Source organism: Vicia villosa, linkage group LG1, assembly GCF_029867415.1.
Source record: "Vicia villosa cultivar HV-30 ecotype Madison, WI linkage group LG1, Vvil1.0, whole genome shotgun sequence".
NCBI lineage: Eukaryota > Viridiplantae > Streptophyta > Magnoliopsida > Fabales > Fabaceae > Vicia > Vicia villosa.
Window position 1 is genome coordinate 103,653,506 of NC_081180.1, and position 72,089 is coordinate 103,725,594.

The following is a 72,089-nucleotide window of genomic DNA, read 5'->3' on the forward strand; positions in this document are numbered from 1 at the left end:
CCCATCCTTTTGGACAAAAACAACAAACTTAAGCAATCAACAATAGACACCTCAAGTGTGTGTGTGTGTGATATCATGTAACACAAGAACAAACAAGTGAGTATGATAATTAATAAAAGGGGATGGATGTATCTAAACCCTTGGATTCAAACTCATGTATGAATGATGAATGATTGATATGATGAATAAACATGGGGTTAGATAAACAACATATATAAGAAATTAACAAGATAATGGTTAAAATAACAATTAAGTACAAAACAAGGATTAAATCAACAAGTATGAGATAACAAACTTAATTAATCATGGATAAAGAAAGATCAACATGTTTCTTTTTTGGGTTAGGGTTTTAAACCTAGGATTTTTGAATTAGGGTTTTCAAATTAGGATTTAAACATAAACACCTAAACCTAATTGATTTTAATTGTTTAGTACCAATTTCTTTAAGAGAAATGGTCTAAGATTACATGAAGAAGGCAAAGACATTCTATTCTAACCCTAAACAAATATTCACAAAGTTCTATAAAAAAAATAATCAAAAAAAAAAAAAAAAATTAGTTGATTTTTCAATATATAAAGACATGTTTTTGATTTAATTTTTAAATAATAAAGTATTAAATATTTTTGAGATTTTTTAATATGGTATGAAAATACACAAAATAAATAAATCACACAAAAAAGAAGGGATTAAAAAGATTGATTTTCCTATTTTTTATGATTTCTTGAAGTTTAATAAAAACTAATAAAACAAGTGATTAAAAATTAAAGGGAGTGTGGCCACTATGGCTTGAACTCAGGACACTAAGCTTACCACTCAAAATAACAGCCTCTTAACCAACGCGCACTAGTTGAAAATATGACACACTCAGTTCAATATGAAACAAAACAAGTGGTAAATCATGAAAAAATAAAACAAGCAAAAAGTTCTGGGACTAGGGGGATTCGAACCCCAGACCCTATGGACGCGCTATGTACAAGAGTGATGGCCAAGTGAGCTGTTAAGATTTAGTCAACAATAGTATGACTCCAATTCATTATATTTTAAAACAATCCCTAAATGGAATTTTTTTGAACTTCATCTTCTCCATTCAGCAACAACAATGGCGCCAAGAACACACAAATTCAAACTTTTCCAAAACTCAATCAATTTTGATAAAATGAGACACTAACATGATTAGCATGAAGACACAAATTCAAACATGTACTTAACACACATTTATTTAACCTTAAACGCGTGAATTTATGGAAAGCTACTAAGAACCCTAAAAACTCAAACTTAAATTAAATGATCAATTTTATCAATCAGGCCCTAAAAGTTTAGGGTTTTTGTTCCCTACATGATTCTGAACACAATGGTATCAAGAAATGCAAGAAACAATGCACAAACAAGTATGCTTGAATTCCAGAAAAATACCTCTGAAAGTGAGGATCAAACTCTTGATTGGACGTGTTTCTGGGATGCCAATTTAATCTGGAATCCTTTAGTGATGTCCAATGAAGCTTTCTGGGCGCTTAAACTCCTTGAGGACCCCTCCAACTTCAAACACGATTTCACCTACACAAAGAAAAAGTTATGGCTGGAAATATGGATTCCAGATGTTACAGATTTAAAACAGGTGTTTGGATAGCTTCTAAATGATGTTTAGAAGGTATCTAACACAAAAGACCTGAAAACGCACGAGCCAAATTGATTTTGACAAGTTTGGTTCAAAGAGGTGCTTTAATGGAGTTTTGAAAGATGATTTTCTATTTGGGGCCTTTTGGTAAGTGTTTGAAGGTTGTGGATAGCTTATATATGATTAATAGAAGCTGTTTGAAGTGTTTGTTTGGTTGGTAAGTGTTTGGTTTGGATTTTGGTTGGTTATGACCTTAACAAGACCTTTAATGGAGGTTGAAAAGTGATTTTTGGTTGGGGGATATTTGAGAGGTTGAGGAAGGTATGGACAACTTCTAAATGATGTTTAGAATTTTTCTAAACCTTTGGTTGACACCCAGAACTTTCAGAACTCAAATTCACTAGAAAAGTGCAAAGATAAGGAAAATGAGAACTTCAAGTGAGGTATGACTTGGAGAATTTTGGTATAAGTGATCAAAGGGAGTGATACCATTTATTTATAGGCATAAATTAGGGTTTATGGAGGGAAAGATCTTAGAGTTCCGAGCTCATATGTGACCTTTGTACCTCTTTGCTTGTTTGTGAAGAAATGAAAAAATTGGATTTCCCATGGAAGGTACAAGCATGCTTGGAGTTGTTGGAAGCTTTAAACATGTTTGGTCCGAGCTTTAGGGTTGCTTGTGATCAGATTAAAACAAGTTGGGAGCTCAATGCATTGACTTTGTGCATAAAGCTTGCTTTTCAAGAATGGAAGTGGTAACTTTTGTACACAAATGGAATGAAACTTGGACAATGCATAAAACACTTGGTCCATAGCTCAAAAGAGAGTGTAATATTTTGAGTTTGGCCTCTTAAACAAGTTAGAGGGACTGTACTTGGGATATTCCTTTAGATTTTGGACAAATCTCAAACTTGTTCTTCATAAAATGGCTTAAATTCAAGTGTCATGGTGCCTTGTTCACAAAATCATAACTCATTGATCAAGCTATGGATTTTAATGCTAGTGGTCTCTTTGGAAAGCCCTTGCTACATACTTCAATTCACTTGTTGAAAGTTTCCCCAAAATCTTTTTGGATCTTGGAGAAAGAAGGCCTTGAAGTTGAGAAAAAACTAGGTGAAAACACTTAGAAATTTTCCAAGTCTTTTGAACATAATCCTTCCTAATCCAAAATCTCTCAAAATAATCACTTTTAGCCAAAAGTTGCATTGTGATAAGTTGTTTGTTTTGTCAAGATCTACAATTTTCATGTTTGGAGATTTTTGAGTTTGTAGGCAAAATTTGAAGTTCCCAAAATTAGGTCAAAATTCACTTAAAACCCTAATTTTAACTTTTGTTGACTTTTTGATTCTTGATGAATTCTTTGAATTTTCTTTGATCAAATGTCTTCAATATCCATATGATAATGATTTAGATCCTTAAAAGTCCATAGTTGACCATTTTTCTCAAAAGTAAAAGGTTAACTTGCATAATTGAGTTTTTCTAGATGAATTGCAATTTTGTGATTTTCATAGGAATCAAGATCTCCTTCTTAAATTAATGATGAGAATGGATTATAATGTTGATTTGGATGTCAATGAATCATAGTTTGAGTCTTGGAGTCATGTCCTGATTAAAAGTCAACCTTACAGTGGAATTAGGTCAAAAACCCTAATTGGAGCTTCTGATGAACTTGAAGGTGATTGATCTTGCATTGAACCATCCTTGGAGTTTGATATTGATTAGAGAACACTTTGAATCATAGAAAGATATTAAATTTATTTGTGGGCCTCAAAACCCTAATTTTCTCAGTCTCTTCTTGATTAATCTCCTGTCTTGGGACACAAGCAACAAACAACAATTTTTGTATTTTTTGTTAGCAAATGATAAATGAATTATGATTATGATGATAATGATGATCCTAATATTTAAGATATTATGGGATCTCATTGGTAAAAAATTAGGATACAACACAATAGAAATGATCTCTATTTATAGGCACAAATTAGGGTTCTTGGGTGAAGGAATCTTAGAAAATTGAGCTCCCATGAGGTAGTTGTACTCTTTTGCTTGTTTGTGAAGAAATAAGAAAGTTATAGTTTCAATGGAAGGTACAAGGTTTCAAGCATGCTGGTATAACTTTGTTCTGAACTTTAGAGACTTGCTTTTGGTGTTTAACTTGCTTTTGCTGCAGAAGGAACATGTTTAGAGGCTCAATGCAAGAGTGGTTGGATTAAAGCTTCTTTTGAAGAATGGAAGTGTGATCATTATGCCATTAATGGAATGATTCAATGGTTAATGGCTTAAGCACTTGGATCATAGCCTAAAAGAGTGTGTAATCTTCTGATTATGGCCTCTTAAACAAGTTAGATGACCTATCTTGGCTTGATTCTTGCAGATTTGAATCAAAATCAAATTTGTTCTTCATGTTCTTATTTATTTTCAAGTGTTCATAGAGCCATATTGACAAAATCATATCTCGTAGCTCAAGCCATGGAATTTCATGCTATTGATCTTTTTGGAAATCCCTTGCTACATACTTCAAGTCCCTTTTTAAAGTTTCCTCAAAATATTTTGGGATCATGGAGAAAATGGCCACAAAGTTAAGAAAAATCTAGGTGAAAACACTTAAAATTTTTCTAAGTTTTTAGAACATAATCTTCAAAATTCCAAATCTCTCAAATTAATCATTTTTGATGGAATCATGAGGGGAGACAAAGTTTTTTGTTTGATTAAGATCTACAACTTTCATGTTGGAAGATTCTTGAGTGTGTAGGTGAAATTTGAAGTTCCCAAAATAAGGTCAAAATCACTTAAAAACCCTAATTTTGACTTTTGTTGACTTTTTGATTCTTGATGAATTTTCTTGATTTCTCTTGGTCAAATGTCTTCAATAGTCATATGATGATGATTTGAATCTTTAAAAGTTCATGGTTGACAATTTTTCTTAAAAGTCAAAGGTTGACCCACACAGTTGACTTTTCCAAATGAACTGCAGTTTTGTGGATTCAACATGAATCAAGGTCTCCTCTTCAAATGAATGATGTAAATGGATTATAATGTTGATTTTGATGCCCTTGAATCATTGTTTGAGCTTTGGAGCTATGTCATGATTAAAATTCAACCCTCTAGTGGAATTAGGTCAAAACCCTAGTTTGGGGCCTCTAGTGATCTTGAAAGTGATTGATCTTGTATTGGGCCATCTTTGGACTTGGAAATGGTTGGGATAACCCTTTGAATTATAGGAGAATTTTGATCTTCCTTGTGGGCCTCAAAACCCTAATTTTCTCAGTCTCCTCTTTATCAGTCTCCTATCTTAGGATACAAGCAACAAACAATAATTTTTGTACTTTTGGTTAACAAATGATATATGCATGATGATAATGATGATGATAATGATGATGATGATCCTAATACATGGAAATATGGTGGGATATTAGTGGTCAAAAATTGGGGTGCAACAATAGTAAAAGCTTTAATAGGATAAAATTAAATCGTCCTATTTATGAATGCTCATTCTATAATAAGTTTGACCATTTATAGTCATTTTGTTATGATAAACTAAGAGGGTATAAAGGAACTAACCATAGACCTCTTAAAGCTACTAATGCACCAGGACTAAAAAAAATTGAGTACAAAAATTGAAAACCTAATTTATTTTATATGAAGGCTTTGCTGCTTTAATGAAGCCTTAATACATATTAAATAAAGCTCTGAAAAGCAAAATGTATACCTTTGACTATACAACTAAGTTTCATGCCTGATGATGTTTGAAGATCATGATGCCTATAGTAACACCCCAAAAATATAGATTAATTATTTAATTAATTTGGCGTGATTATATGAGTCCTTATGAAGTCTTGATGTTCTAATGATGATATTTGTTGTTTTGATGATGCTATATGATGTTTGGATGATTTTGGGTGGTGTATAGATGCTATGAGAATTATTGGGAATTAGTATTATTTTAGAATAATTAAAATAATTAGTTGCAATTATTTTAATTAATAAAATAGAATAATATTGAGGTAGAGATAATAAGGCGAGTTGGTAAATTCAAGAGGGTTAAGTGGAACAAAAAAGAGAAAAGAAGGAAAAAGGGTTTTTCATTCGACCGTTGAAGTTTGGGAGAACATGAAAGAGAGGAGAGCTAAGGCTTAGGAGAACTTGAAGGCTTTGTAGAACGCGAAGAGGATTTTTATACCGAGCTTCAATTTGAGGTAAGGGGAGTCTATCATGATTATTATATTTGGCTTAAGTGAGTGATAGTAGTGGAATTGGTTTTGGGATTTTGGGGTTTATGATGATATGTGATTATGTGAAGGATAAAAATGAATTAGAGGTATAATATTGCCATAGAATGATGCCCGTAATGTGTGATGCATCGAGTTGTGATTATATGATGAAAATAAGAGTTTAGATAATAAATCAGGACTTGTATTATAGAGAAATCGCACAAAGTTGGACTGGTTTTATGCAGGAAATCACATATGAATTTCTTTGATCGCGCGGTATCGCCGGGTGGAGCGACCCCGTCGCCGGGCGATTAGATTGGAAAATGACGCATCAGACAAGTGGTACATGTGTGGGGAAGTGTTGGCCACTACCATGACTCATCAGGCGAAAGACTTGATAAATTGGAGAGGTTGGCTATTGACTTCACTCGTCGGGCGAACGAGGGGAATCGCCGGACGAGAGATGTCTGAATTAGAAAAATTGTAAGAGCCTTAACTTGAGTTTCCAGACTCTTTTTGTTGTGTCGTTCTAAGCGTAAGCGAGTTAACAAAATAATCTATATTCTGGGAGGGTAAAATAAACCATAGGACGTAGATTTATAGAATATTTTGTGATGAGATAATGATTTTTTGTGATGAATATTAGTAAGTAATACTTCCTATTGTGTGAATGAATCAACCATGTTTGTTATTACTTGGCTTGTGTTTTATGATGTAGTTGTGATGATATGTGTGTTATGAAGCATGTGATAATGAATATGACGAGGGATGATTAATATGATGGATGATGATGCATTTTACTATTATATGTTGTTGTCCATCATGCATTCATAGCATTTTTCGGACAAGTAGTCCAGTGAAGTTTTGTAGGATGATGATCCAACGAAGTTTGTAGGACGACCTAGTCTAGTGACGGCCTAAATTCCATTGTGTGGATTGAGTGCAAATTGAGATGTGCTTCGATTCCAAGCGAGAATCGATCCTATTGGTGGGGATCTTTGGAGAATAACGATTACTAAATCATCAGTGATGTATTGGTACCACATGCATGAGTGTAATGATGTTGCATCTCATTATCTTATGGAATTCCATAATATATGAGCTATGTGATGTGTTTAGTGTAATTCTTGGTTTATGGTGATTCCATGTGGGATGTTAGTAACTGTTGTTATGTTATAGAGGTAGTAGATGATGTTGCGTTGTTTCCATTTCCATGCCATGAGTACTATGTCTATTACTTATGCTTTTTTATAATGATTGCGATTTACTCACCCTTTCTATTTGAATGTGCCTCCATGTGGGTAACGCGCAGGTGTTAACGATTGGTGCAGGAAGCCTAGGAGGTAGCCTCGGAGTGCTCTTACTTTAGTTTTTTTGATTCTATGGGTCTTGCTCAGACATGTAACATCTAGTTTGGGATCGATTGGTTTGAGAACGATGATTATATTTGTTATTTTTAAAGAGTTTTGTATTACTTTTATAAGCATGTCGTTGTAAGCATGAATTGTGATGCTTCCATTTATACTTGAGTTACCTTTCTTGGTATTGGTTATTTTATGATGAAGATGTTAACATTTTTTATTCCGTTCCGAAGTTTGACGTGATTTGTTTAGACATGCTAAAAAGGTTAGTTATGTTTAAATGTTTGGTAACCTGTGTTACGGAGCAGGACCATTGTTAAATGAAGTTTTATGAAGATGTGACATCCTTGCTTTTGTTTTACGTTTATTTATTTAATAAAAATATCTGTGAAAATCACGGGGTTTTAGAAGGGTGTTACATTAGTGGTATCAGAGTAGGTCGGTTCGTCCGACCAAGTTATTGAGTCTGTAGTGTGATAGTTGAATACTGTCAGTGAATTATTCTAACTTAAGAAGATCTAGAGAATCTTTAGGATGATAGATTGTTCTGCAGCATATAAGATACATTATGATACTCATATGCTGGATGGAGAATCTAATGACTGGTGGGTTATAGAGAAGTATTTACGACAGTGTTTAGTCGATTCCACGAAAGGGGGATTTTTTTAAAGTCTATTTGGGATTTAAGGTGGTACACTTTTTAGAGGTTAAAAAAACTAGAAAACTATGATTGACCCTCTAAATAAGTGGTTTATATATTGCTCATTCATTTGAAATTAATTTTACTAGTGATTTACTTGAGTTGTAAGTGTTTTTGGAGAAAGGGGTGCAAATTGAATGAAAGGGGGTGTCAAAAGAAGTTATCCAAATCTAAATCTCTATGATTATTCTAATCGGTTAGAGTTTGCATCCGTTTAAAATTTCAAGCTAAATCAGATTGTATCTTCGCCTTAAAGATGATGAAATTAGAGCATTGATGAAAATACACACAAAATCTTCATATTTACTAGCAAATAATCGACTATTACACATGTTTTTGAAAGTTTTTCTTTCAATATTTTCTAGGCCATATCCTCAAGGATTTTGTGGAGTTTTTATATGAATAAACATTCAGAAGAAACACCATATATAAGTACTCCTATTCCCTTATTTTGCATCCATTCTTCTATTTTTATTATATTTTCTTTGTACTTCTTTTTCTCTCTGTGTGAGAATTACTTTTGTACTCCCAAAAATCATCATTATGGAACCTTAGAGATTAACATTCTCATCTCCTGCCTATTTTTTTATGATTCTTTCAAGAATTTGAAAATAGGGTGATTTTGTCCATTCATACTTTGGATGCAAGGGTATTTCAATAGTGTAAGTTCTTCATGACTCTTGAAGAATCAAAGTTAACGGTGTTTGCCAGTAACCCTTTAAGAAAAATGTATCCATCCCTGGTCAAAATTTTTATTCATATCTCTAACTTTGGAGAAATTTGCTAAAATTTTGAATTTACACTGCACTGGATCCCGCTTCAAGCCAGACGAATCTGAAGAAGGTGACAACTATCTTTATAAAAGAGGCGTCTCTTCTTTTCTATTGAGTCTGAATATTCATATATCTTCTCTGTTCACTATAGGCTTTGTGCATCCAGATATTCACCTCATTTATTATCTAGCAAACCACATCTTCTTTCCAAGAAAAAGATGATTCAATCACTTAAACTGATATGATGTTTCCACAATATGGTTGCTTGCCAACATAGTTAAAACAAATTCGGCAAGTGCGGTTATCCAACACATGTTATGGAGAAAAAGGAAAAATTATGTTTTCCTTATGGTGGTTTGATCATGAAAATCCTAGAACACATAAGGTTTAACTTTAAAGAAGAAGCAATGCAAGATGTAACAAAAATAAGAGAGGTATCATTAAGGTTTATGAGGTACAAGATTGTCAATAAAGAGATAGTTCAAAAGTCTTCAAGAGGAAAGAAAAGGTCTATAAAACCTTCGAGTATCTCCTTATCTAGAAACACTTGTAAATCTGGAAGAATTTACTATGATATTCCAAAAACACCATCGGTTGAAGCTTTGCTATAGGAAATCACCAAGAGACAGAAGAGAACTGATAAGAAGATGAACTTCCTAACTCATCACTTTGATCAGTACATAGAGTATCTACCTCTTGGGTTATTCACTGATGATGGGGATACTGAATAGTTGTCAGACCTATGTGTTTAGTTAAGCCCTAAATGTGTTTTTTTTCAATGTTTTTTCTTTTCACTCTTGTACCTTGATTTCTTGCTAGATCAATAAAGCATTATTTTCCCTTTACAATTGTATGTGATAAATGTGAATGATGTGCTTGCATATTTATCTTTCCAGTCTTGCATCTTTTCTCGCCTTTTTGATTATGTCAAAGATGTGAGATGTATACTTTCAAGGGGAGTATAGTATACTATTAACTCACGTGAAAAGGAGTTTAACCACTCCAAAATTTATCTGTTTGCTTTCTATTTTACCACCTACTTGAGAGATGCGATGTCATTATCAAAAAAGGGGGGGATGTGGATCGATGTGCTTGAATGTATTTTTAAGGTGTTCTAAGGTGGTGAAGTTTATTGATAGCAAAGTTGCAATTAACTGATTAGATTTTTGGTGTTTCACATTCTCTTCTCAAGTTCAACACTTGCATATGCTTTGTTCTTTCACTCCCTTAGAACTCCTACTTCTGCTTGTCCCAATCTTCTTTTGCACTCTCAAGATTAAGGATGTCAATGGGGCGGGGGATACATTCTAATCATAGTCCTCACCCTCAAATCTATTCTCCATTACTACTTCAGATCCCCGCTACGTGGGGATTTTATCCCCCATCCCCGTCCCACGGATCCCCACGGATCCCCAAGGTTCATGCGGAGATCCATAAACATGATTTTTTTATTAATATTTATTATTTTAAACCAAATTAATAGTAAAAGCTTCAAAAATTAACCACAAGTAATTTAGAAATTATTTCTTTATGATAAATATATTGTTTTAACAATATTTTATCTATAATATTGAGTGTCATGACCACCAAAATTTCAAACTAAAAAATTGAAATAATCGTTTAGATCTCACTCTTTTACTAAAATACATATATATTTTAAATTTGTGAATAAGATTAATTATATGAAATGACAAATAAACTTACATAATAATTTAAAATTATATATAAATTAATTTTAGGCGGGGCGGGGGATAATTATGCCACCCCCATCTCCGAAGTGCCTTCGTGGAGAATTTGTTCCCCGTCCCCGTGCTTGCGGAGGGAAAATTCCCTGTCTTTGAGGCCCCAAAGGGGAATTCCCACGGGGATCCCCGCTAATGGAGGCAAGTTGAAATCCCTACTCAAGATTCAATATCTTGATAAATATATCATAATATAGTGATGCATGTATTACGGCAAATGCTCTTCCTTTTTTTTTTATTTTTTATTTCATCATTGTGATTTCTTATATGAGCTATTGTTGGGTTATTTGGAAGAGGTGGTGGGTTCCTTCCATTTTCTACAACATCCCATAAACTTCGAGCTATCAAATAATTTTTCATTTTTGCAACCCACAAATGATAATTTTCTCCTACAAACATAGGACACAGAGGTAAAGAACTACTGTTGGAAGCCATTTATGGTGTTTAAAGGTTTTTTTATGAATGTTTTATTGTTGGTTTTCTTTCCTCACAGGCCCGTTAAGATCAATGGAGCTCTTGATACCATGTAAGAAAAAAGAGAAGTTTAGATACTTTGTTGCATTGATCCTGAAAAATACATTACAAATATATAAAGTCAAGCATTAAGCTTGTTTGTTAGAATGAAAATAAAATCCTAAACAAATCTATTCTAAATAGTAGACATCATTAGCTTTTGCCTACTTTTACTATCTTATCAAACAGGAATCTAATAATTATAGTAATAACAACAACAAGTAAAGTAACACAACAAATATAGTAATTAATATTTTAGAAAATATCAACTTTTAACCCGTTTACATAGTTTCTCATACCCATAAAATCTATACGAGTAAAGTGAAGTAAAGTGAAGTTTTGAAAACATAACATGGAAGCTAAAACATATGCAAATGATTGCATAAGTTCAAGAAATCTACCTATACACAAATGCTAAAGGATTCAATTATATTAATCCAACATAAAGCAAATCATTTTAAAAAGAAATTTTAGTTCAAGTGCTGCCAGCAGCGGATAGAATTAATGTCACTTCAGCATAGAAATAATCCCTTTTCTGCTTTTAGTATTTCAAACTCATTTTTCAACTATTTCCTTTTCTGTTAATTCTCGAACAAAAGTCATCAAATATCTTATTAGCAACATGAGAACCATGTGATACTACTGAGATAACATATCAGCGGTACTTCTATGAAAAATGGTATCGGTACGAGTGGTTTCGACTTCCATTGAATGTGTTCTTCTTGCATTCTTTTCTGGTTTTGGTGTTTTTACATGTGTCCTTGCATTGAAGAGATCTAACCTTGATTGATGCTGGTTTTTCTATTGCTTTTTTCTTTTCTTAATTTTGTTTGTGCCCGTTTAGAGTTGTTTTTTTAGTTATTGCTGTTTTCATTACACTTTCTCAGTTTTAGTATTTCCTTATACCTCTTTTAAAAAAATTATGCTTGAGAATAGGTGGTAGGACACCTTAAAAATGAAACACACAAGTTTACTTAAATTTGAAAACCATTTAAAATTACCATAATGATAAAGAGATTTTAAGACCCTTGACATGACACAACACAACAATAACTTAAACAATATTCTCATGAAATTATTGCAAACATTGATTAAATTTACAATAACATACAATGTTATTTTAATATAACAAAAAAATTTATTTATTTTAATTTAATTTTTAAAATACACGCTAATTTGAAAAAGTTATATGAATTTTTAAGTGTTACCTCAAATTTAACCTATCATCTATTCACTGAAATAATTACCTATGAAGTTTTACCTTATAAAATTATTGACACGAAAAAATTATAAAATTATTGACACGAAAAAACATAGTATTTACAATAATATGTTTTAATTTCATAATTAAAGTCAATTTCAACAATTAAAGTAAATTCAAAAATAAAGTTTTTATATATTAATAATAATATTTTTAGTTAAAATTTTACTTTTTACAATTTTTTTTATTAAATTATTCTATTCAATTGTTTTTAATATTTTTATTAATTAATAATAAAATCAATTTATTTTATTTTGTTGATATCAAAATAAAATTTTATCAACTTCGATATTAAAAGTAGCTTAGTTTTTAAGAACTATTATTTATTTAAGAGTTTTAAAAACTAATAAATTAAATTAAATTTTAAAGATTTTGGTTTTTGATTTTTAGCTTTGAAAATCAAGAGAATAAAACAACAAAAATGGTATACTTTTTATTAATGACAACTTTTGTAATATTTTACAATTTTAAAAGTAATATTTTTAAACATGTCTTTTTTCTATTTTTTTTTTACAAAATTATTTTTTAAAATTAATTTAAAAATTAGTTTTTAAAAATTAAAAACTAAAATTCATTCAAACAAATTTTAAATGTTACATTTTTTTTACTTTTTTTAATATTTTATTACAAAATCTAAGATAACAGTCATGTGATAATGCTACATTTATTGTGAAAAGGAATTTGAGGCCTAAGAGGTTGTGTAACTTGCCTGCTGCTTCAGGGGGTGGGGCGGGTGTATTTATTATTCCCTCCGTTCCTTTTTAAGTGTTGTTTTAATAAAAAATTCTTCAATCAAGATAATGGATTATTACAGTTAATTTTTCTATTATACCCTTATTTATGTTTCTCTTTCCAAATAAATTCAATAATACACACTCTTTTTCCAATAACTAATTGAAAAATTTGAGGTGGAGTTATTGAGAAAATAAGGGTATAAATGACAAATTATAACATTAAATTATAAAATGACACTTAAATAGGAACAAATTTTTTTTTCTAAAACAACACTTAAAAAGGAACGGAGAGAGTAACCATTTTAGTCGTGGGTAAATTACTGATGAAAATGCGATGTGTGAATTATACAGATTAAAACTGAGAATAATGTAAAAAAATATCAAATAGTGTCTCTAATCTTTGTCAAAAAAAAAGTGGACACAATTTCATCTGAACTCATAGATACGCATCTTACATTTTCACCTACTTCCACACATGTGAAGCAAATTAAAGTATGACCAGTTAAAGATCAACCACACAACTAACTCAAATGAAAATAATCACATGACATATGTTAACATTCACACAACCAATTATACATTGCAACAAAACTATTCTTGTAATTTTGTGATCTTAAAGACTCAAAATACATGAGCAAATGAAATCATGAGAACATAAATACTTAAATACGTCAAGCATGTAACTAATGAGAAAGCCATGTGTGGATCACATTTATCCATGATATAACTGTAAATAATATAAAATAAAACCATATAATGTCTCCATCTTGTTGAAAAAGTAGAGACGATTTCATGCAAACTTTCATAGACATGCAGATTAAGATTTTCACCTTCACTCATTTTTGATGAAGTGAAAGCAAAGTCAGGAAAGATCAACCACACAAACAACTTAGTGGCAAATAAATTATGTGAAATTAACATTTCAAATCATAAAACACAACTCACTATGCATTGCAATATCAGGGCCGGCCCAACATAATGTGAGGCCTAAGGCGACTATTAAAACGAGAATTTTTTGTTCATCTACTATAATAAAATATTTGATTTTTAGAAGTTCTAAGATTTTTTATGACTAAATTTTTTGACATCTACTATAAAAAGAATGTTAATTTTGGTAGTTAAATATTTAATTTTTTTTATCAAGGTTGAATTATCTTTCAATACAAGATTTTCCTTATATACATGACTTTTGTTTTCTGACAAATATACTCAATTTTAAATTTTTGAGGCCTAAAATACCTTTAAAAAAAATTAATTTTTTTGAGGCCTAAGGCGAGGGCCTAGCCCGCCTTACCCTTGGGCCGGCCCTGTGCAATATAGTTCTTTTTATAATAATTGTGCCAACAAAATTCCACAATATGTTAAGGGTAATTATCGTTTTTACAAAGATTGTGTGTATTCTCGAACAAGACCAACGTGAATGCACTTGTGAAAATAGTGTATATATGAGTAACATAACTGAGGGGAAGGGGTGTGGATGGGTTGCATTTAGCATGATTGTTTTGATTGTCAGTTATTATAACTAGGGTGTTATTCTACTGAAATAACTAAATGAATAAAAACAATTAAGATCTCCTTTTTGAAGTTGCATGTTGCATGTCTCTATTTCATGGGTTAAATGTTTTGACTATTTGTTTTTAAAGTTTTTGGTTTTATTTATTTAGCTATTGAGTCTCCTCATCAATTGCGCACATATATGTTAATTTCTAAATCTGTTTTAAGCATGCCTGAATCAAAGTGTCTAATTATAGCTTAATCAATATGCTTTAAGTCAATGTATTGAGTTTTTGGATCAAGAACTATATTTGAGAATGGTTCAAGTTATGACTATATTGGAATCACGGAAATCACTTAAAATTTTATAAATATGAGATTGTGGTAGTGTGATCTGAATCACACTACCCTTACGACTCGATTCAGGCCTACAAAAAGTTCAGGGGTCATTTTATAGTTTTCATGATTCTAATCACATATTTCATGGTCGAATCAAAACACTCTAATTCGAATCACAAGACTGCTTGATTCAAATCACATTAAACTAAAAGTGTCATGGTTTGCTTTAGGATCTCTAATTCGAATCACCATTTCTCATGACTTGAATCATGTGATTCGAATCATAGTTTATGTGACTCAAATCACACAAATGAGCTCTCATATGTTTTTTTCCACTTGATTCAAGTAACTTAATTTTCTAACTTTACTCATACTTGTTGCTTATGACTTAAACCACACACCATTTTCACGTATTTTGTGCTAGATCTCCAACACATATAAAAGAGTTTCTCTCTCAAAACCATTCATAATGTTGAAAAACATACACTTTCACTATTGATTTAAAAACTCATAAGTCATTTGTTCTCTCATTTTCTAAGAGATTTTTGAATCTTTCTTGAGTGTTTGCAGACGATTTCTTTAATATTCTATCTCATTCTAATTTAATTTTAGTGTGGATCTAAATCTCATCTTTGAAGCTTTGTGATTGTTGAAGAGATTCTGTTATTGTGTTTAACATTTTTTTGATGATTTTCTTGATATTTCATAGGATTGCAAGATGAGTGGTTTTCTGGATAGTTTTTTCAAGTTGAGCGAAAAAGAAGGAGATTCTTCTCTCTAGATTCAATTTGGTAGTATTGTGTGGAAGCTTACAAATAAATTGGGAGGTCTTCTCAATCTTCATACAGACCAACGCATAAGATACCGGTAGTATCAAGGAAAGATCATTGTAGAACAAAGAACTTGGAGCAAGATTGTTGAGGATGGAAGATTCAAGACGATTTCGAGTAAAGATTTTACAATGATTTGGTTCAGATACTATGTACAAGTCAAAGGGATCTAGATATAAGACTTTTATATTTTCCACATTGTTTGGATATTATGGTTATACTAAACATCGTCTAATTTTTCACAAACTATAGTGGAAGACCTAAATATTTTCAATGGGAGCCCATTAAAGAGTCGATAAAGTTTAGTGAGGACGATAGTGGAACCATCATGTAATTTGTCACAAACTATAGTGGAAGACCTAAATATTTTCAATGGGAACCCACAAGAGAAAGGTGCATGAACTTCGTCGAGAAGAGTGCTTTATGAATTAGAAGAATGGCTTATGCCATCCTGCATGGAATCACAAAACCCTTTGTAGTCACAGGGTCTCATGGTTAGTAGATTAATTATAGAAATTATGAGAAAAAACCTTTACAAAGTACTTAACTCATAGAGGGAGTCATGAGGACTTGGTGCTCTCATTATTCTTCATTGTATTCCTCAATTATTCATCTCGTCAGAATATGTGATCTTCCACTTGTTTATCTGGTTGAAGCGCTCGTCGGCAGATGCGGTCTTCCTTTCGCTCATTATTTGCTGCAATTTTTATATTTTATCAAAAGACATACAACAACGTTTGTTTAATACAATTGTTGTTGTATGTAGTGTATTGTCATGAGTTCGAATCTTGCTGTTATTGTTGTTATATTGTTGCAATTTTTATATTTTATTAAAAGACATGCAACAACAATTATTTAATACAATTGTTGTTATATGTAGCGCGCGTATTCAATTTCTTCATTATTCTTAAACAAATCTTAACAGTCCGTTAAGTGATTATGAATGCTTATGATACTACTACTACTAGTGATCTACATGAAATCTAAAACTTAGACTAACTTCCAACTTAGACGAACTTTATTTTCTACCTTTAAACGTCATCTTTCATTTATGACACTCTATTTCTCCACTAAACTAAACTCAAAAACATCATTACTTTCATAAAAAAACTCAAAAATATCATCTATTTCATTAACAAGTTTTAGAACTCCATCATCTCTTTTTGAACTTGAATGAGACAAGGAAAGTATAGATTCGAGTTAACAATGTTAGTTGTTGTTGTTCTTTTTTTATCATTGTTGCTCTTGTTGTTATTATTTTTGTTCTTGTTATTTTTCTTGTTGTTTTGTTGTTGTTCTTGTTCTTGTTGTTATTGTTGTTCTTGTTGTTGGTGTTGTTACAACCACACCCCACCTAACAACGGTTGTTCAACCGTTATTATAGGACTTTCGCGATCCTTGATATATGTGTTTTTCGTAGTACTGACATCATTTGTTGATGAAAGTATATGCTGACTATCTCTAGGAGTAGCTCAAGATTGCACCTTTTGAATACTTTGCCGAGTAATATCTTTTTATCCCTCAACTTTGAGGTAGATGCCTCACTTCATGTTCCTCCGAAGCTCAATTGGTAGCATGCTCGCGAGGAATGTAGGATTTTACTCCCCATGGTCTAATTGGATTTTGCTAACTCTGAGAACGTTGTTTAATGACAATTGTGTTATTGAAGGCTTCTCCATTAATTCATTTCTTCCTCTATGTGGGTCGAGCCTAGTTTCTCCCTGCAGATTGGAAAAGCCATGTATTAAGTTAGATAAGAATGTCTACCGAAGGCGTTTTAGGTGGTTTCCTATTCAATGTTAATAGGAGTCCGAGGTGCTCCTCTCATGCATATTCTTCCCTACTATAGGTGCGATCTTTACTATTCTATGAGAGTGAGCAATCAAATTGCTAAAGGTCAAATGACCTCCTCATTTGTGAGCGTTTGGCTTTGCTCGGTGAAGATCTGGTAGTTCGATTGCACTTGGTCAAAATTTATCGCTAGGAGCTTATAACCTCGGAGGTATCTTATAATCTCTTTTTCCGTGTTGGAAATTTCCAAGATCATTAGTAGGTCCATTTCCTTTCATGCGATATGACTTTAATACCTTGGGTCATTTGGAGTGGATTGGTATTAATTTGGGCCTTAGCTCTTTGGGCCTTTGGCAGACCAAAACTACTTTCATTGGGTTAACGCCCTCCAAACATAGGTGATTTGGCACCAAATTGGGTTACCAAATCCAATTATTTATATTTCGCCTTTACTTAGTCTGTTACATATTATACTTATCATACACATTGTTTCAATAGTGTGTTGGACATCTTGTTATCCATAAAACTTAATTTCAATTAGCATCATATCGGTAACCCCTATTCTAGTTAGGTGAGCTCTAGGGGATCTATATAATCGGTTCAAAATGGACAATACTAAAAAATGAGCATATTTAAATCAATCACCTAATCTTGATGGCACAAACTATGATTATTGGAAATCTCTCAAGGTTGTTTTTCTCAAGTGTGTTTTCAAAATCATCAATTTTGTGAGAAGAGGAGAAATTTTGAATTATATCATCTTGTCTCTCTTTAAGACTTTCTATTTCTTCCAATAAGTTTTTTTTTTCAATTCAAGGGAAGAAAAAATATCTTTGGAGGTAGAGACAATTTGTTATAATTTACTTGTTTCTTTAGTTAGCTTTTTCCATATGTGAAACACGTCTTGATAAAAAAAATAAGAGCCTCATCTTCTTCATGAGTTTCCATGAGACACATGTTTTCTTCTTCATTGTAAGAGGATTCTACATTATTGTTATCCCAAGATATGTGGGTTCTCTTAACTTCTTTTTTTGGTTTCTTGGATCTTCTCTAATTTTGAGAGAAGTTTGGTATTAAGTGCCCTCCTTTCCGCATTGGTGGTCTATGAGAATAAAAGAGTATCTTTATTCATTTTTCTCTTAGAAACTTGAAAAAAAATTATGCCTCAAGAACTCCTTGAATTTTTGAAACATGAGTTTCATGTATTTATTAATATCACATTAACCGTATCCATCTTGTGATTCCATACCTTTGATGTTAGTAGATTTTAGTATAATACTTTTCCTCTTCTTTTTGTCATGTTTTTCGTCATTAGCAAGTCTCTTTAGCTCAATCTTGTGTTCCTACAACTTTCCAAAATGAGTTAGTGAGTCTATGGTTGCTAAATCCCTAGATTCATAAATTGCAGTGACTTTAGGTTGCCAACTATGGTTTAGGCATCTAAGAATTTTCACAACCAAATCCTCACTTGAAATTTTTTCCCAGAGTTATCATATGACTTATGATATGGGTAAACCGTGTTTGCATTTGATTTATGTTCTCTCCAGGCTTCATTTTGAAAATTTCATACTCATGAGTTAATGCGCCCAAATTTTCCCTTTTTACCTCATTAGTTCCTTCCTGAGTAATTTGGAGATGTCCCATATTACTTTTGAAATTGTGCAGTGAGAATCTTGCAAAAATTCATCAAGACGAAGAGTGGTAATAATGATAGTTATTTCCTTCAAATTGCGCTGCACATTTTCTTCATCATCTTTGGTTCACTCCTTTTCAAGTTTGTTTACTACAAGACCATTAACTTTGTGTGCGTGAATAAATGGGTCTTCTTTCACATCCTTCCAAATACCACGATCCACCTCTTCTATGAAAAACTTCATTTTCTCATTCCACAAACTGTAACCTTCTCCATCAAAGGATGTGGATTTTTTAGTGAATAGCTTGAAGTCATTTTCCTCCTAGGAAGATTAATATTTAACTAGAGTTATGCGTTGATGCCACTTATTGGACAAGTGGCTCGAGGCATAAGAGGGGGTGAAATGTGATATTCAAAATTCGTGAATAATTTTAAGGTTTTGTTACATAAAAAGCAAATTGTGTTAGTATTGAAAAAATCAAAGAGAGAAAAGTAACAGAAAGAAAGTAAAAAACAATAAAGTAAGTAAGGAAATTAAAGAGATAGTGTTGGAGATATAACACTAGAAAATTATTCAGGTTCAACCGGACATTGACCTAGTTCTATCCCTAAGAGATTTTCTTGAGATTTCACTATAGTATTAAGCTTTTATAGGTTATCTTCATGAACCCATGATACAATTGAATCAAGAGATTTTACACTATCAAATCCATTAACCAAAAGAGAGCTTTTCCACATAATGAAATCTCGAACCGAATAGAGATTTCACAGGCTGATCTCAATAATCGAACATACTTTTCCAGGCTGAGTTCTATAACTAAATAGATATTTTGTAAGGGGTTAATCTTAAGAACCAAACTAAATTCTTCAAGATTATCTCACTCTTAAAAATAACAACAGTAGCACGACACCGATACAACTCTTTCCTCACAAGATTCTTCACTCACAAGGCACTAAGGCAACTTTGGTGAAAGAAAATATTTAAAGAGAGAGAAAACAGAGATAAATTTTAAAGAATTTGGAAATTTCTAATTATTTTGTGAAATGAAGTGAGGAAAAGCCTTATTTATATAGGAAAATAATTGACTCAAAATGGAAACAATTCACGGGCCTTTTAAATGACCTAATTGATTAAATACTCACAATAATCGATTATTATGGCTCAAAAAGGGAAGTTCTGATATAGAGCCATTACCACTCATTAAGAGACTATCATAATCGATTAGGCTTCATCTGATTGATTAGGCTATAAAGTTGATGGATTAGATAGTTCAAAATTTTCCCCAAACAAGCTGACAATCCCCTAATCAATTGGCTAGGTTTTAAAAACATTTTTAGGTGTTTAGTTTAGTAAAGAGAGGATTTAAAAATATTATAAGTGTGTGTGTGTGTGTGTGTGTGTGTGTGTGTGTGTGTGTGTGTGTGTGTGTGTGTGTGTTGCCTTAGTATCTTAGGAGTTAATCTCCTACTTTCACAAAAATCCGGTCACCTGTAGAGTTTGCATTAGGCTATGTGTTTTGTTTTATGTTGAAATAAATGTTATTAGTGTGATATGTCATGTTATACTTGTTTATATTCTTTCATATATGTTATTTTCAGTTTGTGACCCTCAACTATTATTATGGACTTAGATTAAAGGCCCAGGTACTTAGAAGTTTTTGATGTTTGCGTATCATTGTCTCGTGAAAACATAGCAAGATCACGATTTCTTTTCGTGATTGAAATCATCGAGACTCGATGTCATTGTGGGTCATTCGTAGTAAGTCATCTTTGGATTAAATTTCAAGATTAGCTTAGGTTTATGTTCTTAGTGTTATCTATTTACTCTTTATGAAGTATGTTGTCATAGAAGAAATGCTTACTAGTGTAAGTTGTATTGATCACTATTTAATATCAAACACTATGTAGGAAAGTATGTTCAAGTGGTGAAAATATTTAGTAACACTAGACAAGTCTCTGATTGTAGTTTCCGAAAAATATTTCAATAAAATGATTTTACTCTGATTGTATTAACTTTAAAAGTCGTTAGTGATTTCTAATATACTATTTTTGATTTAAAAGAAAAAACACTCTCGCTGTTAAAAATCAAGGTGTTACATTGTGGTATATATTATGGATATATTATGGAATAATGTGATCAGTTTAGTGAATCAATTATTTCAACAAGGTTGGATCTTTTCTAATATGAATATAGTAAATGCGACTTTGATATCAAAACAACATCGAGCATATTCAATTTAGCAATATAGATCTCTTACACTTTTTTTCACCCTTAAATTTTCCCTCACATCTTCAAGACAAGTTGTTTCAATAGGTCTCTCGAGGCTCATAGAATCATTGGTTGCTCAAGACTACACAAGGTTGAGCATACATACACCCCTCCTAAGCAATGGGCCTCTAACTAGGGTTTTGGTTTCTCCCAATAAAATGGAACTTCCAAGGCCTCAAGTGGACTTCATAGTGCTTAATATGTCTCAAATTACCTCCATGCGAAGTTTCAAGTTTCACAGTGCAAAATTACTTAGTCAAATGCTCAAATGCTCAAATGGTCAACAGTCGATTGTGTGGGGGTAAAAACTCAACTATGGTCAAACATACAATCAAACTTCAAGATTTTTGGTCAACATCAAGGTTTTGAAGTCACATTCATCATTTGATCAAGGGTTGATCATGATTCATCAAGAAAATTCAAGATTCATCGAAAGTTAAAAGTTACTAAATTAGGGTTTCCTAGAGCAAAAGCCAACTGAACTTTGACCAGACATAACTTTCACATGCTTCATCAGAAATTTTTCAACCAAAGCTTATTTTGAAGGAAATTCACTTCTCTACAACTTTGTATCTCTAAGAGCAAAGCCAAAAGTGATTCATTTGAGAGATATAGGTCAGAACATTATAGGTCATTTTGAAAGTCAACCCAAACACATCTTTTGTCAAAGCATTTTACATAAAGATAAAGACTTCAAATGGAAAAATGACAAAAAAAATATATTGTGGTAGACATCTTGAGGTTTCTAAAAATCTTAAGATCACCTTCATATGGTAAAAATTGATCAAGTTATGGTTTGTGCAAGTTGAGCTATTTTTGAGAAAATGCAAAAAGTCAAAGTGAGCAAAACTTAAATTTTGGACTAATGGGTCTAAGTTTTGGGTTTCAAACATGTCCATGACCTAATTTAGGGCCTACAAATCCATCATCATACTCTTATGATTTTTATTTATATTTATTTGAAGTCTATTCATTTAAATACTAAATAAATTAAATAAAATATGAAATAAATGGGTTAAATTACAAGACTTGGTTTATGATCACATGGAGGCCCAAAAACTATAACTTGAAGCTCAAAAAATCGTGTGAGGCTTGATTGAACAAGATTGGATCAAATTTAGAAAGTTTTAATATAATTTCCAATTAAATCTCTGTCTCTCCAATTACATGATTCCTTTCTAAAATAGTTGACCTAAATCTTTCTCCTATAAATACTCGACAAAGTCAGACCATAGGTGACACGGAAATTGGCCAAGAGAATAGGGTTCCTAAGCTTCAATTTTTTATCCAAACTAGGGCACGATCAAAAATATTTTCCAGCAAGTTTCAACCGGTTCCAAGCATCCTACCATCATCCTGAGACTTCCAGGAACACAACCCAGTCATTCTTGAAGCTTGAAGCACGCTCAAACTTCGTGTCTCATCCCCATCAGTTTGCTCATGTTCTTTAAATTCAAAATTTTAATCCATGCATTTTAAATGAATTCTATGTGCATATATGTGTTAATGACCATGCCTGGACTTGTTTAGAACCATCGTTTTGAAGCTTACACGCAGGAATCGTGATTCACCACTATTAGGGCATCAAGCTCTCAAAGCTTCGAAACCCTAGTTACAGGCACTTTCAGAGAAAACATGCACCACCATTGTTGCGTTTAATTTTGTTATTTCAGAGGTTAAAAAAAAACCTGTCGGAGAAGACGGTGGTTTCAAGTGTCTTAGGCGGTGTTGACCAGTCTCCAGCTTGTGTGGCACGTTCAAGCAATCTGATTCGCTCATTCGAAATTCGAAATACATGGGACCTAGTTTGACTTATGTTTGAATCTAATATTCTGTTTGCGCTTTCATATTTATTGGTTGATCGCGGATCCATTAATAATTAAAACGTACAGCTTAGATGGCAAGGTGTGAGAATCTATAACCAGGAGGGCGTGGGTTTGATCCCCTGCGCCCATTTTTTTTCACTCCTTTTACATTTTCTTTCTTTTATTTTCAAAATCAATTTAACTTTTAATTATTCTAATTTAACCTCTAGTTATTCTAATTTAATTTCTAATTATTTTAACCAATAAACTTTTTTACAAAATAATTAGGATTAAGGTTTTTAATTAGTTCGTTAACCTTTTTTTATTTAATTTAACTAATTTAATTTAATTATAATTATAATTTTTAAATTATTGTTTTCAATAAAAATCATTACAAAAAATACAAAATTTAATCAATTAAATATTTAGGGTTTATTAAAATCAATTTAGAGCTAGGGTTTGATTAATTAAAATTTAGTCTTTCTTACTAAGCATTAAATTTTTTTTCTAAACCCTAAAACTTCTTCTTTTTAAGACTTCAACCTTTTCCTAATTTTATTGATTTCACTATTTAAATTCATAGAAAATTGTATAGGTTGCATAAAGCCTTGTAATAGCGTAGTTTAATTCTTTCCTCGCATTTTTTTCTTAAATAATGTGACTGCTCACAGGATGTAATAGCTTAGGGCCTTTACTTGCCGCACTTTATTTTTCTGCAAGGTTTTTTTGATACTGTATCTGTCCCAAAGCCTTGTTATAGTAATTAGGATTTACTCTGCACTTTACTTTCTGCACCCTTTATAACTGTATTAACTGCTAGATGTATGACTAATAAGATTGTATGACAAGAATAAAATCAAACGTTAGATAACAATAACTCAAAATAAAATAACTGTAAACAACACACCTTGCACACTTGCACCCCTAGGGTAACCTCTCTTCATTGACTTTCGATTACTTGGTCATATCCCTCGAGCGTAGGGATATCTTAGCAAAAGTTGCCTACGAATAAATCATCATAGTCCCTTTGATATAAAGATCATCGTCCCTCGGTGACCCTTCAAGTTTCCTACAAAAAGATGATATTGTCCCTCGATGACCCTATGGAAAAATGATGATAGTCCCTTTCGAATTGCTAAGGTATCCTTACATGTTGCCTTCTATGACCATTCAATGACCCTTCGTTGTCCCTCCACATCCAATAGATAGTACTACCGAACCACTTATGGTATGGATAGTACTATCTCTCGAGAAAAATGATGAGTACAAGAAAGACCTTACAAATTAGGGGTAAGTAACTTTTGAATGCTTGCTCACAACTCAAAGTAAATCAAAATTTACTTTTCACACCTCACACTCTCAAAAATATTTTCAAAATAAACACTTTGTATACATTCGTACGAGAATCATTACAAAGTTAAATATTTTCTAAACACACACCACTTTTCAAACAAAAACAAATTAAAGTGATCTAATCATTTAAGAGCCCGTGAATAATCATGGATACAAAGGGTGCTAATACTTTCCCTTTGTATAACCTACCCCCTGAACTCAAAATCTATTAAAGGTCTTTCTTGTTCTTTCATACCTTTGCTAAATTGGATAAAATAAAAGTCGGTGGCGACTCTTGCTAACTGCAACATGTTTTGTGAAAAACAAAACAAAAAAGTCAGTTCTCCCACCGTATTACACACTTGCAAATTTTCTATTCAAAATCATAACTAAGATCATTATAGACAAGTTGGTCATCTTAGTTCTTAAAATTGTTTCAGAATACAAAAGAAGCTTCTTTAGGGGCAGACATATTTATGAGTGCATTGAGATTTCTTAAGAAGCCATTAATATGTTGGATAAGAAATCCTTTGGGAGGTAGTATAGTTTTAAAGATAGACATCAAAAAAGCCTTTGATATTTTAGATTGACAATATCTTATTAAATTTCTTGTTCATTTTGGATTTGATCAAAATTTTTGTGATTGTATTATTACCATTTGCCACTCAACCAAATTACCAATCATGATAAATTGGAAAATTGCATGATTTTTTTCTCTTAAGGAGTAAGGAGAGGAGATCCTTTGTCTCCCTTACTCTTTTGCATTATTGAAGAGACACATAATATTCAATTATCTATGTTGGTGGATCATGGAAAGTTGACTTTCATATTTGTTGGTAAGACAACCATTCCTAGTCACACTTTTTTTTGTAGATGGCATTATGATATTCTAAAACATTACCAGGAAAAATGCTCAAGTTATTAACTATCTCCTTCAAGAATATGGTCAGAATTATGGTTAATACATCAGTCCAACTGAGTATAAACTTTATGGTGGATGTAGTTCTAGATCTAGGCTAAGGCTCATTGAATATATGTTTGGATTCATTGTGGGACAGACAGTCAGACACCGCTTAACTATCTTGGATTCCCCAGAAAGATGATTACTATATCTTGGAAGGTTATTGGATCAACTTTGCCCGAAGGAGATCTTGGCATGAGAGATACTAAGATAATAAACAAAGTTTATTGTTTATCTCTTTGTTAAAAGTTATTGACTATCAATAATCATTGGTCTTCTATGCTTATTAAGAGATTCTTCATGAACAAAAAGTCAATACTGCATCATATGTCTTTGTCAATATGGCCTGACATTAATCATTCATTTTCCTTTCTGAAGGAACAATGTAGATGGCATGTTGGTATAGGAAGGACATTGGTTTATGGACTGACAATTGACGGAGATACAAAATTAAAGATGTACACCTAGTATTGCTAGTGCATATTCAATTTATGCAAACTTCTAAGGTCTATTTCATTATCCATAACATCGATTAGAATATTACTCATGGCTTATCCATTTAGGCCACTCAAATTGTTAAAGACATTTTAAAGATTCACATGCCATTTTAATACTACTAGTAATGAACTCATTTGGATATGCTCTACAAATTACGATCTATCCTCAAATTATGACTACAATTGTACCAGGATGGATCACATTGAGCCTTCTTGGACAAAATTCACTTGACACCCCTTTATAGCTTCTGCTAAGTCATTAGTAACTTGGAAACTAATGCATAATGTTATTACAACAAAATATAACCTAATTCCAAAAAGAATGTATATGGTATTGATGTTCTTTATCTGCGATCATGATGTGGAAACTATAAACTATTTTTTTTATAAACCATGATGTATTAAAACAGAGTACAAACAGTACTTATAAACTACTTATTCTTAGATGCGAGTGCACCTTACTTTTCTGATATTAGATGAAGTGGTTGTTTGACATGAACGTTGATAAAACTAGTCATGAAAGCTTATTCAAACTTCATGGTTGAAGTTGGAGCTCTCAAATTCAGAATCTGATTATGACTTATCATAATTACTCTATGGAAAACTTGGCACACAAGAAATTATATCAACTTTCAAAATGGTGAAATTGACTTTGACAGAGACATTTTTCAAGTTAAACAATTGATCTATATGACATCTAATTCTTCCAACGGGTACTATTCAATTCACAGGCTTACAATTATTAAATAATTTGACATCAACTTTTAACCTCGTTCCGCACCTAGAATCATAAAAGTTATTTGGTGCTTTTCTAGTCATAATTGAATTTAGTGCAACATAGATGAAGCTTCAAAAGAAAATTCTAGAATATCAACTTGTGGTAGCATATTTAGGGTTAATTCAATAACATTTTTAGGAGCTTTCTCAGTTAAAATTGAATGGGGGGAATCTTTGTATGGAATCATGCTTGCTATAGAATATACTAATAGGAAGAATGGGGGAAATCTTTGTGCATTTTTAATGTGAATATTGTCCCTTGAAATCTTTTAATTAAATGAAAGAATATTTTACACACAGTTCTTTTAAATTAAAGATATCTAACATTTTCAAAGAGAGAAATACATCTGCGGACAGATTAGTCAATGCATGCATTTTTATTATTGTGATATATGTCTAACTATCATTTTTCATAGTTTTTTATGAATTAGATTTTATATTTCTCATTCTTTTTATTTTTCTTTTAATTCAATAATTTACTTTTATTAAAAAAAAGTATTAATAATTTTAGTAGTATTTTTTAAAACAATTTTACTAGACTTTGATATTGGTAAAAAAACCTATAAAATCGTGAGTTCAACTTTCACTACTTACATAAAATTTGTTTTTTATAAATTCCAAAATTTTGAAATATTGGAATAAAACAGAGACAATAATTGTTTTAAGGGTCATGCTAATATGTCCCCTAAAGGAATATGTTAAGGATACTATAATTAGAAAAGGTCAAATATAATTAAATGTAATAAAGTCATATTTAAAGTTTCGAGACATTGAATGCACATGTTTCAATAAAATATTTCTATAAATAGCTTATTAAATTGTGCCCTTGGGGCACATGTTAGCTTTTCCCTTGTTTTAAAACGCAAAATATTATTTTGATTATATCACCATGCCTAGATATTTATTTAAGGGAACTTCATGGCCCCTTCGCTACAACAACAAAAGTAAGTTACAAAATATCATTTTATTGAGTTGTTATTCATTGTTGATGTGGCTTTCAAGTCACTTTCCTTCAATAAAGTAAGACTACTTGTTTTTAGCAGCTGGTTTGCTTCCCTTTCCCTATACACAACCAAAGATCAAAAACTTTATTTTGGTAATTATTCACATATAATATATCATATTCATGGAAAAGAGGTGAGATAAATAGAAACCTTTTTCTTATTAGATTCTTGAGGCTTCTGTTGAGGTTTCTTTGAAGCTGATTTGGAAGCTTGACCCTTTAGTGCAACATCACTAGTTTCTTTCTTGGCCTGCCCAAAAAGTTGGGTGCCAATGGGTTTGTCAGCTTTCATGGATGCCATATTGTACTAAATAGTATGTGAGAAAATTAAAGAGACTCTATATTGTTGTTCTTTTAGTCTTTAATTACATGTATGTTCTGAAATATGCCTTTTATAGGAGTCTAAAATAAGCCACTAGGCACGAATACTTGCAACTTGCTATGGTGGAGAGGAGATAAGAGAATAGCATAATTGACAAGAAGGTTATGCAAGTATGCAACACTTTTGAATCAAATACTAATAATTATCAGCATAGTTTATTGATATTATCTTTAGGTGAAACATCTAGCTATAAGTTACTATGTTTCCCTATAATTCAATTCTAGTTAAAGATTGCAGCATTTGAACTGTGAAATTAATTTCACTTTTTTTTAAGGTCGTTAATTTATAAATATTGATAATCTATTTATACTAATAAATAAATTTAAATTTAAATAAATATAGCCGCTTAGGATGGAATACTAGATCAATAATTTAAATTTAATGAATTCAATTGTTACTCCTTTATGTGAACCATTCTAACAAATTTTGAATATTTTGATAAAAAAGTAATTACTTTGAAGCATTATTTTTGTTTTTTAATAATCCCTTTTAATTATATAGTTAGAAGTTAATACTTTCTAACTATATGGCGAATCTTGATTAGTTTGATAGGAAGTTAATACTTTCTCCTTATGATTTGTAACAACTTATTTATATCATTTTCTATTGAAAATTGAACTTAGTACTTGCAATAGAATTGTTATTAATATTTCAGGATAACTTTAAACTTATTAAACCATATATTTCTCAATCAAAATGTAAAAATAATATCATTCATTTTTCTACCGTATGCTGAGTTGCTCAAGGTATGTTTGTTTCAACGATAAAAAATATATTTTCGGAAATGTGTCATGAGAAATACAATAATTAAAAAAAAATTATTTTTGTCTGTTCTGATACTATATTAGAGTTTGACCTAACACATCTTTATAAAATCGGTTGGTAAGGTGAGAAATAACCCTCTATATATATTATTTCAATGCTCTATCTCCAACCAACTTTAGGATCTTCCTAATACTTCAAAACTATATCTTAGGTCCGTATCCTTATTTTTGCATAAGAGCTTGAGGTATACCTTTGTCTCTCGTGTTTTTGTAATTTCATTGATGTGACCAACTAATAGACATGTTTACTACAACATTTAGTTGAACAATGCTCGATGGAACCCAAATGAGATAGTCCTATAGTTCTGCTCTTAGTTTTTTGCTAATTAAGTAGCATTGTTTCTTTAGCTATATAAAAATGTATATAAAAATGTGACTCACCCTTGATGATGTCACAATCATATATAAAAACTTAAAAGATTATGATAGTTTTTATGGAATATATGTTATAATAGTAATTACGATGTATTTAATGCAATGATGCATGTTTGGGGTTTGGCTGTTGTATCAGCAGGTGTAGCAGTTGTAACTGTCTTAGATTTAGAGTTAAGTTTGTTTGGTGCTATAGTTTCAACTAAATGGATAGTCCCACATGCAATAAATAAAATTGTATGGTCTACTTTACATCAATAAGGAAACTAGAGAGCTTTGAATAAGTATTGCAAATAAGGTTTTAAAAAACGGTTACAGTCGCGTCATGGTCGCGTAAAGGTTTGTGCAATTTCGGTCAGTACAGATGTATTGTAATCGTCGTGGTGTGAATTAACCACAATTTGTTCTTTAATATAGAAAATTGTGATAACAGTATCGGTTTTGACATCTTCCAAAACCGTTTTGTCGCGGCTGTTTTCGCGGTTGCAGACATTTTTTAAAACCCTGATTGCAAACACTATCCTATTTCACCTCTCTTAATCTAATATTATAGTATATCCAGTCCATTATTGAATGACATTAATAAAAAAAATTAGGATGATGGTGAGCGTCAAGTCAAAGATTCCCTTTCTCCAGAGGGCCAAACTAACTCTTTGATGAACATGAATAATTAGTCTGATTTTTTGTTAATGTGTATGTCATGATTTCTAATTGTAGTCTGTATTATTGCAATTATTTTTGCAATGCAAAGAATTGAATAGAGATTATTCTCTATGGTCTAAATTGGTAATATATTCTTCTCATTTCTTGCATGTGTTGATTATTTACTTGACAATTTCGTGTTGATTAAGATTTAATATTCTATTCTATTCATTTTCGTTCAAGTATCTTTAGTTAACTTACCTAGTAATTTGAATGCAAATAGGAAGATAAAATAATAGTTGATTTGGTAAACAAATATGGGCCTAAAATATGGTCTACTATAGCGCAACATTTACCTTGGTTATCCTCGATGGTGAAGTAGGAGAAATTGGTGGTGGCGGCGGTCACCTTTTTCTTCGGCTCATGCACTTGCGAGTTGCAAAATCATCATTCGATTTAGAGGTCATATAGAAATGTTAGTGCTCTAGGATCTCCACATTATATTTCTTGCATAGTCTTGTGATTAAGCCAGGAAAAGCAAGACCATGCTTTTGTTGTGAATTCAAGATATCATAGATTTTGTTGAATCACCTTAGAAATGTCCACCTATTTTTCATTTAGAATGTACTTTATAAGTTGTTTGGTGTAGAGAGTCGCAAATGAAGTATGAATTTTTGCAATAATGTTGTGGAGAATGAAGTGCATCCAAATTTGGGGCTGGATAGATATGTCATCTCTCTTGAAGCGGATGGGATTCCCTTCACGCCCCACGATCACTCTATTCTGGCTTGTCTTTTCCTCTATGCTTTGATTTATTTGGATACATCCATAACATGATCACTTACAAAAAATTACAACCACTACGCCAAATAAGCTATTTAATAGCGTTTTTTTTTTTTTATTTTTGATAGCACTTAAAAGCGCTATTAACCGCGCCGCTATTGTAAACAATTTTTTTTTAATAGCACTTCTAAAACGCTATTAAAGTGCCCGTTTATAATAGCGTTTTTTCTAAAGTGCTATTGAAGTGTGCATTTTGTGTGTGTTTTAATGTGATTTTGATAGCACTTTCAAACTAAGTGCTATTAAAAAACACATATTTGATAGCGTTTTCATTGAAAGTGCTAATATATGACTCATGTTTGATAGCACTTTAGAATAAAGCGCTAATATAAGACTCATTTTTTATAGCACTTTAAAAAAAAGTGCTAATATATGACTCATGTTTGATAGCACTTTCAAAGAAAGTGCTAATATATGATAATTTTTTTTTTGCAATGATTCTATTGGTGTGCAAATATAAAAAAACCACATTCAACTCAATACCATATAATGTTGCTTTTAAGTTGCTGAAATACCAAATAACATTTTAAATCAAATCCTCTTGTTTACAAATATCATAACATATATAGAAGGTATTAATGTACTTAAAAATAAGAGGACATTTGCATAGCCAAACTTATAGATGCATGCATCCAATCTAAGAGTACTTTAATCCAAATCCCAAAATAACAAGTCGTATTCTCTAAATAAAACACCTAAAAAATAAGAAACGACAACAAAGCAACACCAAGTAATTCTCCTATTCTTCATGAAACCAAAAGCGCTGAATCCATGAGTACTAATCATTTAGCTAGGCAAAATAACCGCTTCTTGTTTTCCTGTATCATAGAAGAAATATTGATTATGTATTGTACAATAAAAACCAATTCAAGATATATAAAATAATCAAACATTTAATGTGGGTCTAACTAGAATGTGGAAACTGAAAACAAAATACTATTACGTAAAATTGATAATTAAGGGAGTAGATTAACACTTTAATATGAAATTGACTTTTGCTTTCATGAACCAGACACTCAACTTAATATATACAATATACAAAGTGCTCCTAAATTTTTGTCAACCAAATTAAACTAATTAAATTTCAAGTTACTCACATTAATATTAAAGAAAATGTTGATTGCATGAACTCATTTTAGATGCTTTTAATGACTATATTTGCTTTCATGAACCAGGCACCCACAAATGATAAAACACCAAACTAAGGTAAACCAAACCACTCACATATGATAAAATTCCAAAACAAAGTCACAATACAAGTCAATTTTCCGTATTTTCCAATTTCAAAGTTTCAATTGGAGACCAATAAAGAACACTCAATAAACCAAAAGACCACTATAATTATTTATATGACAACTCTAATCCAACTGAAAAAACGAAATTGAACATCTAAATCAAAACATTTGAACTCTAAATCCATGAACAATATTTGCTTTGTTTATCAAATATCAGGTCGAGGAAGAACTTACCGAAAACATCATCCACCATATAGGTAGCCCAATCCTCCTTGATCTCGGTTAACTTATCATGAGAGTAGGTGCGGCATTTGTGGTCAGAAAAGTACTTCAAATATTAAAACATCAACAATTAATTGTGTTAGAATTAAATTACATTAATTTATAAAATAATAATAATAATAATTAAAATCACATACATTTGCAGGGATCATAATTTCATTTTCCATGATGACCTCTTTCATAAATCGCATTACAAAATATCCACAATCAATGCTATTAATTTGTCGGGGACACTGCAAAAAAACATTTGCATACATTAATTTTACTCTACATAATTGTTTAAAAACAACATTAATTTTGACTTACCTTTATTTTTTGCCATGAGATTTTCTTTGACTTTGACACTTTAGGCACTTTAGAATTACTATTAGCACGATAAATTTGCAAAGCGCTAGCAAAATGAAGTTAACTTCACATGAGTAATTATTATAAATAATAATACATATACAAATGTTAAATTAAAAGAATCTATACTCACTTCTCAAACTTTGTTTTTAAATTTTGATGTTTTGTTAGCTCACCATTCAATGGATCCATGTAATATATCACCTCAGTATCGGGATTGATGACAAGCAACACCCAATGTTTCCTGCACCCAACATTTAATTATTGCATTAAAAATTCAGATTCCATAGAGTTTGTTCTCTTTAATTTAATAACTTTTTGAATAGAAATCTCACCCTAGATTGCAAGGTGCAAGAATCATCTTATCCTTGAACTCCTCATCTTTCAAGAGTATTTTTGCTATAGCATTTCCTAGATTATCCTCCCGTGATACATGTGGGGAAATGAAGGAGAACTTATTTATTAATCCATTTGGACTAATAAACTTGTCATACAAATATCTAGAAATGAACGACAACAATTGATATTAATATATGTCAACAATGTAAATAACATTAATATTAATATATTTGTCAGATTGGATAACATTTGTAATAATAGAGGTACCTGGCAAATACAGTGATAATAGATGCACCTAACCAATTGTGATCAAGAATCTCTTTTATACTCTCTACACGTAGCTGCTCTAAAAACTCCTCACCAAATATACTTTCCTCCATTTTTATTTCAATTAACGATCCAACCCTCATCATCTTTTTCACATACATATCAAGGAATGGTAAATTTGCAAGACCAGTTGAACCACCAACTCTAGGAGACTCTTCAATTTTGAACCTTTTGTTGCTTTTGTTAGGTGATGAAACTGAATATTCAACATTGCGTTGAATATTCTTACCTTTGATTTGGGATTGATCAGGAATCTAAAAAGTTGTATTAATTAAGGTTAGTGATCAAATAATAAAACAAGTAACAATCAAGCAAGTTGATAATAAGTAACTTACCTTTTCACATTCAGCAGCAAATTCAAGAAGTTTCATTGGCCATGGCACAATTGTTCCTATTGCATGACCAACCAGGGATACATCTCCACCATCAACAGATATAGGCAATGAAGCATTTGGCACAATAGCAACTTCAATATTAACCTTAACATACCCAGGTGGTAATGTCATGCCGTGCACCGTGTTACCTTTGGTGTTATATAGTTTGCCACGAGCAACCAAACAACGAATCGGGGATGATAAATATATATTAACAGGAAAGAGACCCTAAACCAATAAGGTATGTAAAAACATTAATATCGTTATTAAAAAAATATGGAATTTGAAAGCTAATAAAGAAACAACTTACCTCAGGAATGTTGCCAAATGATCCAGGGTTACAAGAACCTTTATCACTAGGTTGTTGACTCTCTGCTATTTTTTCAGGTTGTTGCCTTTCTGCCACTTTTTCAGGTTGTTGCCTTTCTGCCACTTTTTCAGACTGTTGGAACTTCTCTAACACTTGTTGAGGTTGCTGCCTCTCTTCCACAGGTTTGATTTGTTGCCTCTCTAGCTTTTCTCTATCCAACTTATCTCTCTCCAGCTTCTCTCTCTCTCTAGCACCTCCAATCTACTTTTGAGTGTGTTGCAAAAGCCATACAATTTTTGAAAGTCCATTTGTGTGGGGCGACTTTGGCGTGGTAATACGTCCTTAGAAGAAACCCCAAAACCATAACTCCTAACACGCCCAGGGTAGTTTGGGAGATTTAGAGCCTCAAATAATATATCTGTAGGACCAAGGTCTTGTTTCTCTTCTTCAGTTAGAGCTTCTGTTAACTTCTCCTGACATTGATAAGTATGAAAGAAACAACCAAAGTTTAGGATATGAAAAGAATAATTGAAAATAATATTGAAAAGACTTCAATGAATCATTATAATAATTGAAAATAATATTGAAGGAAACAACCAAAGTTTACTCAACTGCCACAAGAACACAGAATCATCATGTGATTTTATAAGTTCAGCCAATGAAATTGATCAACATATATAGTGGCTAAAATGTTAACATTCGACTTACACATTGATCCACAACTCTTTGAACATTCTCATTATCAATCACCCCGTTCTTGTTGACGCGGGCAGCCTTCCACACTTGACTACGACTTATCTCATCAACTTCCGGCTCTTCTATCTGTATATACATTTTGACAAATTAACATAGAAATTAAAAAAAAAGTATAATATTATACAATACATTTATACACATACTTACCATATCGGCTTCAAGACGAGCACACCCTAAACGTGACTTTCTATAGGGATGTTGAGGATTTAACGCTCTTTCTCGATTCTCCTTACTAACTTTCTGCATTAATTATAAAAAAATGTACCAAGTGATAAAAGTATACAGGTATGGATCCTTACAAAAGATAAAAGCATAGCTATGGATGACGGTGCAGATGTTGTAGAAAAACATTGTTGAAAAAGGAATGTGTCTGCTTGTTACTATCATATTTTCTTAAATGCTGTAACATTATGATGAAAGACTCTGCATTCTTTAAAGGCTTTGCTTGTTACAATAATTTTGTTCCATTCTGTTTCTCCCATCATTAGATATCCAAACAAAATTATTGTTATTCTTCATTATAGCAATGAATTTATAGGTCAACTACTAGATTAATACTAGCATCTTCAATATATAATCTTTTGAAGTAATGAATGTTCATATAGTACTGACTACGGAGCATTTTGACTCTCTCTGCAGTTTAGTTTTTAGAAAAAATAGGGGTAACCCGGTGCAACTGAGCTCCTGTAATAGTGTGATCCATAGAAGACCAAAATCCATTCTAAATCTCTTATAAACAATCTTACCATATAATTGAGATTTTAAATAATTATATATAGGGTCTTGCTAACTTGTGTGATTCAAGTATTCATGTCAAAACTAAGAGAAGGTCAAAAATATGGTCCTGCAAGCACTGTATAAAGTTGTTCCATGCTCAAACTTTATTTTCTTTTCATTTGTATTCTCTGACCTTAATAAAGGGCATGGTTGACATTTTCATACGTGATGATGATATAGTGACTGACATTCAAATGTACAACACTTACATTAACACACATGCATGATCACTCACTCACTTCAAGATAGAAAGTGAAACCAAAAAATATATTGTCATTTTTCAATACAGACACATCCCATCACTTCAAGATAGAAAGTTTTACTTATAAAATGTGTTGTTCTATTTTCAAAAGAAACTGGTGATAGGCAGTGATATGAAGGATATAGACATGTGTATGCGTGTGTAACTTAGAGTCATGGGAACTGTTAATATACTCCCGTTTGCTTTTTAGAATAAGTAAATTAGTATCCTATGAAAGTGTTTAGTATACAAGTTAATACGTGGCATAGCATATGGGTTTTGTTTCACGTTTGGTGCATGCTAGAAGTAGAACAAAGAAGGACACACGTTGAGAATGGGCTTCATTTTAATGTTAGTTCTACTTAAAATGATGGAACTAAATAAAACAGATAGAACATGCTGTTCAGATTCATTTTAGACTCGTACTTTGTTGGTTATAGGTCTATAATTCAATTCTTCGGATATATTATAAAATTATACGATGAGGTAAAACTATAATTATGCAAAACTTTAAGGATCCATAACCAAGTGATAAAAGTATTACCTGAAACTTTTCAGACATACGTTGCGCTGCAAATTTATCCCAATCCTCTTGTTTTATACAATAAGAATATTTGGCCGGGCGATGTTTAACAAAACCACCCTTACTATCTCTTAGATATGACCTTGCCATTTTTGTTCTAAATGCCCTGTGCAACTTTCCAGCTTCTCTGTATACAAAAGCACGATGTTCCTCTCCAATTACAAAAGCTTTCTGCAAACAATTCAATTTATTAAAACATAGTTCAGTTTATTAAAACAATTCAACTTATTAGCTTGAGTCAGTGTATTACTTCAATTTCATCCCAAATGTTTTGTTTATAAACCCCTACAACCTCTTTATTTCTTTTCGCACTCCAATTGTCCAAGCTTATGGGAACTAACCGACGAACTGTGACACCAATGAAACTAGCAAACATCTTGCTATTATGCTTGATTGGTTGACCTCTTGCATTCCATTTAACCTATAAAAAAACAAAATTAAAGTGCAAATAAAGAATCAACATTCTTGATAATGTTTATTTGAAGGATTATTCACAAGACTAGCTCCTAACTATCAACATTTTTTCAATTGCTATTTTAATAGCACTTTTTTAAAAGTGCTATTAAATTAGGCGATACAAAAAATCAATTTTGTTGTAGTGAACCTTTTTTCTTATCCATGATGTTTCAACATGAATGATAAAAACTATAGTGTTATATTTGTAAAAGGCCTCGCCTAGGGCGATGTCCTTGGACCACCCTGAAGAGGCAACGATAGAAGGTCGTCTGAAGAGAGGTATCGCCTTGTCCCGTAGTCTTCCCACGCCCCTACGTGGGAAACATGAAATAAGACGTTTCTCAGATAGAGAGAAAGTTAAGGTCATTAATTGACTCATGACTCCCTTGAAAATAGGGATTCAACTGTCCATTTTTAACTAAGTGGGCAGTGGCCCTTTTCGAGGAAACCCTAGATCCTAGATAACTTTATAAATACATCTCCTCTCAAAGGAGAAAAGGGAGACCCCAAATAACATATATTTTACACACCCTTAAAAGCACAATGTTACCTACATTATTAACACACGATCGTCGGTGACCATATGATTGCTATCAAGAATCACAGGTCATCAACAGAGCTTCTCACCTCACGTTAGCAGGTCTCTTAAATAATGTCAAAACACCATCGCACATGGCTTCTTTTCACTATGGGTAAGCCCCCACCACCAAATCGTGTTATAAACCTATTGAGGCCTCTGAGTCTCTATGCTCTTGTAGGCACTACAAGAAAAGCATGTTTTAGATGCAATTTTTTTGCGTCGGCCCCGACTCCGACGCTATTAGCGTTTCCTTAACGTCTCACATAACCGACGCTAACTAAGAAAACAAGCAATTGTTTTATTTTTTTAATATCTTTACTCTAGCGTCGGCTTTAACCGACGCTACGGCTGAACCACAAAAATTTCATTTCCCTCCACCAATTTCGTTTGCCTCCTTTACAATTATTGTTTAATAAAAAAGTTTAATTTTTACTCTAGCGACGGTTTTGGACGACGCTACTCTTGATGCGAAATTATTTCATTTCCCTCCATCAATTTCGTTTGCCTCCTTTTCATATATTGATTTAAATAATTATATAATCATTTATGTTTCATATTAGCGACGGTTTTGGCCGACGCTATTGTTGGTGCGAAATTATTTCATTTTTCCCACCACTTTTGTTTTTTTTATTGTTTTAAATAATTTTTATTTATTTATTATTATGTATAAATTAATAAAACAAACAAAAATACATATTAAGAAAAAAATTTGATTTTGAAAATAAAATTTAAACATAATAAACTAAAACTAAAATTATATGTTGAATCAAGATTTCAAAAACAAATCAATATTATAAATTTATAAAATAAAAGTAGAAGTTATATCTAATTCAAATTTAATTTATAAAATAAAAGTAGATTTTATAACTAAAATTTAATTTAGGGTTAATAGGCATTTACACCCCTGTAATGTTAGCGAATTTTGCTTTACCCCCCTCCGTTGCCAAAAGCAGGTTTTGGCAACGATTTTTTTGAAAAAACCGTTGCCAAAACCTGCCTTTGGCAACCGAGGGGGAAAAAGCAAAATTCGCTAACATTACAGGGGTGTAAATACCTATTAACCCTTTAATTTATAAAATAAATTTTTAAAATTAAAATAATAAAATCAAAATTTTATTAAACTCAAATATATATTAATATTATATACTAAATAAAATTGCAATTGAAATTTTTTTTAAAAAAAACCATTCTAAACAAAAAGCCATCGTTTTACTTCATTCCAAGCAGAAACCCTAAACAGCAATCCCTTCTCAAATAACAATCCTTTCCATCGCTTCATTCACGTTTCTTCATTCCATTCACTGTCAGATTCTCATCGTTTCTTCTCATCGTTTCTTCTTCATTCCATATTTCATCGCTTTCAGTTCCTTGTTTCAGGTGTTTGAAGGTGAAGGTGACCGGAGCCGTAACGACATGACCGAAGTCGTGACGACGTAATTCCTTTTTCTCAAGTAAGCTCTAGTTTCTTCTTTCCCTTAGTTCTTTTTTTCGATTTGTTATTTCAGTGAATAAGGTTCATCAGTTTTGATTTGTTAGTTCAATTAGTTGTTTCGAATCAATTCTTCTTAAGGTTTGATTAAATTCGTTTTTTTGATTTGTAGTGAAATCCTGTTAAATTCTCTCCCTTAAATTGTTTTCAATTAGCTTTGATTTGTAGTTAATTCGTTGTTTAGTTGTTCAATTAGTTTATTTTTTGGAAAATTGTTAATAGTAATATCCTTAATCTTGTACTGTGAATGAGCAGCAGCTACTGGATGTATCAAACATTGTATATGGCATGCTAGCAATGAGGTACCAGGCCTTAGGATAGGATTATAACCCCAGCTTCTCTTCAAAAGTTTTTCTTTACTCTTTAAAATGGTAGAGTTTAGAAATCGTACAACATTAACAATCTGATACTGAAAATCTTTGCCAACCACTAAGTTCATGGAAGAGGTTGAACCTTGCCTACTTGTCGAGCTGCAATGTGTTGATATGTTTGACTGGCCTTTTATAGAGTATAGTTTGTTCTAATTTGATAGGCAGGTCTTCGGTGGGTCTGAAATTGGTTGTATTATTGACTTGTTGGTTAAGATTACCAGTTCCTTTTAGTACAGGTCTTTAGGTAGGCTTTACCCGTAATTTACATATTAGCTAGAATTATTCGATGAGAATTTGTACTTAGCCTATTTGGGGAACAAGTTGCCATACTATATAGAATTTCTACAGTATCAAATAGCATCTTGTGGATGTTTGTTTATTAGTGTGAATTACAAAATGTAGTTTGTTTTAAACTCGTCTAGTGTAATTGGACGAATTTCCGCTGGTGATGGTGATGTTGATGACCTTGTGGGTGAAGGTGGATTAGACTGGTGAAGAAACTTGTAAAGAGGAATAGAGGCTAATTACAAACATTTGTCCCGATTTTTAATCAAAATTAATTTTGCCTTCAAAATTTTAAATTAAACCTTTTGGTTAGCAACTGTTAAGCTAGGATTTGAATTTTGGGTGGTGAATGGGTCATAAATTTTCCTAACAAATTTGGTATTTGTGATTGACCGTGATAAACCAGGAATTATTTGTGATTTGGTGTAGTAGTTACTTCATATACCTTTTTGCATATTACATATGGTTAACACAATCGTACAAATTCGTCACACTAGATTACTACATTTTCAGTTTTCACTTGTGTGTTCTTAAGATATGTATGTGTAGAATATTGCATTTAGTTTTAATTTTAGAATTGTTAGATGTTAGAATTCCATATGCAACTCTGGTGTTACAAACTTGCAACTTAATCTAAAGTTTCAAGTTAATTTTAGGAAATTAATTAACTGAAATAGCAGAAACTAAAGGTCCATAGACTCCTCTTGTCGGTATTTCGGTGGTTCCTTTTCCAGCCCAGTAGAATTGAATCCTCAAAGTATTCTGCGTGACGGTTGCGTTAAATTTCTTCACAATTGGCTTTTCGGTACCACCAGCTTCTCGTTCGATATCGAAGTCTCTCAACACCAATGTGTCCTTAATTACATGACATAACAATACATTCCATCTAAATCAACGCGTGGTTCAATAAAAGTCGATTATTTTTCATCTGGAACACGTAAAGTAACAGTTACCTGGATGTAGACGTCGAATATCCGCTTCCCGAGACGGTTAAACGACATATCATTGATGAAAATAATCTCTGCAAAGTGAAGCTTGACAGTGTAGTTTCCATTTATCATGCATAGGCCATAGTATGTTAGAGAAAGAGGCGAAACACGAGCTGTTGTGTAGAGTTTCGAGTTGACCATAGAGGCATTAAGAAGTTTAGAAGTATTGGTCACAGTGTAGGGATCAGAATCAATATCGTTGTCCATGAAGCTCCCTGTGCTGCTAAGAGCCCAACCGTTAGTGATAAATAACATTGAAGCGCCTTTTCGTTCTATGTCTGCTTCATATATACTACCACTAACATTTGCTTCACTACCACCGCAATTAATGCGCATGGATTAATGACCTGTTAACAAAATTTGAATCACTATTCATAGCAGCATATCAGATTTAAGAATATTTTGTAATTTGTATGGTCACACACTTACGAGGGTATCCGTTGAGCACGGGAAGTTCTTTTTTAGGCATGAATGAATGTTACTTCTGCAATACAAAATGAAGATTAAGAATGAAGATTAAGGTCATACAAATCCAACACCACCATCTTTGCACCCTCCATCAAAGACTAGGAAAAATCCAACACCGCCACCTTCGCAGCCTGCATCAACGACTCATACAAACCAAACACCACCACTAGTTCAGACAAACCCAACACCGCCACCTATTGATCAGCCTCAACCATCAATCCCGACTTCCGAGGAATTCAGATTCATTCCTACCCCAGGATATACTCATCATGTTTTGCAAAGTCCTCCCCATCACACCTCAGAAGAGGACGTTCAAGAAGAGGGGGACCAAGCACTTTCTAATGAGGAACAACAAGAACAAGATGATGGGCAGAGACCGAAGATCTATATTATGGAAGATACTAATGCGTAAGCACACTTTATGTTCTATTTTGTACATTGACATAATAGAATCTGAATGTTTTTGAATTAGTAGAGAGTATAAGCTCTAATATGATTAGGGGTAGTTTAGCAACATTACAGTTATGTAGTTTAGCAAGATCAGGGGTAGCAACATTACAGTTAGTGTATCCAAATTAAAAAGGAAAGTTTAAGGTAATGGGATTCAAACATTACAGAACTGAAACATGAATACCTCTTTGTTGGTGTTATGTTCTAATCTCTCAGTTCATGAATGCTTACTGTCAGTTTAATATAGCCTTTTTTCAGAATGCTTACTGTCAGTTTAATATAGCCTCTTTTCAGAACATTTACATTGATGTTGTTGGTGCTTTGTGAGGTGAAGAAATGTCTAAAATTGACGTGAATGGATTGCTTTGCGTGTTACATATGTGTTTTAATTAACAAACATTTTGCCTTTGCCTCATAGGTTAAGTCCAGGCAACCTTGTTGCCGAAATGTGCTGAAAAGTTATAGTAAAGCTTTACCGGGTTACTTTTTATAATTATAGTGAGCTTAAACGCGATGAAAGACAAATCGAGAGAAAGGAATGGTTCAACACGTTTAAAGTAAGACATGTAATTTCTTTTTTAGTATTCTGATTATAATGTATATTGTTGAGTTTCATTTATTTTTTGTATATCTTGTCAGTCGCTTGTAAGCTGGGACCGTTGCGATGATGCTAAAATGGAAGGCTTGTTTCATCAAAGGTGTGCTGCACGACTGCGCGATATATTGCAAAAGGCTAAAGATCAGGCGCACAAGCCGCCTTGGATGGGTGTAGATACATGGGCGTTTCTTCTTGCAAAGTGGGAGACAAAAGAGTTCAAGGATGTCTCCAAACAAAATAAGATTAATCGATCATCAAGCAGAGGTGGGGCAGTCCATACGTCTGGTCGTATAGCTCACCATGATGTTGCACTTGAATTGGTATGTATTATATTTGTTATTGAAATGCTTTAATATAATTATATTCAATATACATTGTGACCGTATATATTATCTTTAATTATAGGCTAAAAAACTCAAGCGACCCGCACATCCGGATGAGCTCTTCATTGCCACCCACAAAAAGAAGAATGTGGAGTGGGTTGACGAGCGTGCAGCGAAAACACATGTAAGTTGTTAGTTTCATTTTCGTTTTGAAGTTGCTGAATTTGTGACTAGGAAGAAAATACATTATGAAGTTGCATGAGATCTGTTAGTTTCATTTTCATTTTGAAGTTGCTGAATTTGTGACTAGGAAGAAAATACATTATGAAAAACTATTATTATATTAAGTCAACAAAAATTAAATTAACTATACGTTAGTTACTTTTGTTTATTAAGTCGTCCAATGGAAGTAATAATAGATGCAATGCCATAATCTGCATTTTTGGAAAAACATCAACAGCAGCTCTAAAAATCATCTATCAGACTGTGTCATTATGATCTCTGGGTGTATGATTCCCGTGTTCATGATATTAGGATCAAACTGTGTCATTTTCTGCCATGGCTCCTTTCTTTAGTGGTGGTAAAATAAGTGCTTTGAATTAACTCACATAAGCTACTTTTATAAGAAAAGATTAAAAAATCTAAATTGTTCTGAGATATTTTCATTAGCTATTTTGAAGAATTTATAAAATAAAATTGTTCTTCCAAACAGTGTCACAAAAATTGTGGGAGTAGATAAGCTCTAATAAGCCCATTCAAACATGCCCGTAATGTGTTATGTATTGTGCTTATGTTGAAATATGACAATGCATCTACATTAAACTCATAATGTAATACTATTAGCAGTAGTTGATAGAGTTGTTGGCTTAAAAAAATAACATCAAAATAGCATTAGTTTGTCATGTAAATTTACTAATGAATAATTACATTCTTTAATAAGATAAAGATGTATGATGCGAGCTAGGTTGAGTGACCTTTTGAGGATTCCTTGATGTTTTTATTACACAGTCCTAAACTGGTTGCTGCTAAGAGTTCAAAAGTTTGACAAGTAATTAATTTTCAACTTTCTGTAAATTTACATGCTGTTGTACTCAGTAAGTTAGATAACTGATTTGTCAAATTATCTAACTGTTATTCAGAAAAGGCAGTCTGAATCCCTTTTGGTGCGTTGCCCAAATGGCTTAGGTGTGGCTTTTAGTGCCTTTAATTACCATGATTTGCATTCTTATAACTTTTCTTACTGACTGTTTTAGTTAAGTATATTTATCTATTCATGCTTCATTAATGCTTTTGTGCAATAGTTGTTTTCTTGCATTGCTCGGGCGTTTTTCTATGGTTATGAAAACTATATGTATGAATGGTTTTAGTCCTGAGGTTACAACAGTTATTAATCTTTTACAAATACAGATTCCACATTTAAGGCCTACAGAGATACTGTACTAGTAACAAATGATGATGGTTACTAACTATCTCTTGTACGCAATGTGGTTGGATATATTTGCACAGAAATGCTAAGAAAACGAACTATCATTCTTTATCTTTGCACAACAAACTTGGTTTCTCATCTTTTGTGCAATTCAATAAATCTGTAGTAAGTTTGAAATCTTGTGGAGCTGCTAAGTTTGATATCTTTGTATGATTCTTGTTATATTTTTACTTTCTAGGAGATTAAATATTTCTAATTTCAAATTAGCTTTGAATTGCAAACATGTTCGTCGAATAGTAATCATGAAACAATTAGTTGCAACTTTCAACTACCGTTATTTGTATTTTTTGTTGTTGCAGTAAAAAATTCTCATAGAGCTGCACAATTATCTTTGACACATCATTTGTACATGAAACATCATTTGTAAAAAAATTCTCATAGAACATCATTTGTATTTTTAGTTAAAGTGTTATAATTATGGCACATTATCTTTGACACATTCATCTTATGTTGTACAGGAAACATACGTGAGTAATGTTACACAAGCCACACAAAGTGGTGATGATGTGCATGGATCAACAAGAATACAAATGTGGAAAGAAGTTGTCGGAGGTAAAACAAGGGGGCAGTGTTATGAGGCTGCACAATTGGCGCGCAACGTAAGATATGGAGTGAGCTTCTTGACACAGGTGTCAATTACAAACCCCAATAGAGAGGCAGATAACCAAGCCATTGAGGCTGCCAGAGCTGAAACTGCTGCAGCACGTGAGAAGCTGCACGAGTTAATGCGCGAACAGGTGAATTGGCAAAACAATTTGAAGATCTTAGGAAAATGTTTGATATGTTTCAGTCTCGTCAGGCGGGTCGACCTTCTACTTCAAGTGAACATTCTCATTATGATTATTCGATACTTTTACTACTCCTTTGACTTGCATTTCTTTCATAGTTTATACTGGTTTGAATACTTTTTTTAGTAAGCATACTGATTTGAGTGTAATTATGACTGCATATTTGGTATTATGACTGCATATTTGGTATTATTTATGGGGGTTATTAGCAAGTGGGGATTCATGAATAGTTTCTGTTTGATTTTAGTAAGCATATTGTTATGAGTGTAATAATGTTTTCTGTTTGCTGTTTTCACATTGTACCCATAGAAAGTGACTAGGATTTACATAGAGATTTAAATTTCCTTTCCATTTATACCTTTTATGAGGAATTACCTCAGAAAAAGAAAGGCTGAAAAAAATGGTGAAGAGAAACAACACACTAACTCTGGAACAAGTTTTTGAAGGCTTTAAAAGTCTTAAATTCAGTAACACAAAATGTATAAATTTTACATGTAAACATTGTCACTTAGTTAGAGTAATCTGATAAATGTATAAATTATACATTGTTTTATTTTAATGTTGCAGGAGGAAGAGGATGATGAGGAAGATGTTGCTGCTGATGGTCATTATCAGGATCAATAGAGTTGATTTATGTCTAGATTGTGTTATGATTTTCTTATGTCTAGTTTGACTTATAAGTATACTTATTTTGGTACACCTTGGCATGTATAAGTAAACTCGTATGAGTATAAGATTGTGTTATAAGTAATGTTGAATAGGCTGTTATATTTTGGTACACCTTTGCTTATATTTATGAACATATATTTATCAACAGGATGTATTGTTCTTTATGTTTTTGTTAACGTGTTTATGCTAGAGATTAAAGTGTGTCGTCATTTAGTGCACATTGAATGGCTGAATTGTATGTTGAAACAAGTGAAATTAGTTTGTAAACTGTTGTCATATTGATAGAATTGGTTTACAGGAAAAATTGATTTGACTTCTTTTTATGTTGATATGGATTTTAGATTACAATTTATTACTTTTATTTCAAAACGATTAAATTATATTATTGTATCCTATTTTATAATTTATAGGTGCAATCAAAATTAGTTTGACATATTTTATAATATTCAGGTGTAACCAAAATTGATTAGACAAAAAAAACATATTTTTGCAAAAATTGGATGGAAAAAAAAATAAAAGCGTCGGCTTCAGCCGACGCTACTATTAAAACGTAGAACCTCAAATTGGCAATTATCCTATCATAAAGAAACACGTGGCATCATGTTGCGACGCCACGGGGCCGACGCTATAGACAACATGTAATGTTGATAAAAGGGGACACCCAACCATATGGCGCCACGTGGCATATATTAGCGATGGTTAGGGCCAACGCTAAAGTTGTGAGTATAGGCATATGGACAACGAGTAGTGACCACTTAGCGTTACTTATAGCCGACGCTAACGTAGCGTCGGCCTCACGCTACTATTAGCTTCGAGGTGTTTAGCGACGATCCCGGCCCTAACGCTAAGCCGACGCTAACAGCTATTAACGTCGGTTTTAAGGATGTTAGCGACGGCTTGTGACCGACGCTAAGGTGTTGTTTTCTTGTAGTGAGGGGAACATGCACACCAGTATTTTTTGACCAGTAGAGTGGCGCCCACCATAGAACTTTGGTAAAACTAACCTGGGTCATACTCCTAATACAACTCTCTCCATCTTCCCTCTAAAGATGGCCGACAAAAGCAAAATCTACAACACAAACACCATTGTCGGAGGCTTCACTGGTGGAGGTAAATCTATATCTTTATGGAGGAAGTATGCAAGGCAAGTATTTGCGATAAATGCAATATATATCCCATGCCTTCCCTAGAAGCTCTCAAGGGAAAACAAGGGTCAATATCATCTCCTCCCTTGGACTCGACCTACAAGATGAAGGTGTGGTATCTGAATTGGAAGTGTAAAGTGCTAGTTATGTACATTATAATCTATTGTTGCGAAATAATTAAATAATGATATCTTTCAAGCGTAATATTTTTTACAAATCGATGTAATTTAAATAAATACTCAAAAAAACATATTCTTCAGCACAATAATAACAAAATAAAAAATAGCAAGGATACTAAATTTATAATATAAAAAATTTCTTTTAAAGTGAGAGAATAAAAATAAGAGGATTTAGTTTAGTAAAACATTCTATTTTATAAGTAATGAATATACAAAATATTTTTTAGTAACACTAAAGAATAACAGATACATAAAGATGGAAAACACACTTCAAACAACACTTCATAAAGTAAAGTTATATTGAAATTACTTTTAAAGAAGGTAAAACTATATATAACAGATACATAAATAAAACTAAGAAAGTGATATGAATAAGATACATAATTTGTAGCTCAAACTAATAAATTTTGCTACACATCCTTTTATCACTCGTAACCATTTTTTCTCTTCTTCTCTCACGATACCAATGTAACATTGATTTCTTTCCTTTTCTGTTTGTGTGTTGTCTTTCTCTCTCCTATATTGATTTGATGTTGTTGTGTTAGAGATTAAAAAATCTCTTTTAACCACATATCAAATGGACGTGACCCAATTAAAAAAATTCATATAAAAATCTCTTTCTTTTTTCTTTTATTCTTATCCTTTTTTTAATAAATGATGGGTCTCACTTTAAGAGTGTGACCACCCTATTTCCCTTACAAATTAAGTGGGAAGCAGATGTTCCACCACACCCATCTTCTTTATACAATGAATCATATTTGTCACAGGAAAAATTTTTGTCATCATATTTGAACCATTTTCCTCAATATGAATCTTCTTAAGTGAAAATAACTTCATCTTTAATGCATCTCGTATCCAATGATATTGCGCCTCTTTGTGTTTTGACCTGGAATGAAACGTCGGGTTCTTACAAATATGAGTTGCATTCGGTCTATCATAGAACAACATGAACTTCTCTTGTTCAATACCCAACTTGTAACACCCTGTAAACCCCACGACAAATATGTTGCATAATCATAGTAAAATCATGCATATCAAGACGGCGTCACATGTATTTCAACATTACAACAACTACAAACTTCATCATGTTCATAACACACATTTGAATATCATGTTTCATATGCACATTGAAGTCGCCAGCTGAAGCAACTAGAAAACTCATCGAAACAATAACAGTGAAGTCTGTAACAGCCCGAGCCTTCGGCGTTCCCGACACTGTCACCTCACGATCTTCTCTACCCCCCTCACTAGTAGAGTTTTTGCCTTTCGTGGGAATCGAACCCTGTACCCTGGGGTTCAAGTACATGTTCATTCCATTCCCACTACCAATTGAGCTAGCTCAATTGGTAGTGGGAATGGAATGAACATGTACTTGAACCCCAGGGTACAGGGTTCGATTCCCACGAAAGGCAAAAACTCTACTAGTGAGGGGGGTAGAGAAGATCGTGAGGTGACAGTGTCGGGAACGCCGAAGGCTCGGGCTGTTACATAAAAAGGCGCCTTTTTAATGTAACACCCCGATATCCGCTGCACGCATCAACCGTGTCGGCCAACCGAGCATGTTACCGGCTTAATCAATAATCCCCCCTAGGTCCGCTTATCGGCTGCCCAGGAAATATTGTTTTTGCCTCCCGCAGGAATCGAACCATGTACCTAGGGGTTAAGTACATATTCATAGCAATTCCTGCTACCAATTTGTAACGCCCCAGACTGCTTTTAGGATGATCGACTGACCCCATAAACCAACACGGGTCTTTTCAGCATGCTTTGACCTCACTCGCATGCTTTCCGGGAAACTTCCCAGAAGGTCACCCATCCCAATACTACTCCAAGTCAAGCACGCTTAACTGTGGAGTTCTTACGGAACGGGCTCCCGAAAAGAAGATGCATCTTGTTGGTATAGGTAGTACCTATCAATCCTTATAAGCTTTCCTTCAACCATGCAGTCCCATACCTGCACGGCTTTAGGATCCCTCTCATTCCGATGTGGCGACCACCCTAGCCCTAATTGGCCCTAGGTGTTCCATGCGGTGCAACCACCCCTCGCCTTCTTCGGCCTCGGGTGTTACATGCCCACCAGCTTCCGCATGGTTCGTCCTCGAACCACATCGTACTGGGAGAGGTCTGGCTCTGATACCATTTGTAACGCCCCAGACTGCTTTTAGGATGATCGACTGACCCCATAAACCAACACGGGTCTTTTCAGCATGCTTTGACCTCACTCGCATGCTTTCCGGGAAACTTCCCAGAAGGTCACCCATCCCAATACTACTCCAAGTCAAGCACGCTTAACTGTGGAGTTCTTACGGAACGGGCTCCCGAAAAGAAGATGCATCTTGTTGGTATAGGTAGTACCTATCAATCCTTATAAGCTTTCCTTCAACCATGCAGTCCCATACCTGCACGGCTTTAGGATCCCTCTCATTCCGATGTGGCGACCACCCTAGCCCTAATTGGCCCTAGGTGTTCCATGCGGTGCAACCACCCCTCGCCTTCTTCGGCCTCGGGTGTTACAAAGTCGCCATCGAACACATATTTATCCTACGCTAAGGAATGGACAATGTCGAAGAAAACCAAACAAAACAAGAACAAGTATCGGAGAACGGGTAAGGGAGTCGGTTGCGCAAGGGGAAGGTATTAGCACCCCTCACGTCTGTGGTACTCCCCATTATCCACTTTTGTTTGTTTCTAATCTAAGGGTGTGTGTGTATCATGCTATGTGCTAAGGGAAACATGCAATGGAAGGATAAACAGATAACATAAAACATGCAAATAGTAGGCAGACAAGATAAAAGAAAAAGTCGAACAAAATAACAGAAAAGAAAAGTTCACTCGCTAGGGCGTTCGTACCCTTTGCCTACGTACCTCCAACGTGCAATGGAGAAATCTGAGCGCCGTAGTTCGGCTCAAAATTTTTTGTTTCTATCTCAATTCGTGTCTCCAAGAGAAACGGAACCGAGCACCCTAAGGGAGCATGCAAACAAGGAGCATCACAAAGATCCTAGCAAACATGGAATGTGAACAGGCATCACAAATAAGAACATGTGAACATGTGAACATGCATCGCAAACAGAAAATAGACATATAACAGGCATACACGAATGTGAGTGTGTGAATAGGCATCACAAGTGATAACATGAACAGGCATCACAAACAACATGTAACAGGCATACATGTGCAAGTGTGTGAACAAGCATCACAAATATATCATGATATCATACGAACATGCATCATAGATAAGAAGATAGTGAACAAGCATCACAAAGATATCATACTAACAGGCATAACAGATACAAAGATAGTGAACAAGCATCACAACCATAAGGCATACAATCGATCTCCACTCAAAAATCAAACAAACTACCGAAGTAGTAATCAAAGCAAATGCATAATAATGCCACACAAACGAGCTCGGCTCGTAAAGCAAACACCTACGAGGCGCAGGCCAAGTAGTAGAAAAGAGGTCCCGCCATAGCCAAGGGGAGCGTATCACCCGATTCAACCAAGCATTGGACCAAGCGAATAAGGAGATCAGACCATAGACAAGAGGAGCGAGTCCCTCTCAGCAACCAAGCCGTCACACTGTAGGAAATAGGGGTCCCTTGCAGCAGTATCATGTTACTGAGTCAAGAAAGGATTTGGGGGGAACCGGTGCGTGCGTATACCGAGCATCAACGTCGGTCAACGTGAGCTATAGAAAGTGTTGAGTTTGGCTACTAAACCCTTCTCGCTTGCCATGTACAGGTCTTTTGACTCGATGATCTTTGGCACATGTTCAGAGCTCGGAACTTGCAAAAAGTGAGCATAAGAACGACCTAGGGACTGAAAGTTGCGGGGGTTGATTACTAACTCTTTCTGCTTGCCTTCTCGAGGACTTACAATGGCCTTTGTTAGGACTTCCTGCAAGCACAAACATAAACACACCAACAAAAAAAGAGCCTCTTTCGAGGGCTTGGCCAGATGAATGCCTACCCTACTTCTCATGTTAAGAATGATGTTGCATGCCTACCATACTTCTCATGGCATCATATGGTGCGCGAAAGAGTAAAAGGGACAAGGAGACAATACCGAACGGATAGCAAATCCGCAATGAGCTAGCAAGCATAAGTATAGAAGTCCGGAATACTTCGCGTAAGCCATCATCAAGCAAAGCAAGTCAGAAAGCGTCGTTGTGAAAATAAATCACAAGCGACATATGGTACACGTCGAGCATAACCATATAAATAACCTGCAAGAGAAACACAATACAGACATCGCAAGGATATACATCTCAATGAATGAGAGATCAGATGAATCGCATCGGGAATAAGTTCATGCCCCATAAATAAAGTGGAACACGACGCAAATCAATCGCACCAGAAGCGAATTCATGTCCCATAAATAAAGTGGAACACGAAGCAAGTCGAATCGCAATCGAAGGCTTTCTCATGGTACCTTGCTCATCTTAACAACCAAATCAGTAATAACAAGGAGGCATGCACCCGCCATAGAAAATAATAGAAATTAAATTCTAAGTAAATTCTAAAACAAAATCTAACAAGGCTAATATTTTTCATGACATTTTCATGTAAGAGTTAGAACAAAACTATGTAGCAAAATATCAAATTCTAACAACAAAAATATTATATTTTTTTTATCATGCAGAAATTTAAAAAAAAAATTGTTTTTATACATTTTTATTACCTAAAAGAAATAGGAAACAAGCTAGTTAAAAAAACTAAATCTAATGTGAGAGATTAAGCACACAAGGAGGTGAAAGCCTGAAATCAAGTGGTGCAGGCAGTAACATGCGCAAGGCCCAGGGAGGCAAGCGCAAACAGATGGTTTTTTGTTTCAATTATCACTTCAAGCAAAACAAAAGTGGTGTACGATTGGGCTTAGAGGGAGGTTTGGCTAGCATTTTGGCCCAAGGCCCCATGTATGATCCAGATTCTTTATGTTATATAATTCACTAATCTTAACCCAATCATTAATTAGATTAAACTCGCATGATTATCAAAATAAGCTCAAATTAATCCCTACCTTATCACTTAATCATCATCACGTTAATAGGAAATTAGAAAAGGAATTAGGTTTATGTTGAAAGTGACGATTAAGCTTGCATCTTCTTCCTCTCAACACTCGGTGAAACGACGCTGCGGAGAACCTCACTTCCCCGATGAAACGGCGCCTCATGACTCAACCTTAACTCTCCTCTCAGTTTCGATTCACACTCTCTCCGCTCCCAATCTCCGATTCAAAACTCCGATCGGTTCTCCCTTCTCTCATATCTATCCGATCTTGTTACCTCAGAAATCAATGGGATAACAACAATAATCTGAACGATGTTCTGATGCTTGCAATAACGATGATGATAAAGGTTGAGCAAAGCTTGAAGGTTCGTAAAGTTGCGATTGGCGAAGTTGTGTGGATGAATCGTGGGATCGAGCAGTGGAGAACTTCAACCTCAGGTAACTTCTTAGATTTCCATTCTTCTTCTCCTTCTTTCTACCGTTTCTGTGTACTGATGCTTGCGATGATGATGTCGTTGTTGCGTGTCGTAGCGGAGTGATGGTGATTGTGTTGTAGAATTATTGATGAAAAGTGTTGAATTGTTATGCTTGAAGAAGGATTGTGGTGGTGATGATGAAGATTGCAGAGAATCGAATTATGTGAATTCTTCAAGGTTGAAGGATGATAGGTGATGAGTCGAGAGCACAAGAGAGAGAGTTCGTGAGTCGGTTTAAGATTGAAACATGGTGAAGATTCTAAAGAACGAAGAGAGGTGAAGATTTGAGAGTAATCGAGAGCGAGGAAAAGTTTGTTACATTCTGTTACAGGTTCTGTTACTCTTTTTTTCTTATCTTTTTGTGTGATGATTGATGATGATGAAGATGATGAAGAGTTTTTGCAAAATTTTGATGAGTTCTTGGAGATTGAAGATGAAGAGTGGGTTGAAGGTGACGAAGGTTGATGATTGAAGAGGTTCTGAGATGATGAAGATTGAATGGGAATTGAGAGAGAGAGAGAGAGAGAGAGAGAGAGAGAGAGAGAGAGAGAGAGAGAGAGAGAGAGAGAGAGAGAGAGAGAGAGAGAGAGAGTTCAGAGAGTTTGTTACATTTTCGGTTAGAGGTTTTTTCCTTCTCTTACCATTTTTTCCCTCGATATTTTTTTGTTATATGTTGTTATGTAGATAGGCTTTATGTAGATGAACAGGTTTTGTTTTTGTGTTTATTTTGCAGCAAGTCGGTTTTAGTTGATGAATTGCAGGACCATTGGTTTTGAGTTTGTGATGGCAAAGTCGGTTGTGCAGTAATGTGGTGTGCTGCAGAATTTATTTGGTTTTTTTTGTACTAGTTGAGTCTTGCTGTAGCTTTTTGTTTTTTGATGGACTTTGGTGTAAATGTAATGAGCTTTGGATGATAATATTGTTTTTTCTTTGTAATGAATGGAATAGTGGATGGATATTATATTGAAATGAGTTTTGAATGAATTTTGTGATGAATTCAGATAAAAATTTGAATGGGCTTCGCTTTTATAATCGGGACTCCAAGCAATTCAATACCACCTTAATCCGACTAAACTTGCACATTAAGAACTCATGGCCATAAGTGGTTTCTAATGAATCCAAATCTTTAATCTAACGAAAACTTGTCTTCGATTCTTAAACCACAAATGATTTGCATTTCAAGCAACCAATCAATTTGAAAGAAGGAACAATGATGCCTTCCTCGAGTCATATATCATGTTTTTACTAAGATACCTCCTCGCCAAATAACCATAACGCCCCGAGGACTTCTTTGATGGAGATAATAATTGAAGCACATAAGAACGTCTTGACATGAAATTCAATGAATCTCAGTTGAATTAACAATGAAAGATACCATGTATCAGAAACTCTTTATTATTTTTCTCTTGATTTTTGAGCGAAGAAATAAACGTCCCTCATAACTTATAGCACAAGGAAGAGGGCAATTTTTGGGGTGCAACACACATCATAGCGGAATAATAAAAATGATACCAATTAACAATATCTCAACATATAATAATCCATGCATACAAGCATTAGGCACTAAGGCCATATCACAAAATCCAACATATTCAAAATCATAAAGAGAGTTATACAATATCTCAAAACATAACATGAAACCAAACATAGACCCCAATGTGTTACATAACCAGAGCATGAGACTCTCTCAACCTAGAAAAATGATAAAATGAAATAAAAGCTCATCGACTAAATCCTCGTAAGCAAACGAGCACCTCTACTCCTCGGTACCTGAGCGATATAATGTCGTACAAAATATCATTTCAACAGAAAGGTGAGAACTCATATCATTATGGAAATATATAATAATAAGTAAATGCATAACAATATACAACAACGAATTCTACACACTTCAAACATACATGTATTCAACACTTTATAAATACATAACATATGTTTACATGTACGTCATAACTCAATAGATTCAAGATAAACAAGTAACCAAACACAATCATCATCTAAGTACCAATCCACACAATTAGCACATAAACACATGAACACAATTCACATCGACACAGGTGACTCCAATGTGAATCAATGAAGATGTATGTGGTACCAATGTTATCCTTAGAAGATTCTACGCGTCCATCTCTCAGACAGATAACCACCAATAAGCCTGTCCTTTAAGCTTCAATCAAACCCTCTAGGTTTGGGACAAGTTAATATCTCCCACATAACTACCAAACGTTTCCTCTTTCTCACCGAATGAATGCATGTGCAATTATCGACCAACATATGCAATTAAGAACATATCTCAATCTTAATCATACAAGCATATATCTCACCATTCATCACACATGAATTTCACGTCATTTGCACAAACATACACATAATCATGTAATCAATCACACATGAAAACATCATCATAACACTCACCAAATATACACATAACCAATAACAAGTAGCAAACATAGCTCAACCAATGTTATTCTCAAGTAATCACAATTCAACATATACATACATGGAATTTCAAGTATCATGTTATCACAAAGAATTGATTCAAAATCCATTCAAACGATTCTAGAAAATAATGGAAAATTCACTATAATTCATGATAAGTCATAAGCATACAAACATCTAACTCAATTTCACAAAATATAAAATTTTGCATTGCAGACCGGGCTTAGCCCGCTCACCATTCTGTAGAAAAATTATGCTAGGTACAACATTATGTCCAACACGAATTCTTCACCAAAAACCATCGAAAACAACAATTTAATCATGTGAATGATGTATTCTAACATATTGTTATACCCCAAAATTTGCCCGCATCTTTTTTCAAGAAAACTTCAATCTAAAAATTAAGAGTTTCATATAATCTTGGATTTTCACATCCTGATTTATGAATACTTGATTTTTTAGAATTTTTTTCTTATACAGTATTTTGGCTTGCTGTTGAATTTAATCTTACGCAAACGCCAAGTACTGTCTATTGCTTCACACACGCTATTTATTTGATATTTATTTACAGATAAATAGTACTGACACAATTGGTACATAACTAAATCTTTTGCAGGCGCAGAGTCCGGGATTCAGACTGTACTGGTAACAAGTAAATTATTACTAATTTTTGTTTCCCACTAACTTTTGTACTATATTCCATTATTTTCAAAATCTCTTTTCAAATCTCTTTTTCAAAAATCAAATCTTAACTTTATTCTACACATCTCTCTTTTTCCCAACACTATCATACACTTTCTTTCAAATCTTACTTCCACTCAAATTTTCCTTTTGTACGGAATCACTTCATTCCCCAACGTCTCTATCCTTCTTTTCATTCTATAAATACCTCTCATTTTTTCCATAAAATCTCACATCAAATTCTAAATCATTTCTCAAATTTCTACTTCATATCCATTCTCTCTTCCTCCCCGGCAAAATGGCGAAGCGGATGGAAACATGTTTTCTTATGGTCATCACCATTGCTACGGTGATCATGTCCTTCTTCTGTCTGCATAGTCCTGAAAAATGTGGACCTGCGATGGTTACACTCCCGATCATCTATTTTCTGTTGGTCATAGCATGGGTTATTAATCGTCATTCTTAAAGTTTGCCGTATCTCTTATTTTCTTAAATGTACCGTTTACTCGTCGTACCGTTCATTATAGTATGTAATGTTTGTACTGTCAGTATTAAATGTTGTACTATTTGTCATATTGTTGCTTAATTATTCAGATAATATTTTGTGTGTTTTCTGCCAGTCAAATATTTATGTTTCTGTGCATTAAATGATTTTCAGGGTTATTATCGGTAATTTTGCTCGCATACAGTAAATAATAATTATTTATTATGTCTGTGTTTTTTAACAAGTCATGTAAATAAACTTTCATCTTTCACATAAAACAAAAACAACAAAAAGAAAATTAACTTTGACTGTTGATTTTTCACTCTAGCTGTTACATGCCTGAATAGTCAGTTGACAGTCAAACTGCTGACAGTACAATTCTCCGTGTTTTGTACCATCAATCAAATCAAACTTTTGCATTTCAAAATTCCAAGATTTTTGTCCTAGAAGTCTTCTGAATATCACATGATTAGCAGAGACTCAGCACTGCACAAAAATCAGGTACGCTTAACTGTCTCCTACACAAACAGTCCCTGATTAGGGTTTATTGTTTTTTCAGGAGAAACAAGTTTTTGAGACCTCAAATGGATTTCATGGACCTCCATATATCTCAAAGTACCATCATACAAATTTTCAGACTTCAATTCACTCAGACGCACCGTCAGTAGCTCAAACAGTCAACAGACGACCCGTTTGACCAAAAAGTCAACAGACAGTCAAGAATGAAATTTTTTGTCAACATCCATATTTTGTCAAAGGATTCATCATTTGATCATTGGATGATCATAATTCATCAAGGAAAGATCAAAAATCAACAAAACCCTAAGATTCAAAATTAGGGTTTTCTCCTAAAAAGTCAACTAAACTTTGACTGGTCATAACTCTCTTATCCTTCATCCAAAAAATTCAAACCAAATCTCATATTGAAGGAAATTCAATTATCTTTCAAATGCAATTGGTCCCATGGTCATTAGGTTCACCATTTGAAAAATATGAACCAAGACATTACAGGTCATTTTCAAAGTCAACAAAAAGACACTTTTTTCAAAAGGATACACAAGGAGCATCAAAAATCATTTTGACATGAGACCAAGGAAATTGGTTAGAGGACTCTTTGAGGTTTCCAAAAAGTGCAAGATCTCCTTCATATGACAAAAATTGAGGGATTTGCACCTTGTTGAAGTTGGCTAAATTTTGGGAAAATGCATAAAACCAACATTGCTCAAAAATGTATTTTTTCCAAATGGGACCAAGTTTTCATAGTTCAAACATGTTTGCCATGATATAATGGGCCTCCCACGACCAAGACAAAGCCCACACCATTTTTATCCATTTTTGGTTTAATTTTATCCTATTTTAAGATTAAATGAAAATGGAAAATGGAAGGATAAGGGATAGCTTAGTTTCTAAGCATGAGTCATCCAAGAATCTTTAATTTTCTGCAAAAGATTGAGGTACAAGGCAAGAGCATTGAAGAGAAGCAAGACTTGGTCAACAATTCAAAGGTTTTAATATAAAAAAATCAAGAATTCAACAAAGGCAACCAAAGGCTTCTTGGCTTCAATTCTAAGCACAACATAGCTTATAAATAGCTTAGAGTACTTCACAAACAAAAAACACGAATTCAGAACAGAATTTATGCTTGTAACCATACTTGTAATCACTTGAAATTTTCAAAGAAATTCCAAATTCGAATTTTGAATTCAAGTCAGTTTCAATACAAACTAAACATTCAAACACCTTCCTCAAGTATCACTGAAACTATTCCAATCAGTTTCAAGCCTTGAAACACTCAGAATCGTCCACGACACCTGACGGTTTGCTCGAACTAAAACTTACAAAAATCTCATCACACATGCATGATTAGCAAGATGTAGATTCATATTTAAGTTTAGTTTGAGGTCCTAATCATTTCTGGAAACTTAATTGAAGTTTGGACACCTATACGAAGAACCACCATTTTAGGGTTCTTACTTTTAAATTTAGGGCTTTACGATCCATACAAAATTATAAACTCTAAATAGTACCATTAAACTCACGTGAACAAGACGAACCAAACCATGGCATCGCGCCAAATTTATATTGATGTTTGCTTGCATTCGCTATTTTCAACAGGTGTAAAAGGTTGGAGTTTTTACACCACCTGCAAATGAAAGGTGTAAAAGATCCATCCTGGGGAAGAAGATGATGCGTGGCGTCCTCTGATTGGCTGGAGGGCGCGCGCGTGTTTTTTAAACTGACCTTGGATTCAGTGTTTTGCAGGTGTGTCACGTGTTATGGTCCCTCATGCTTTTCACCATCAGATCCATCCATCTCTCAATCCAACGCATCAAAACACTCATCCTTATCATGGACTTCATTTAATTTCCACATCTGATTACTATCTTTTTATTTTCTATTTTATTTTAATTTCTTTGTTAAATTAATTAAAAATAGTTTTAAAAATCCAAAAAATACACAAAAAATATTTTTAAGTTTCTAAAATAATATTTTATTTTCTGATATAAAAATATTTTATTTTTCTTCATAATTTAAATATTCTGCATAATTAATTAGTTTATATTTATATATTTGCTTTTTAATTATTTCAACCAATCAAAAAATCATAAAAAAATTTGTTCTTTATATTAAATATTGTTTATATATTATAAACTAATTTTTGTACATATTTAGGATAATTTTCTCTTTAAGTTTTAATTATTTGTGTAATTATTTATATAATTATGTATTAATTAACTTAATAGATTTCAAATCAATTTCAAAAATCCCAAAAAAATTAGTTTTGTTTTAAAATTAATTAACAAACATTTTGAACATATTTTAAGCTTAATTTTTAGGTTTGAAATTTATTTTCATCTTTTTTTCTCATTTTAATTTAATTAATCATGCATTAATTATAATTAAAAACAATCATAAAAAATCCAAAAACACTTCTTTTATTTTCTTGCAATTTAAATTCCTAGATAAATGTATAGGTTGTCAAATTCATGTAAATAGCGTAGTTTACATTTCCTGCACAATCGATGTAATAGCGTAGATTTACTTTCCGCATTTTACATTTCCGCATTTTAAATTCCAGCACATATAAACTGCGTACATGCCAAATATAAAATTGAACCGTTAGATCACTAACTTCAAAGATAAAATATCTGAATCCAAACACAATCACTCTTGCACCTCTTAGGGTAATCCCTTTCTCATTCTTTTCAAAATCAAAATCAAATTCTATTATTTCAAACGCAAAATCGAACTTTTGTTTATATACGGTGAAAGGATAGATTTTTAAAGGAAATAGGATAAAGACCTTATAACTCAGGGTAGACCTCCTAATTTGCTTGCTCAAATCAAAACAAACAAATCTCTCATATATCATTATTTTTTTTCAAAATAAAACTTTCAAAAAGACAATACTTTGTATATATCCAAACAAAGATCATTACGAAGTTAACGCTCTTTTTTCCAAAGCATCTTTTGAAAGATAAAAACACTTTGTATACATCCGCACAAGGATCATTACAAATTCAATTTACAAAGGTATTTGAAACCACACACGAGCATTTAAAAGCAATTGAAAACAAGTGAGCTAAGCAAATTAAAGAGCCCATGGATAACCATGGATACAAAGGGTGCTAACACCTTCCCTTTGTATAACCTACCCCCTTACCCAGAATTTCTTAAAGGTCTTTTTTCTGTTTCTTTTATAAACCTTTCCTTAATTGGATAAAATAAAAGGTCGGTGGCGACTCTCTGATTTTCAAACACAAAAGCAGAAACAAAAAGAGTTAGTTCGCGTATCTCTCCGCGAGAGGTATGGAAAAAAACCGAGCGCCCGACACATATACATAACATATAGGATCATTTAGCATCATAAAAATAAGATTTCATGACATTGATTTCATCATCTGATTTCAAACTCTAACATTTCAAATCTATGAAAATGATGAACAAATCCTAGTTTCATGCTATTACCCTTCATAATAATTATACAAATCCATAATTTCAATAAACTCCCTCCCTTACCTTAGGTTTTGAACTTCGAGGGTTGCCTCCTCTTCTCTCTTTCTCTTCTCTTCTCTTTCTCCTCTTTTTTCTTACAATCTTTCTTTTTTCTCTTATTTTGTAAAAACTCAACTAACACAATATTATCTAAATGGGCCTACTAATTAACACCTCACTATTTCTCATTCTAATCAACATTAGGCCTAAATGATTGTTTTCTCATTTTCACACTTATTGACCCGAAACACAAATATCACAAATATATCACAAAACACATATTTAATCAATTATCATACCACATAATAATTAATAAAATAAATAAATAATAAAATAATTAATAAAATAATAAATACTAAAAAAGGGATGTTACACAACTCCTGTAGAAATTTTTGTATGCATAAAAGTTCTTTACACAATTCAGATGTTGCAATATAGTCAGCTTTGGTAGTAGATAAAGCAACACATTTTTGTAACCTTGATTGTCAAATGATGTCTCTGCAAAACTCGTCATGTGTCTAAAAGTAAAATTTCAAAAATCAATATCACCACCCATATATGCATATGTGTATCCATCTAACACTGAATAAATACCTCCAAGATATCTGAGAATCCACTTCACTACTTGTGAATGATCTTTACCATAATTAGAGAGAACCAACTAACAACACCAACAACATGAGTAATATTTGTTCTTTTGCATACCATAACATACTTCAAACTACCAATTACATATGCATACAGAGCATTCTTCATATCTTCTTTGTCTTCTTCACTTGTTGGTCATTGTTTAGAATTTAATTTTAATTGACTAATAAGTAGAGTACTCCTCGGTTTTGAATTGGTTATGTTTAACCTCTATAACTCCTTTTCAATGTAATTGTGTTGAGATAGTCACAAATAAATTTCTTCATGTTACGGAAAATTCTCGTGCCAAGGATTTCTTATGTTGGACCCAAGTCTTTCATTGAAAATGACTTTCTTAATTCTTTCTTTAAGCTAAGAATTTTGTGTGTATCAAAACTGTCAACCAACATATCATCAACATATAATATGAGAATAATAAAATCATCATCATAGAATTTATTAATAATCACATAATGATCAACAATAGTTTCACCATAAACATTTATTTCCATGAAAGAAATAAAATTTTTGTACCATTGTCACACAGTTTGCTTGAGACAATACAAAATTTTCCTTAATATACTAAAATGTTCTTTTTAACCTTTGACTTCAATGTCCTCAGGTTACTCCATAAAATCTCTTACTCCAAATCACAATGAAGGAAAAAATTCATCACATAAACATGTTCAACCTCCAAATTCAAGCTTGCTGATAATCCCAATACAACTCGAGTGGATGTCATCTTCCCCACAAGTGAATTTTGTTTATCCAAAGTTAATACATTTTCTCTAATTTAAATCTTTCACAACCAGTCTTTCTTTGTATTTTTTATGAGATTTATTCACTAGAGACTTTATCTTGTACAATTATTTATTCTTAAGTGCTCTTTTCTTCTTAGGCAATTTCATCACCTCAAATGTTTGAGTCTCATGCAAGGAATCTATCTCTTCCTGCATAACCATCAACCACTTTTCTTTATCAGCATTTAAAATCACCTTTTGGTAGTGCTCAAGCTCTCCATTATCAATAATCATCACATACTCATGTGTAGGATATCGTTGAGAAACTTGATGCTGTCTAGTAAGTCTTGTCAACTTGGGCACAACCAGTAGCTCATTTGGAGTCTCTTCAACAAGATCATCCTGGTAAAGTTCTTGGTCAGTAGCTAATTTCTCATCATCTACCTATATATCTCTCCAATCAACAAAATTTCCACTACAAGATTTAGGAGCAACATTAATGTAACTCCCAACATTGGATTTTGGCTTCTCGAATTTATTAAAATCTTCAATAGTTTCATCTTCAATAAATACGACATCAAGACTTAATATATATATATATATATATATATATATATATATATATATATATATATATATATATAATTGAAGTAAAAAATTCAACTATTTAATATCAAAATTAAATTATGAAAACATAAATGTAAATGAAATATCAAATAAAATAAAATTTAGGTATGTAAAAGGAAGTTTTGAACCTTGGCAAATCTAACATTTTTAAAAAGCGCCACAAATTATTATGAAGAGGATAAAAATTCTGCAAAAAGATTTGTTTTTTCAAATTTCATAATCTGGACAGTGTTGTTTATGGTGTTTAAAGTGAACTTGAGCTCTCTCGTAATATGTGGTGTGTTCGAATTTTTTTTATTTGACGTGTTTATAATCAGTAAGTTTGTTGTGTTATAATATGTTCGAATTTCAATCTTGAGATGGTGTTAAAGGGTATTTTCGAGTCCACACCCGGGTGGATAAGTAATGAATGAGTAATCCCCTTATAAAAATTAACATATGAAATGAAGTTGCCCCAATTTAAACAATACACATTAAAAAATTATTTTTTTATTCTTTTTCTTATTTTTAAAAAAGTAAATAATGGATCCCGCCCAGCCTACATATACAATATTCTTACAAGCTAGATACCTAGCGGTTGCAAAATAGGTCCGGCCCGTCGGACATGCTTGTTTTGCCTGCCCTTTTTCTGCAGGATAGGTCAAAGTTTTAGGCTCGCACACTTTAATATGTATGTTCCGTCCTTCCTTATTTTCTGCGGGCGCGAGCATTAACATGAGAATGTTGGAACAGTAAGTGGGGCCAACCCTAGAAAGCTGGATCAGTTAGAAGATCCCTTGTTTCTTCCAAGTGTCGCCTTTCACTTTCTCAATCTTGTCCAACCAAGTTACATTGTCTTACTTTACAGTTGGCGCAAAATGAAAAATCCTGAAAGTTGTGTAGAGAGGACTGAGATCAAGGGTTTTCTTTAGGAATAAAGGAGGCCTGGTTTTAGGATGGATGGGAAAAAAAATCTTCAGTTGTTTAACATCCCTTGCTTCATCAGGAATAGGACCCAAAAAGGCATGAGCACTGTCCTTGAGAAGGAAAGGAAGCAAGACGTGTGAGCAAAATACACGCATTTTCCCTTTGTTTGTGGGAGGAGGTTCTAACACGAAGGGTTGTTGACCAAGATTCATGAAGACATCGTCCATGTTGGAAACTAGTGGAGCAATGTCAGGGTGCTTGTAAGTTCTTTGTCTTTTAGGATTGGCTTAATATTTGTAAAACAAATAATAGCAGCAATAATGTAATGTATAATAGGATGTAAAATATGCTAATAAAACATAGGAACAAAACAAGTACAACACGAAGATGTCCTATGGAATGTTGGAACATGTTCTGGAATAACATGTCCTATGGAATAGCTTTCAACATCGCGCCTGCTGAGCTGGATTAATGAGATTCAGTTCCAATCTAACAGATGCGGAATATTCTTTGAATATTATGCAATCATATAAGGATTGAAAGGTTTAAAAGGTCAGAAGAATCAAGTCAGAATATTTGAAGAATATACAGTTTTATATAGTTTCTAAATATGGATATATTTTAGGAAACTAAGGATTGAAGACCTTGTTTGTAGCAAAAGTTACTGCTAAATTGTAACAGCAAATTAGCTGCAATTAGAAGCCCAAATCCAGTTGGGTATAGGTTATAAATCAGATATAAATATAAGGGTTGGTAACCTAGTTTAGCACTAATTCAAGATGTAGAGTTATAGGGTTTGTCTAGGTGAATCTCCCGGGCTGTGGGAAGATCACCTTGTGATTCTCGAAGATGTGAAGCAAGTGAAGTTGTATCTACCTAAAAGACCGTAGGAAAGAGGTGTATTATTCTTGGAGGAAGATCTGAAGCAACTCTAAGTTATTGTCATAGATGGGTGTCTTCCAAAATCATGTGTATGTATGACCGGAGTGTTGGTGATTAGGCCGTTGATACAACTACTGGGACTGGAAAATCGTACAACACCACTGAGGTGATTGGAAATGGGATGGAGATATTCCATATCTAGAGAGGATCTATGTAGAAGGGTCATTGGGTAGGGATTAGGTGAAGAGTTATAAACGGGGTTGTTTAGCTCTGAATTAATACTGCTGATAGTGGACTTCCTTCCTGGCTTGGTAGACCCCAGAGTAGGTGTGTTTGTCGCCAAACTGGGTCAACAATTGATTATGTTATTTACTTTTCAGTACTGCATGAAATCGTTTATATCTTGTTTGCGTATTTTATGACAGACCAGATGTCTCGACATTCGATAGGACATTTGGGTCTGCTGCACCAAAATTTCAATTGGTATCAGAGCAGGCATCCTGTTCTGTCGCTGGATGAGATCCTGGGAGGATACTTTCTGGTTTGGCAAGAAAGACATGTACTGAAAAGGCTGTTTGAACTTAGAAAGTTCATATTGGAATTGAACAGTCCCTAGAAATGGAGGATGGACTATTCATGACAGGTGAAGCTTGGTCTCATATGTTGTTGGAAGTAACTCTGAGGCTGGTTGCAGTTGGTAAAGCATGGTTGTCTATTTTGAAGCTGAGCAAAGGATGCTTGTGAGGCAGCAATAGCTTTAGCATCAAGGTCTGTTGTATGCTCCAGAAGAAGGAACTAATGTCCTATCAAATGTTGGGACATCATGTGGACTGGAATGAAACTCCCTGTTGAATAGATGCTTTGGGCGTTAAACAAATGTGTAACTATCATATATGTTTGGAACCTACTCCTAACTTGGAAGAGGAGGCATCTGGGCTATGTATCAAGGAGATTACTCAGAGAATGCGTTTAGATTGGGGGACAGATTGGATATGAATTAACCATGTTGGTACTCCATGGTTCAATTTATTTCGGATTCAGTATGAATATCAGCTGAGCTCTAGTGTCCGATAGAGTGGCGACTTCTCACCCTAAGTTCCTTGTATATAAAGTTAACTTGTCAAGGACATTCCCTTATGATATCAGAGTTATCCTTTTGATTAAAAGAACCAGACTTGTGGAATGAAGGTTCATGACCATAAAACTGACTTTGTGTGGGAGGCTCTATAGGAAAGCATCAACTGTGCTACTAGTGAAGGAGATGATCTATTATTCTCCAATATGATTATTATAGGATGTTGGAGGGATCCCTAATCTGGAGTTGAAGGGTTATGAAGGGATGTGAGACACAATGCCTTAACATCATTGCCTTGAGAATGTGTTAGAGGTTTTCGGTGATGAGGGTTCTTCAATATGATAGAGGTTGCCTACTCAAACCTGATAACCTTATCAAGTCTATGAGAGCATTGAAATATTTTTTTATGGTGGAAGATACTCACAAGGGGTCATCTGCTCTATAGTTGTGTCAATCTGAGATAAGTAATTGATGGGTGTCTGCAAGATTGAAGTGTCATCTGAATATCTTAGGATGAACATTTCGGATTCTTATATGGAGTAAGGAGGAGTGGTTGTTGCAAATACCTTGTAGTGGGAATCTCTTCTATACGTGCAGAAGGTTGGGTGTTCAAGCATCTCAATGCCAGACAAGAAATTTGAACATTAGAATACTCTTGAGATTTGCATGCTGCTGCATGTGTATGATTTGGACTTGGCATTTGATCAGCCACTGATGGTTGATCCTCTTGTTCTCTTTGAAAAAGTTATGAATGGACTATTATGGTTTTTTACCATAACATTTGATCAAATCCATATGAACAAGATTGAAGTCAGACTCAGCGTTGGAAAATCATCTCAAGAAGAATCAGCAGGTAGCAGCTGTCGCGGGGAAAAATCGTTATCTTTTTTTCTGGATGAGACACCTGATGCCTTCTTTGGGCTCGAGTGCTCAAAAAAATGATTTTTCTTTTGTACCGACCAAACTTTTTATTGTTTCCAAAGTAGGAAAAGGAAAAAAGCTGCAATAACCTAAAAAGTGGGGGAGAGATTCCGGGTAAGAGGGTTGGTTATACGAAGGGAAGGTATTAGCACCCAACGTATCTATAGTACTCTATAGGTTTCTTTGTTTTGTTTATTCCATTCTTGTTGTGGTGTAGGTTCTTGTGAGAAAGAGGTGGGACCTAAGGTGTTTGTTTGATTATGCTCGCAAAGATCATCGCGATCCTCTGCATACATATCCCTTAGAGGGAATCAGAGCATCTGTAGCTCGGGGTCTACGGGTGCTAAGGTTTGAATGGTTTTTTTTTGTTTTGTTTTGCTCGCCAAGGATCGACCTTGTGCCTACGTATTCTCAAAGGGATGTTGAGAAAGTCAGAGCAATCGTAGTTCCCACTTATGCTAGTGGAAGCAAAGGAAAATAGACAAATGTCGTCTAAATGCTAGATGTATCTAATCTATATCATCACATACACCTGTTTGATTTGTTTGAAAATCTTTTCATTATAAGCCCGGGGCCATGCCACTTAGGGTGCTTAGAATGATAAAGATGTTTTTGTGTTTAACCAGCCTTGTGGCAAAAACTTTCAATGAAGTCAGCCTTGTGACAAAAAGTTTTGATTAATCAGCCAGCCTTGTGGCAAAAGTTTCAATGAAGTCAGCCTTGTGACAAAAACTTTGATTAATCATCCAGTACGGTGGTAAAACAGTTTGATTGATTAGCCAGCCTTGTGGCAAAAAAGTTTGATTTTTGATTGATTGATTGTTTGTGATGATATAGAAGAGATACTCCTAGTATAGAGATGAAAAATGTCTAATCTCCTAGGGTATTTGATTTGGATATTGGGGATGCTTATAAGAAGCCCGTGGGTCCTTGTACGAAGCCCAAGAGGAGGCTATCCGAGGGTCCTTGCATTGTAAGCCCAAGAGGAGGCTATGGGAAGGACAATCCAGGGTCCTTGCATTGTAAGCCCAAGAGGAGGCTATGGGAGGGTCACTCGTTTGTACAAAGCCCAAGGGGAGGCATGGTATAGTTGGTTTGAGCTCTTAGAGCGATTTCACCGGGAAACCATACTCTATGTCCTAACCTAAACTAGGGAGATTCTTTGCACGAAGCCCAATAGGAGGCTATGGGGAACCTAGTGTTGTACTAAGTTGAACAAGCACACATATCACACATATGAACAAACATGAACAAGTATGAACAAACATGAACAGGTATGAACAATTATATATATGACAAAGTGTGTGTATATAATGGAGTTTATGAAGGAAATATACCTGTAAGCATGATCCATCTGTATACACGGGGCTCGGGACTTATACTCGAGGAGAGGTCCACTTAAGTTTATTCAAAGCTATGTAAACAGGTATTTACAAGGGCTCGGGACTTATACCTACATGGAGGCCCATGGTATTTTTGGGAAGATTTAAAGAAACCTTCATTTTTGGTTTGTTATTCAAAGTTAAAAAAACAGATTGAGATATGTACAAAAATGTATGTGTACAATGAAATACCTAATTTCATGTACAGGAATGGGTATGTACAAAAGGGGCTTGGGACTTATACCTACGTGGAGGCCCGTGGTATTTTTTATGAAACATGGTTGATTATTTTTAACAGACGCGAGGTTTGAAAAACTGTTTGAAAGTTATTGTTTTGAAAGAGTTTTCTGTACAAAGAAAAACTGTAGAAAAAAGGAAAAAGGAGTGGGTCTTATACTCTCTAATATTCGAGAGGCCCCACATCGTTTTGAAAATCAATTGATCAATTAAAAAGATTTAATCAAATAGTTTCAAAAAGAAATGGTTTATTGTTTTGAAAAGAATAATCGTTTGTTTTAAAACAAATTGAATTTGACAAAAGTCAACTTAATTAAGTTAAAATCAAATTTTAATGCTTAATTAAGACCTAAGTGATTAGGGTTTGATCACAAAAATATTTACAAGTGATTAGGTTTGAAAATTAAATGAAAAAACAATATTTAAAGTATTTAAAAACACTTAAAAATGTATCATTTTAAACCTAATTAAAAGCATATTAAATAAGTCTTTTTTTGTGATTTTTTTTGATATTGTCAAAATATGTATATTAAATAAGAGGTGTGTAAAAAATGAAGAGAAAATAAATTAATTTGATTGGTTAATTAATGGGTTAAAGTTGTAAAGAAAATAGAGAAAAATAGTGATAAAAAATTGGGTTTTGTCTACACAAGGGCTTGAACCCACGCCCTCTCTCTCACCGGCCAAAACACTTACCAACTGGGCTGCGCGCGCAGCTTGTAAGACACACGCGTTCAATTGATTATGTTTTAAACTTGATATTTGAAATTTCTGAAACAAAGATGGCGCCAAGAACACACCTTCAACTGATTTTCAAAATTCTTTAAAACTGTGTTGTTTTGGTCAATCAAAGGGTCTATCTCACTCGGTTTTTCACGAGGAACATGATGCTGCCCTCATAATTCATTTATTTTCACTCTAAGGGGGTCAATTTTCGCATGAACATGAAGAACCCTAAAACTGAAATTCAATGTGAAATCGTGTATGTGCAAGTTATGATGCAATTGATTGAGGGTTAATGATCCTCATAGGTGCAGAAACAAGATGGTATGCTCACATTTCATTTATGATGCGTGCAAATATGAGTTTGAAGTTCAAGTGACTTACCTTCAAAAACGGCCAAACTGGAAATCGAATTCTGCAAATGAGGGCTCCCAGATGTTGTTTCTTGATCTGAACATCTTCAATGAACCTTATGAAACATGTTTGAATGCTTGGAACTGTTTGGATTCATCTGTGTAAAGCTATGGAACCCGATCTGCAGTATGGCTCAAGTGAGAATCATGCTATGTGATTTTGGAGTTACAGGTCAGGGATGATGGTTGGAACAGCTCATATATGGTATATAGGATGTGTTTGGATGATTAGCTTAGACAGAAATGAGCTTGGGTGAGATTTGGCATGATAAGGCTCAATATGTGTTCATATGGAAGTGAGGTAGTGATTTTGAGTTCTTGGTGTTTTTGGGGTGTATGGATGGATCAAACAACTTCCAAATGATGTTTGTGAGTTGTGGGAAGCATCATTTTGCTCAGAACTTCAAAGGTTTAGAGGTTGAGCATTTTACCTCTTTGAAACTTAAGAAACTTGCAATTCAAGAAAGAAGAGAGAAAACCTATAATTGTGAGGTTTTGGTGTGAATTGAAGAGTGATTTGCACCTCTATTTATAGGCCAAGAGTTCTGAACTCAGACCTTTGCAAGTTGATCAAGAATTGGTGATTTGGCTTAAGAGATAAAAAGGAATCTTTTACATTTAATGCAAAATGGTTAAAGTGACCAAACCATGGTTAAAACTCAAGCTTCTTATCCTCTTCCATTCTGATCTCAAATCAGAAAAATATCTCCAATTATTGCCTCTATGCATCATTATTTGGATCATTTGGCAAATTGGCTCATAACTTAGTGAAAATGGCATGAAATTTCAAGTGAAAAGTTCACTAATGTCAAAATTCAAAACCATAGCTACACTTCAAATTTTTCCATGCTCTTGGACATTTTGGAAAGCTCATATTACACACTTCAAAACCCTAGTTGAAAGTTTCTTCAAGACCTTTAAGAAAATGGGTGAAAAAGATCCATGAACTTTGAAGAAAATGAAGTTTTAAGTGAAATTTTCAAAAGATACCAACTTTGAAGCTCCATATCTCTTAAATGGTTGATCTTATGGAAAAAATTTATATGTGTCAAAGTTGTTTATTGGATCAAAATCTACAACTTTCATGTTGGAAGTTTTTTTCAGTTTGTAGGTGAAATTTTGAGAAATTCCCTTCCAAAGTTTGGAAAAAACCATGAAAAACACTTAGAAATTTTTCTAAGTATGAAAAGTCAAACTTTTGACTTTTTGATTCTTGATTGATTTTCTTGATTTTTCTTGATCAAATGACTTCTCATGTCATATATTGATGATTTAAAACTTCAAAAGTCATGGTTGACCAAAATTCCCCAAAAGTCAATGGTGATCTTGTATAGTCGACTTTTTCAGACGAATCGCGTTTCTGGAGATTTCAAATGAAACAGGCTATCCTCATCAAATGAATGGTATGAATGGATCATATTGAGTTATTGGAGGATATTGAATCATAGTTTGAGTTGTGACACCATGTCCTGATTAAAAAGGCAGTTGTTCAGTGAATTAGGTCAAAAACCCTAATTGTCGACCACATGAAATTGATGACTGTAGATCTTAAATTGAGATGTAATTTCCATTGGATTTTGTCATATGGATTATTTGAAGATGATTGAAACCTTTTATTGACTTCCTGGGGATTTTTAGGGTTTCCCAAATGTGATCCCTGATTTTAGTCCCTGATAGTTCAAAACCCTAATATGATGATTTGCAATTTCACTGTTGATCATTCCTTGTGTAAGAGATGTTTTGAGCCAATGGATTAGGTCAAAATGATGCACTTGGGGTCTTGATATCATGTCCCAAGTCATTAGGTCAAATCCTGAGCAAAAGTCAGGAGTATGCTATCTTCAGTCAAAACCCTAATCTGGTTGGTTCAGAGCCTTTGAGCTTGTTGAAATGAATCTCTGAGGACCAAATGTTGATTGTTGATGAAGATGATTCATTTGAAATGAAGGGAGAACAAAACCCTAATTGATTGTTTCTTGCACTGATGAGTGATCTCTTGATTAAACCCTGCTGAGCACAAGTAACAAACACAAACTATGCAATTTGTTAGAGATGCAAATGATGCATATGCAGATGATATGAGGTGGTATCTTAGGTCAAAAATTGGGGTATGACAGCAGCTGCTTGCAGATGAACAAGGTCAGACAAAAGGTGCTAACTTGTGTGAGAATGTATCTTTGTCTTCCAGAGAATGTATACTCTGACGGGAGCTGAGTTTTTATTCATGATCTGTTGAGGATGTGCATATGTCTAAGGGTAAATACTTTGACGGGAGACTAAGTATCTGTCTAAAGAATGATGCACTTCTGCAGTCTGAACCTGGAGTTCAGAAAGGGCATGAAGACTTGATTACCTCTATAGTATTCAAGAGTTTTCGTCTGGATGTGTGTTGTGAAATACTCTCTTATGGATCTCCTTGCAAACTGATTCCTTTGAAAGTTGTTGTGCTTGGGTTTTGTGTGGATGATCTGGCATCTCATGATTACTATTGTTTTGAAGGCTATACTAGTCTCAGCTCTTACAAGTGAATGAACAAGCAGAGGAAAGGTGTTATATAAGGTGACCAGTTCAAGAAGTTCAACTGCAAATTTCCTGATGGAAATTTGGTTATCCATGACAGGGTGAGTAAATGTTATCACTGTTATGATGAATGTGTTTTGGAGCTTGCTTGATAATCAAGCCTATTTTTTTTCCTTCTTATGAGGATAATGTCAGATAACATGATGAGACATAGTGTCACAAGGAGTAGCTAGTTTTGCCCCTATGAAGGATCTCTGAAGCTGTAAAGACTGAACTTTGTTTGAAGAAGTATTAGATTTTTGTTGGTACCCTTGGAATCAAGTGATAACCACTTATGGTTATCTAATTGTTGCAAGTCGATTACATATGTGTTATTTTCACAAATAACTTCTAATGTTTATGTTATTGACTACAACTACTGATGGTTGTTATAATAATGATACACGATAACTACTGATAGTTATCCCTCCCTGATCACAACTACTGATGGTTGTGTTGCTAATGCTTTTGCAAATACTGACGGTTGTATTTGTTCAAATTATCATTTATAATGACATAATATTTCAACTGGAGTTGGCTAAAGAAAAGGTAGTAATCTTGAAATAAGAGGGAGTTGATCCTTGTCCGAGCCAAAAAGTCGGATGACAATATTGAAAGGGAGTTAATTCTATAAGATGCTTGAGTTTATTCTTCGGGATCTCTATGGTTCCCTTGTGTTCAAGAAGAATGGCTAGAAGATCATGCACAAATGTCCAGGATGTTTGTCTCAACTTGAACTGATACAAATTTAAAGACCAAACTAAAGAGAAAACAAACAGTATTCTTATAATTGTTAAAGGTTCCTTGCGAGTGTCCATTTGTGTGCAGAGCCAATTGAAGATATCAAGAAGGGGGTATCCTATGATGAAGATTCTTTCCCAAATTGTGCTAATCTATATCGTCAAAGGAAGAGATTGTGTGATCATGATCTGAAGGAAAGTAGAGCAAGTGGTCCTTCAAATAGTTGTAACATTTGTCTATCACAACTACCTGAACGAATACATACCCTTGTAATAGCTGGTGATAGCTATAACTAGTTTGTCATCCTCTACAAAAAGGGATCCCAATTTATCACCACTTGCATTTGCATTTCATTTGGAAAAAAATCATAAAAATATATACATGTTCATTTTGCTTGTTTTATTAGATTTTTCGATTAATAGCATTTCTGTTCATTTTTATTAACTTTTTGATTAAAAAATTAATTAGAATTCAATAAAGTTTTAGATTGAATCTTATTAATCTTTTTAAATCAAATGTCTTTGTTATATTTTATTTTTATTATTTTGTTGTCGTTTTATTTTAGTAGATGTAATTAAAAGGTCCAATTCAAAGGGAGGTCCAAGTTCCATGATCAAG

At 33.5% G+C, this 72,089-nt stretch overlaps 4 protein-coding genes across 5 annotated transcripts; 1 reads left to right on the forward strand and 3 right to left on the reverse strand.

The window, feature by feature from the left end:
• Window positions 1-31,287: 31,287 nt before the first annotated feature.
• Window positions 31,288-34,114, reverse strand: LOC131613748 (uncharacterized). The gene is made up of 9 exons (XM_058885395.1): window positions 33,918-34,114; window positions 33,569-33,835; window positions 33,174-33,487; window positions 32,903-33,067; window positions 32,701-32,811; window positions 32,529-32,613; window positions 32,360-32,455; window positions 32,175-32,268; window positions 31,288-31,523 (listed from the first exon to the last, which is right to left on the reverse strand). The coding sequence occupies exons 2-9, from the start codon at window positions 33,737-33,739 to the stop codon at window positions 31,492-31,494; spliced, it is 1,068 nt and encodes a 355-aa protein (XP_058741378.1). The 5' UTR covers window positions 33,740-33,835; window positions 33,918-34,114; the 3' UTR covers window positions 31,288-31,491.
• On the reverse strand, window positions 34,114-36,691 carry LOC131613756 (uncharacterized). The gene is made up of 5 exons (XM_058885401.1): window positions 36,525-36,691; window positions 36,236-36,445; window positions 34,821-34,913; window positions 34,626-34,739; window positions 34,114-34,390 (listed from the first exon to the last, which is right to left on the reverse strand). Exons 1-5 carry the CDS (start codon window positions 36,648-36,650, stop codon window positions 34,118-34,120), a joined length of 816 nt encoding a protein of 271 aa, XP_058741384.1. The 5' UTR covers window positions 36,651-36,691; the 3' UTR covers window positions 34,114-34,117.
• Window positions 36,692-38,545: 1,854 nt separating this feature from the next.
• On the forward strand, window positions 38,546-45,315 carry LOC131613759 (uncharacterized). 2 transcript variants are annotated; one of them, XM_058885406.1, is made up of 6 exons: window positions 38,546-38,761; window positions 41,781-41,919; window positions 42,002-42,280; window positions 42,366-42,467; window positions 44,228-44,506; window positions 45,125-45,315. In XM_058885406.1, exons 3-6 carry the CDS (start codon window positions 42,038-42,040, stop codon window positions 45,179-45,181), a joined length of 681 nt encoding a protein of 226 aa, XP_058741389.1. In that variant the 5' UTR covers window positions 38,546-38,761; window positions 41,781-41,919; window positions 42,002-42,037; the 3' UTR covers window positions 45,182-45,315. The 2 variants fall into 2 exon arrangements, with proteins under 2 accessions (XP_058741389.1, XP_058741387.1); XM_058885404.1 differs by lacking the exon at window positions 45,125-45,315 and having other exon boundaries at window positions 44,228-44,768.
• On the reverse strand, window positions 40,116-40,793 carry LOC131650574 (probable LRR receptor-like serine/threonine-protein kinase At1g07650). Its single transcript, XM_058920281.1, has 2 exons — window positions 40,409-40,793; window positions 40,116-40,310 (listed from the first exon to the last, which is right to left on the reverse strand). Exons 1-2 carry the CDS (start codon window positions 40,778-40,780, stop codon window positions 40,116-40,118), a joined length of 567 nt encoding a protein of 188 aa, XP_058776264.1. The 5' UTR covers window positions 40,781-40,793.
• Window positions 45,316-72,089: the final 26,774 nt, after the last annotated feature.

Coding starts and splice junctions, on each gene's coding strand:
- LOC131613759 (XM_058885404.1), top strand. CDS start 42,038: ATGGAAGGCTTGTTTCATCAAAGGTGTGCTGCACGACTGCGCGATATA. Junction 42,281..42,365: donor ATGATGTTGCACTTGAATTG/GTATGTATTATA, acceptor CTTTAATTATAG/GCTAAAAAACTCAAGCGACC. Junction 42,468..44,227: donor AGCGTGCAGCGAAAACACAT/GTAAGTTGTTAG, acceptor TATGTTGTACAG/GAAACATACGTGAGTAATGT.
- LOC131613748 (XM_058885395.1), bottom strand. CDS start 33,739: ATGACATTACCACCTGGGTATGTTAAGGTTAATATTGAAGTTGCTATT. Junction 33,488..33,568: donor TTGCTGCTGAATGTGAAAAG/GTAAGTTACTTA, acceptor ACAACTTTTTAG/ATTCCTGATCAATCCCAAAT. Junction 32,812..32,902: donor CTTGCACCTTGCAATCTAGG/GTGAGATTTCTA, acceptor TGTTGGGTGCAG/GAAACATTGGGTGTTGCTTG.
- LOC131613756 (XM_058885401.1), bottom strand. CDS start 36,650: ATGTTTGCTAGTTTCATTGGTGTCACAGTTCGTCGGTTAGTTCCCATA. Junction 34,914..36,235: donor GTATGTCTGAAAAGTTTCAG/GTAATACTTTTA, acceptor TAATTAATGCAG/AAAGTTAGTAAGGAGAATCG. Junction 34,740..34,820: donor CTCGTCTTGAAGCCGATATG/GTAAGTATGTGT, acceptor ATGTATATACAG/ATAGAAGAGCCGGAAGTTGA.
- LOC131650574 (XM_058920281.1), bottom strand. CDS start 40,780: ATGCGCATTAATTGCGGTGGTAGTGAAGCAAATGTTAGTGGTAGTATA. Junction 40,311..40,408: donor TATTCGACGTCTACATCCAG/GTAACTGTTACT, acceptor CATGTAATTAAG/GACACATTGGTGTTGAGAGA.